General features: G+C 39.2%; 1 protein-coding gene across 2 annotated transcripts; it reads left to right on the top strand.

Annotated features, from left to right (window-relative positions):
- Positions 1–16,094: 16,094 nt before the first annotated feature.
- Positions 16,095–34,048, top strand: LOC131691218 (uncharacterized). Of its 2 annotated transcripts, none has more exons than XM_058977448.1 (2): positions 16,095–33,139; positions 33,197–34,048. In XM_058977448.1, exon 1 carries the CDS (start codon positions 21,299–21,301, stop codon positions 22,202–22,204), a length of 906 nt encoding a protein of 301 aa, XP_058833431.1. In that variant the 5' UTR covers positions 16,095–21,298; the 3' UTR covers positions 22,205–33,139; positions 33,197–34,048. The 2 variants fall into 2 exon arrangements, with proteins under 2 accessions (XP_058833431.1, XP_058833432.1); XM_058977449.1 differs by having other exon boundaries at positions 16,095–33,131.
- Positions 34,049–72,089: the final 38,041 nt, after the last annotated feature.

The raw sequence follows: 72,089 nt of genomic DNA on the forward strand, positions 1-72,089 counted from the left end.
ATATAGGACAATTGCAAGAAATGAACACCACGACACTGAAAGTATTTGCAGATCGGTTCATGAACATACGACGAAAGTCTCATTGGATGTCTATTGCTGCGTATCTAGTCCTCATAGTCGATGACCGTATGTCGTCCTAGGAAAGGAAGACTCTACATACCACCTGCAATCTTGTCGATTTTTTTCGCCCGCTGACCATCTCTTGTCCTTCTGTTGGATCAGCTGTTGTTATATGAACGACGGAGATGTTATTCAAGCAGTTGTCGCAATTCGTGTTCCGTACGTTGTCTTTATGGTTTATGTTATATCTGCTGCCCACCATAAAGGTTTCACTCGAAAACACTGAGGGTGCTTTGGTCCTTTATTTATTTATTTATTTATTTCAAGTCGTCAATCAGATGTAGACCGGTTTCTTACAATAATTATTAAACTAACTTAACACTAGTTAAAATTTTGGTTTACTTTAAACTGCTGCTTAAGTTTTGTTTTCGACATAGTGAAGTCAATGCTTTCGCAATGTTTGTTGTAAATATTCATCATTTGGTTTAAAGGGCCAAACTTGGCATAATTAGTGCGATGGCGAATTGTACAAAAGATGCTGCGGTTACGTAGTTGTCGAGAAGGAGCATAAAAATTTAGTTTCGATAAAAGTTCGATTGAATCAATACGATGTGATACAATGTCGTTTACAAATGATACCATAGAAAATTCACGACGATCTTTCAAGGTTTGAATGTCAATTAGCATGCACCGTGCTTCATAAGATGGCAAATGTAGTCCAGTCCAACCTAGTTTACGAAGAGCGAACATCAAAAACTGCTTTTGTACTGATTCTATCCGGTTTGCATGCGTTGCTGAAAAAGGCGACCAAACTATACTACAATATTCTAGTGTTGAACGCACATAGGCTACATATAATGTTTTTATTGTGTAGGGATCTTGGAAATTATAGCTGAAGCGTTTAATAAAACCTAGTGTGCTGTTTGCTTTGTTAATTATTGTGTTATAATGATCTATGAATGTTATTTTGGAATCTATAATAACTCCTAGGTCTCTTATTCTGTCACACTTTTCTACTTGTTGATTTCCCAATAAGATTCTATTGTTCTGTATATTATTCTTTCTACTCAATGTTATGGAATTACATTTTTTTACATTCAGTTTCAGCAGGCTTTTATTACACCATGTATAAAATATATTTACTGCGTTTTGAAATGTCTGAAAGTCTTCACCATTTCTTATTTCTAGAAATAGTTTCATATCATCAGCATATATAAGAACTTTTACATTTTTTAGAATGAAGGAAATGTCGTTAACAAATAAAATAAAGAATAGCGGGCCCAAATGAGACCCTTGAGGGACTCCTGATGTAACTTGAATTGGGATTGATTTTATCCCTTTAAATCTAACAGCTTGTTCACGATTTGTAAGATATGATTGTACCCATGTAAGAAGTCCTGGCTCAAACCCCATTTTTTCTAATTTAAAAAGTAGCATGGGTATGTCGATGCGATCAAATGCTTTGCTAAAATCTGTATAAAGAGCTTCAACGTGGTTTCCGTTATCCATTGCTGTTAATGTGTAGTTAATGAATTCGAGTAGATTTGTACTTGTAGAACGCCCTTTGAAAAAACCATGTTGCACATGGGTAATTCTGTTCTTGATTTGGTGGAATAAATTTTCATTAACAATCGCCTCGAAAATCTTGGGAATGCACGAGATGATAGCTATTCCACGATAGTTATGCACATCGGATTTTTTACCATTTTTAAAAATTGGAACTAGGAAAGAGCTTTTCCATGTTTTAGGAAAACAACCTGATTCTAGAGACATGTTAAAAAGCCAAAATAAAGGAGCGGTTAGTTCTATTGACAAAGTTTTTAAAAACACCGGTGGAACGCCATCAGGTCCAGGGCTTTTAGAGCTATCCAAGTTTTTTAAGGCATCCATGATTGTATGTACTTTTATCTGTTTAATGTTAATATCTCTTGAAAGTTCTGGGAGGAATGAAAAGTATTCACGCTCTCGATCCTTCTCTGAAAATGTAGTGTAAACTTCCTGGAAGAATGTTGCAAAAAGATTGCAGATTTCCTCTGAGTTATCGCCTACCTTTCCATCAAGATGCATTTCTGTTGGGAAATAATCCGATTTTATTTTAGTTTTTACGTAATTAAAGAAGTTTTTTGGGCAAGTTTTTATATTGCGTTCTGTTCTTGCATTGTACTCTTCAAACGCGATATCAATGGCAAGGTTCAATTGATCGCATAGATTTAAATAGTTTGTTAAGTTATCTTCGCTGTTGTATTTTTTGTAGATTTTGTGTGCTTTCTGCTTACGATTTTTTAAATTTTTGATTTCTCTATTAAACCAGATGGGATGTTTTGAGTTATAGTGACGCCTTCTTCTTTTCAATGGTATATCTTCGTGAATGACTTCAAATAATATTTTGTAGAAGATGTCTACGGCAGCTTCAACATTTTCTTCATTTCTTAAAATCATTTGCCAGTTTATTGCATTAATTTTTTGCCTCAAGCTTTCATAGTTAGCGGACTCGTAATCAAATACCTCCTCAAATTCACTATCACCAGGTCTGTCGTTAACATGCAAGAATATAGAAAACTCAATGGCTGTATGATAAGCTTCATTCTTCCATAAGGGAGTAAGTGATTCCGTTACACAGAAGTCTTCGTCTATATTCGTCATTAATAAATCTAAATAGCAATGTCGCTGATTTCTTATGTGATTTATTTGATTAAGTCCTAAACTGGCAGATTTATCGCAAATGAACTGCAAAGTTTCATTTTCCCCTACAACAGGAAGTAGGATGCTCTCATTATCAGCATCTGGTATGAAATCAATACCGCGTTGATTGAAATCGCCATATATGTGAACTTTTACGTGCGGGGAAAGACTATTAATAATGCATTCAGCAGCATGATAAAACTTTTCGTAAGTCGTTTTTCGAGCAAAATTTGGAGGAAAATACACCGAAGCGAAAACGTGAGTTTCGTCTTTAACATGTACTTTCACCCACACATGCTCGAATTCTTTTGATTTTATAGTTTTGATAACTTCTGCATTTAGTTTTGCTGAAATCGCAATCAAAGCGCCCCCTCCTGACTTCTTACCAGATACATGACAATCACGGTCATCCCTAAATACATTGTAATTGCTCCCGAAAACTTCTTCACTTCTCACCGTTTCGTCCCAACTAGTCTCAGTTGCTAAAATTACGGAATAATGACAACCTAATATTTTGTTTTGAATCACATTCATCTTAGCTGCACTTTTCATGCGGTTAAAGTTTTGGCAATAGACTAAGATTTCTGTTCTTGACTGAGATTCTCTTGGAGAAGTGTTAGTTTTATGGGAATTAATTAGACCTAGCTCTACCTCTTCTAAATCTTGAATCGCAATATGATTTGTCAATTCATTATTATCTTGCTCTAATGAGCGCGTCGATAGCGGCAAAAACACTGACAGGCGCCAATTCCGGAGGGGTACATAGGTGTGGCAGCAGCTGTTCGATGTGCGGTGCTAGGTTGGTCGGTAGGGCACGGGTTTAAAACATCGCCTCTCTGGAATGCAATGGTAGGTCTGAACGAAGTTGAAGGTGGCCTCGAAAAACGTTTCTTTGCCTCAGCCAGTAGCTCTCTATCCAACGGAAGATTGTCGATGTCGCGGCGTTTGTTATCGTGGTACGCAAATCTGCTGTGGTTGTAATTACATCCGTGATTCTTGCGACGCTTAGTATTATTATTACTGTTACGGGTGGTGTCAAGTGCATTAGCGGGCCTCTGTTTATTCCGTTTCTTCTTTATTCTTGCTTTCTCCGCCGCTTTTTGTTGATTGAGACGACGCAATTTACGTGCGTCGTATTCGGACCAATCAGCCTTCCATACCTTAGAGTTGCCAAGGAAACGCCAGCCTGAGTTACTGGCTGCCTCGACGGACATCTCAGCCTCTAAACTAGGGGAGGAATCTGTTGCGGGTGAAGCAGCAGTCTTTTGTTCCAGTGAGTTTACTGCACTAGAAATTTGCTTTAACTCATCGATAATATCATCCGTGAATATTGGGTTTACATAACTCATATTCTGAGCCGAACAGTTGTTAGCCATGTCAGTTATCACGCTGCTGACCTTTTCAATTTCTGAACAAATTTGTTTCAACTCGCGTGTCATATCGGTGGTCAGTTCATTGACATAGGCTGCGATGTTGTTTTTCGTAGCTTTCATCGATATGTCGAATAATGATGTTAAGTGATTTTTTGTGGCAACGACATCAGTTTTGCCAGTTTTGTTGGAAGCAGCCAGCTCATTCCACAACTCCGAGGTTTTGGCTATGTGTGCAACCGCGTTATTATGATTAGCTGCAGTTGTTTTAATTTCGCCTTTCAACTCGTTTAAGAGCATTTCGATACATTCAAATCCATCACGGACATTGAAGTTGCTAAACGTGGATGTGAGTTTGTGATTCGACTCCATAACTAGCTTGTTGAGGTTGATGGCTTCTTGTTGTTGTCTGTACAGTTTATCGAAATTTAACTCCATCACGACACGCTTCTGGCACTCGTAGCATATTGGCAGCATGTATGTTAGTATTCTTTGCTCATGATTCCTCTGAGCACCAACGCATGCAGCGTGGAATTTTTTCCCGCATGATCCATTGCAGTACCACACATGTTTGTCGTCACTCACTGTACAATTATTAATCGCGCACGGCATGTTTTACTTACGCAGCAATGATAAATGAAAACAATACAAATTAAAACACGCACGGTTAAACTTTAAACGGCGCAAATGGAAACGCGACCGAACTGTTACGACGACTTGAATGCAATGGCAATTTGGCAGCACTACAATATCACTAGCCTCTGTCGCTTTTGCGTGTTTCTGAGGTTCGCATGGTACTTGGTCGTTTCTTACCGAACATGCTATTCACTTGACTAATACCATGACTGAATGTTATAAACCACGCCATTACATGGATTTGTTTCAAAATTTTGTCTTAGAAGGGTTACTAGCTACAAAAACAATTGTTCAGTTATTTATAATATAACAAACAAAACCTCGCATTGTTTACTCATCCACCAGCTCTCAATCATACGCTGCTGTAACCCTTTACCGATATTGAAAACATGCCTGACCTGGCAGTATAGAGATATAGAACTGGTCTTTCAAAACAGTAATGAAATGTCCGAGGTCCATTCAAAAAGAATTCATGAATTCAGTACATTTGCATCCGTTGTTCCGTTTTGCGTCGAATCTTGGGAACGATGGATTTACTTTGTTTTTGTTGACGCCTAAATTGACACATTTTGACGATTTTTTGCAAACAACATATAGCAAAGGGGCGTAATCGTACACCATGCTCCTGCACACAGTCCGTAAGGTGAACGAAAAAAATGGTAATCCTCGTAAGTAGCTGAAAATAACGGTCTATATCAAACGAATATATTAATTTTATTCGTCAAACGTGGCCAAATTTTCCATGACAATACACCTCGTTTGTTTCGATTGATTGTGCCAAACATGCATGCAATGAACCATCAATTTGAATACGCTTGTATGGTACCCGGTAAACTTGAGTTTATCTTTTGTTATACAGAATACTTACAAAAGTCACATGTTATGTGTCGTGCAATATGATAGATGTCGGCTTATTACATTGCAATTATTATACTGATACAAATTTATCTCCGAAATAAACATACAGTTACATTACAGGTACAATGTACAACAATGCCCTTAGTAGCATGTGAAAAAATAAAACATCAACAAACAAGCGAAACTGTGGCTAGCTGGCCATTAGATATGATTTTATCAAAAAAGCTTTCACACTGTTACAAACGATCGATAATGAATGGTCAATTATGCTAGCAAATGTTCATAGCTTTATTTCAAAGAAATGAGATAAACGCTTACCTGTATTACTTTTTCCGAAATAAAACTTACTCTCAAAGACTTATTTCATGTTTACATTTTACTATGATGCAATATGTGTGTTTCGCAAGATTACATATCCAATTTTGACCACAATCTAATGATTTTCACGTAGTGCTCGAAAACCTTCTGATATGCTATAGTGTTGCCGATGGACATGTAAACAAACCTGTTTTTACACAAAACTTACGGACAGGAAATTTCTGTTTCGGCACTATTTTTCAGGGAACTATAAATTAGGAAAGCTTCTAATACTTATCATAAAGCGATCAAGGTATGTTGAGTGAGTTCTATTATTTACTTACGGAGATAAATGACCCAGAGTGCTGCAGTGTCAGAGAGCGCCATACTGCGGCGATCTGAACTAAGATGCAGATATTTGGGACTGGAAATCTTCGTAACGGATATACATTTTGATTCGCTGAGCGTTTCTTAATGTTTCTCGACTTTTATTGTAGGTATCAAAGAATAATGGAGGCAATGCACATTACCAATGCATAGGAAAACGTGAAAACATACAGATGCGCTATCATCACAGATAACATTGAAGTGGTCCGTTAATGAACACATTCTGTATTGTCGATATGTAAGCAAAACAGAAAAGGAAATACAAAGGCTTTAGGCTATTTCTTTTATGTCGCTATGCGACAAAATTTAAAACTTTGGTTAATAAATTTAAAATTACATGTTTAAAAAAATAATATTTTCTCATTTTTGCTGAAATATACTTAAAAGTATATTCTTTTCTATGGTTTAATGCGAACTTACTTTTATTTACTCCAATCAGAGATAATGACATTTGAAAAAGGGCTATTTATGAGCGAAAAGTTTCCATAACTTTTGAAAGAATAAAGTTAGACTTTCAGAGTTATGAAAAAATGTGGATCGAAGTTTTCTAAAAGCTGTTCAAAGGTTGTTTTAACAAAATATAAAATTTCTTTCGAACATTAACAAGTCTCAATTTTACATTTGGATTACTACTTGTAATGAACTTAAGCTATTCATTAGAGTGGCTCGAAAATGACATTTTTCAGCACAGCACTTTTTGAGTTCCTTTTGTGGTCCTAAATGCCTGTGCAAAGTTTGGGAGCGGTCGGTTGCTTTCCGGGTTTGCGCATTGCGTTTAAAGTTTGTATGGGTTTTTATATGGGGAAATCAATTATTTTGCATTTACGTTAATAAAGATCGCCATTTCACTCAATATGAAAAACCAGCTTTATAAAACGATAATTAAAACCTTGGTTAACAACTTTGTCGAAGACGGTAACTAGCTACGAGTTTTCATAAAATAGTTATAACGAGTTTAAAACTTATGGTTCAATCCAAATGCAGAAATTAATTATTTCTTCCAACACTGTCAGTACACCACGACACCGATACTTTAAACTTAAATAAATGATAATATGTTCATCGCAGAGACTTGGTACCTTTGAATGAAATGATCAGAATGAATTGCTGAATAACATAGACGTAGTCAGAAAATGAAAACAAGAGGGGGTGTGGCTTGTGTGCCCTCAGTTCCCTGTTTAGATAGTTTAGTATAACATAAGGAGCACATCTTCAACGCAGGTTTAAACCGCCGAATTAAAATTTTATCTTACGTGTTTGAGTGCTACTATTTAAGGGCTCTATTGTTATCTCATTTAAAATGGTACAGCGGTTTATAAGTTTTACATATTTTAAAACCCTATTTCTCAGCCGTTCAGAGTGAGAATTTAAAAAAAAAATTGCATATCCCTAGATTCCTTGAAGTTTCGGGATTGTTTCTATTGACGTTTTCGTTCGAGGATCTAGGAACGAAACCAGGATAGTTATTTCAAACAAGCGTTTTTTATGAAATTGAGTTAGGTTCACGCAAAACAGAGGTGATGCTGGCGAACCAGAAATATACTTCAGGTTAGAACCCAACGCGATTTCCAGACCTGAGTTAGTTTTTGCCCCAAGCAACAACAACACATAAATTTGTAGGTGTAAATTCTAAATATTGTAAATGTTATTTCCCACAACAAAGATTACAATCTGATTATCATTCATATTTGGGTCTATCAAAATATTAAGAAAGTTAAGTCGTTGACATTTACAAGGACGTAATGATTCCTTGTCTTATACAAAACAATCTAAACAGGGACTGGGGAGTACACGTGCCCCCCCCCTCCTTCTTCTTTTCATTTTCTGACTACGCCTATGATATTCAGCAATTCATTTTGAACATTTCATTCAAAGGTCTCTGCGATGAATATATTCTCATTTATTTAAGTTGTTAATGTCGATGTCGGTGGTGCACCGGCAGTGTTGGAAAAAGTAATGAATTTCTGCAATTGGATTTTACCATAAGTTTTAAAATCGTTATAACTATTTTTCGAAAACTCGTAGCTAGTTACGGTCTTCGACAAAGTTGTTAACCAAGGTTTATAAAGCTGGTTTATAAAGCTGGTTTTTCATATTGAGTGAAATAGCGATCTTAAATAACGTAAATGTAAAATAATTAATTTCCCCATATAAAATCCCATACAAACTTTGAACGCAAAGCGCAAACCCGGGAAGCATCCAATCGCTACCAAATTTTGCACAGGCATTTGGGACCACAAAAGGAACTTAAAAAGTGCTGTGCCCGCTAGTTTAAATCATTTTGAAGTTTTCCCATACAACCGCGAGCCACTCTACTGTTCATCTGTCTTTTTACCAGTGATAAGCAAATTCGCCAACTCTCTTCGACTAATGTTCATATTTACTAGTTTTATTTAAAACTAATAAAATCAGAAAACATTTTTTGACAGTCGTTCCACTTATGCAAAGCTTGCTGCGATGAGAGAATGACATTTGAAAGTGGCTTTTTTCATAATACAACGATATGTGTGTAAATGCGTTAATGCGTTGAACCTGCAAAACTACAAACTTTAAATCTAAATTGCAAATTTTAAAAAAATATCGTATTCGCCAATTTTTGCTCAAATATACTAAAAAATATAATCTTTCATGTGGTTTAAACAGTACTAAATTTTAGGTGCCCGCATCATCGATAATGAGCCTTGAAATAGGCTATTTTTTAACGAAAAGTGTTCATAACTTTTTAAAGAAAAAAGTTAGACCTTCGGTGTCTTGGAGAAAAATACTCGGCTTGAAGTTTTGAATAAGCTGTTTAAAGGTTGTGTTAACAAAAGTAAAAGATACGAAAATTATACTAAAAAACCTGTTTTAATCCACCTAGAGGTGCAATTGTGCCTTTCTCATTTCTCCAAACTATGATTTAATAGCTGGTTCGTACAATATAACATTATGGAAATGTCTTTCATTCTTATTACACTTGGTAAGTATATATAAGAGCACCTTTTTGCATTCATCGCGGTATCGGTTTGAATCGGAGTTTTCTATGTGATCGCACTCCACAACCCGTAACTCCGGAGCCGGAAGTCGGATGGAGATGGAATTTAATATCAGTTTCCGGGCACGCAACACCTTTCATTTGAGACTAAGTTGATCAAATCGGTCCAGCCATTTTCGAGAAACCAATATAACCGTTATTCTGAATTTGGATGCTTCCGGATCCGTCGATGGTGGCCAGTGTGGCCAAAGAGAATTTGGTGACCTAGATCTACAAATTCAACAGTTGTGCACATTTTGGAAAAAAATTCACCTTTTTACATTCATCGCAGAATTCGTTAGAATCGGGATTTGCTGCGTGATCGTACGTATGACCCTGTAATTCAGGAACCAGAACTCGGATCCACACAAAATTTAACAGCAGCTGATGGACCTTTCATTTAAAATTAAGTTTGTCAAAATCGGTTCAGAAAATTCCGAGAGACCGATGTGGACAAATCAACAAATTTTGTTTTGTAACCATACTCTTCAACTCGTAATCCGGAACAAGATGTCGGTTGAAAATGAAATTCAATAGCAACCTATGGGAATATTATACCTTTCATTTGAATCTTAGTTTGTAAAAATCGGGTCAGCCATCTCCGAGAAACCGATGTGTACATTTTGTTAACAAATCCGCACATACACACACATAGATACATACATACATGCATACATACACACATACATACACACATATTTTGCGATCTCGGCGAACTGAGTCGAATGTTATATGAGACTCGGCCCTCCGTCGGTTTTTGGAGCAATTGCATAACCTTTCTATATAAGAAAGGCAAAAGAATAATATTTAATTAGCTTAATAAGCATGAGTTCAATGTTATCTTCATGTGATTATAATTTGGAAAGGTTGGTGGAATGGGTTTGAATGTGTAGGGAATGGGGGGTTAGTAGAGTGGGAGTGGAGGATGCGTCAGAAATCCTTCATCTTATTTTGGTATACGGGGTGGATGAAGGAAATGCGGGCGTGAGGGTGGTCCAAGAGGAGGGGAGTGATGAAGGAGGGAGGTGTAAGGGCAAGGTGGGGGGGAGTTGCGGCGACGCAATACTCAACTGCATATTTTGCCTTCCATTTGAGACTTGGTTTGAGAAAATCGGTTCAGTCATCACCGATGAACCAATGTGACTTTAATTGTGGAATATACCCGGAATTCCAGACTTCCGGAATCGTCGATAGTGGACAATATATTCAAAAAATGTTTGATTGGCAATCAGTGATCTAGATCTGCGAATAGAAGTAATTTGGTGACCATTTCAATAGTTTTTAGCCTCTGAGGTATTACGATTGCACCGATTTATATGGGAAATTCCAGTGTATCCTTACTAACACCCCTGTAACTCCGGAAGCAAGAGTCAGAACCGAATGAAATTCAGCAGCAGTCAATGGCATTACTGTATCTTTCATTTGAAATCAAGTTTATAAAAATCGGTAGAGAATTCGTTGTGGAATGGGTGTGATATTAGCTTAGGAACTTGGCGGGTTCCCCGGGGGCGTCATGCAGTGGCGTAGTAGGAAAATTTTTCGGGGGGGGATATGAATTTTTTTTTATATATTTGAAAAAAATGTTCAAAAATCTTCTGAGCAGGAGAAAAAAATGTTCAAAAACCAACAACTCAGGGAACGGGTTTGGGTAGTCAAGGTAGGAAAGCTAGCTGTTGGTATAGAATAAATGCTCTTCCTCTACGAGGACAATCTGGGCGGCAAACTTCAGACTGTCTAATTCACTGAGCCCTTCAGTTCCCTTGTGCCATTCAGTACCACTTCCTCGTTGAGCTTCCGACTGGTTCGCGAACTACTCGGTCTAGTTTTAGACGCTAGATCTAGCCTACTCCGACGAAAAATTCCTCGGCGAGAGAAGTTCGAGCCAACCAGCCAGGTGCTGCGGTCAGTTCGGCGATTCCGGTAGAGTAGGGCATCCGGTTTGCTGGATCCCCGGCGCGGCTGGTGGTGTATCGTCGCGGTCCACGCGGTCTCGTTCCCGGCGGTGAATCTGACTGTAAGCTGACGGAGAGGTCCCAGACGAAAGAAGTTCTCCCGATACCGATTCTTATTTGGTTTCAGTACCACAACTTCTTGATCCCTTTGACTCCGTAACCGGTGCCATTTAGCACCGCAACTCCTTTAAGCCATTTAGTTCTCTTCTTGGGCCATTTAGCACTACTTCCTTGATGGTCCATTCAGTCCTCGACTTGTTCGCGAACAACTCGGTCTAGTCCCCGACGATGGACCTGACCTACTCCGACAGAATTCCCCGGCGAGAGAAGTTCTCCCGAGATCGAGCTAATCAGCTAGATGCCGATGTCAGTTCGGCGATTCTGGTGAAGCAGGGTATCTGATGTACTGGTGCGCCGATGACCCGCGACTAGTGGTATCTCGTCGCTGTCTACTCAGTCTAGTCCCCAGCGGTGAATCTAGCTTACGCTAACGGAGAGTTCCCTGGCGAAAAAAGTTTTCCCAATATCGATTCTTCTTTGGTTTTCGCTATTTTTCTATCGGAACAACCGGTGGGGTGCCGTGGTCGGTCGGGCGAATCCGCATGGAGCGTGACGTCCGGTTCGCTGGCGTTTCGACGACTCATACTCGCTGCTCTGTTGCAGTCTATTCGACTAGTCCTCGGCGGTGGATCTAACTTATACCTGCGGAGAGTTCCCTGGCGGTGATTGCTCTCCCGAAACCGTTGTTCGATGTCCATTCCGCTGTAAGACGGTGTCGATCTACATCAGCGGTTCTCAACCTTTTTCTTACCACGGACCCCTTAGATATCACACTGGGTTGCTGTGGACCCCCACAGATAAACATAAATTTTGTATGCTATCAATATGTTATTTTCAATTTGTTAGGAAACAAGATTTGAAATTTCAATATGCACTCGGAAAATATATTTCTCTTCGCGGACTCCCAGCAATGACTTCGCGGCCCCCTAGGGGCCCGCGGACCCCAGGTTGAGAATCACTGATCTACATCATATCTCTGTATACTGCGTTCCACGTCCCTACGTCACTTGTAATTCTGTAGGCTACATTATCCGGGTTGATGTCCGGTCCTCCCGTTTTAAGTAGCTCCCTGCACGTCCCTTCAAACCTCGGACATTCAAAGACTCTGCTCGGACATTCAAAGACTTCAAACCTCGGACATTCAAATTCTGTAGGCTACATTATCCGGGTTGATGTCCGGTCCTCCCGTTTTAAGTAGCTCCCTGCACGTCCCTTCAAACCTCGGACATTCAAAGACTCTGCTCGGACATTCAAAGACTTCAAACCTCGGACATTCAAAGACGCTCCGGTGTCTCCTCGACGTTCTCACACTCCCGGCACAGTGTTGACGTTGCGTACCCACACCGATGAAGATACTCCTTAAGCATCTGTGGCTCGGTAGGAGCTGTTTCAGGTGGAAGGTTATCTCTCCGTGCTTTCTATTGACCCACGTCGACAGGATTGGATGAGCCGGTTGGTCCACTTTCCTTTCTCCGTATTATCCCATTCCTGCTGCTACGTCACCATCGAATCGATTCTCATCATCTTCCTCACGTTTCTGATGTTTCATCGATTGTAGCACTTGATATCTTCCGTCAGGGCAATGCAGATGGGAATCATCTCGGCGTCAAGGCATACTGCCTCCGGTACGCAATCGCAACTCGTACGACCAGCAGTCGAAGAGTCCTGTTCAGCTTTTCGCGGATTCACTTGGTTTTCAGCGCCGCACCCCAAGCAGGAGCCCCATATCGCAGTATCGATGACGAAACACTAGATAAAGACCCGACATTTCGCATGTGTAATCAACGTGGTTGTTTAAGCTCAATCAGTCGTCGATTATCACTCCCAATTGCTTCAGTGCACGCTTCGATGCATTCACATGCCCTTCGATGGTGATCTGTATCCGCTGAACCGCTTTGCAGTAGCTGTCCTACAACAAATCCGTCTTGTAGTGAGCTATTTGCAGCCTGACCCGTTCATCCAGCTCTCGATCGCATCTATTGTCTCCGTCACCGACACCTCCATTTCTTCAAGTGTCTCACCGTTATTGACACATCGTCCACGAAACCAACGATTTTCACTTTCCTGGGCAGCCGCAGTGTTAAGACCCCACACTAATAGAATATATTCGTAAATCGCTAGGAATTAATTTCGTACAAACAACTTTCATAAAATATACGAATTTTTCGTACATATGATGAACCGTTCGTAGTTCCATCGAAACTCTTTTATTTTGTATTACGAGTTTTTCATGAAAACTACGAAATGACTTTCGTTGGCTTATTATGAAACAGCTTCATTCAGCAAACGAGTCGCTCACTGTTATATACGAATATCTTTATAATATTTACGAGCACCATTCATCAAACCGTCCACGTCAAAAGAGCAATATGAAGCCATTGTTGCTATTCGTCAGATAATTGTTGTTGTCTGACTATTTAGTAGTCGTATCCGTGTCCGCCAGTTGCAGGAAGATTTCTTGAACCTCTTTCGCTTCCAGTTGATTCGGAATCTGGAGCAGTACAGAATCGATTGAGCCGTCGCGAACTGCTCGTTAATTTTGTATGAACAATTTTGAGTTTTTCTCTGCCGGAGCAATATCGGTGCTGTCAAACATCGATCCTAAAAGATCGAATGCGACCAACGAAATCGTTTGTAATATACATAAACGTTTATTAAAATAAACGAAACATTTCGTTTCTTTCACGAAAAATAATGTCGATAACTTTCGTGCAATGTAAACTAAATAAGTAAAATTTACGAAAACTTTCGTTCATCAAGCGGCCATTTCTTCGTACCACAATAAAATCGATTTGGCCACATCGATTTTTTTAAATAAAAAAAACGATTTTGTCAAACATCGATCCCAAAAGAACAATAAGAGGCTAATAAATACGAAAACTTTTCTAAGATAAACGAAAAAATTTCGTGCGACCAACGAAATCGTTCGTAATATACACAAACGTTCATTAAAATAAAAAAAAAACATTTCATTTCATTCACGAAAAATAATGTCGTTATCAACGATAACATTCGTGCAGTGTACATACATTAAATGTGTAAAATTAACGAAAGCTTTCGTTCACCATACGGCCAATCTTATTCATAAAATGAACGAAACTTACTATTTACAGGGCACGAAAATACTTCGTTGCAGAAAACGACGCATGAATTCGTGCATTACATGATTCATTATATTCACGAATTTATATTATCAGTGCATCCCATTACAAAGTGTTGGACAGAGAATGGAGCCCTGAGTAACGCCCGCTGCGACTCGCATCGCCTTCTGCCCTTTTGTTCGTCTGGTATAGCAGTGCTCTACTCTGGAAGTAGCTCTTCAGGATGCCACATTCTTTTATGCCACGCTGCGCATTGGTCTATTCGAGGCTGAATGGCCCGGTGACTTCCGCCACGGTTGGCATTCCATCCGGACCGGGGGTTTTCTTTGATTTTAGTCACATCGACGTGTCTTTGAGCTCGTCGTTAGTCACTTGCCACTCGACTGTGTTACCTCCTTCTTCTTCGCCGTACGGTGTTGGTGACCAGGTATTTGTATCGTGATTCGGGAAGAGACCCTCAACGATTATCTTTAGCTTACCCGGGCATGTTTCAACTGGTGTCGACGAACCCTCGTCTTCGTCATGACGACTCAGTACGCGTCACCCAGGGATTGACGTTTATTTCTCAGCACAGATACTTATGGCACTTGGCTTGCTAAGCTTGATCTCCCGTTTTAAAGAGTCCCTACCTTCTAGATGCGCTCCTCTCTCATTCTCCGATCTTGCGCTCTGAGCCCGCCTTCTGGCTCTAAGACAAGCAGCGTTTAGCGTACTGAGTTACTCATTTAACCAGTAAGCTGCACGCCGTCTACTACATGGCCCTAGTTTTCGTGACATTGTAACGTCACAAGCCGTCACAATCCTTCTTGTTAGCCGGCAGCCGTATCAACGTACTTGATTCCGTTGTTCGCCGAAGTAACTCAACAAAGAGGTTTTTGTTAAAGGCGTTCGTCTTCCACTTTAGCTTGCCGCCCGTCTTTCTTCGTGCTGCAGCAGGGTTCCATTGGCCAATGCGGTAGCGAATCGCCTGGTGGTCTCTATGGGGATACTTCTCTCACACTCTCCAGTCCATGTTCGCCGTCAGTCAAGGACTACAGAATGTGGCGAAATTTCTCTCGATACCGATATCCGTTTCGTGAACCATTAAGCTCCTAGCTCCTCGCTTCGCCGCGATCTACTCGTTATAGTCCTCGGCGGTTGAGCTAGCCTCCACAACGTGCCGAAAGGAAGGTGTCGAGTCTGCAGCCAATTTTCACTACAAGGAAATATTTTCACAAGATAACTTTTGCAAATGAAACTTTGAGAATTTCATATAAAATATTAGGCATTTTTTTGTTCAACATATTCATTTTTTTCAAATTTCTCCAAAATATTTCGGGGGGGGTTTCGTCCCCAAAACCCCCCCCGCTACTACGCCACTGGCGTCATGAATCGTCATAGGTGGCCAATGTGGTCAAAGCTGCTTTGATTGATCATTAGTGCTCCAGACCCGCAAACTAGAGTAATGTTACATCAATTTTAATATGTTTTACATCATTTGAACATCATGGTGGTACCAGTTTATATGGGAATTTGCTGTGTGACCGCACTCTTCAACCCGTAACTCCGGAACCGGAAGTCGGATCAACTAAAAATTCAATAGCAGCTTATGGGAGCGTTATACCTTTCAGATGAAACTAAGTTTGCGAAAATCGGTTCAGCCATCTCTGAGAAAATTGTGTGAGTTTAAATGACACACACACACACACACACACACACACATACATACATACACACACAGACATTTGCCGATCTCGACGAACTGAATCGAATGGTGTATGACACTCGGCCCTCCGGGCCTCGGTTAAGAAGTCGATTTTTACAGTGATTGCATAGCCTTTCTTTATATGAGAAAGGCAAAAACGTTTTTTTTCAGGAACACCCTAATATCTTTTTTTAATTTCTTGTATAACACTAACTAAAAGAGATAGAGCTTTAATATATTCAACAAATTTATTCGAAATAAGTTACTTTACCACTTTGTGGAAGACTGTGGAGCTCTATCTTTCATCAGTAAAAAGTTTATTTTCGTATTTTAGATAAATTAGAACCACCCTAATAACTATTCCAATAAAAAGAAGCATCTTCTGATGTACACAAATTCATCCTAAGACATGATACGGCTAAATTATACAGGTTTGTCAGAAAGTAAAAATTCCTCCTAAATTAGCGATCTGGACCACTGTGCAGTGTGATAAAGTGAAGAGTGCATTTTTCTAAGTATAAATATTTCCAGTCCTTGTTAATCAGAAACTTGTGATCAAGTTTTAAACAGTTAATGGTTACCACAATTTATCTTGAATCACTTAAATTTAGAAAGGTCCAAGCGTATAATAGGTAAGTAAATCCATTTTTTTCTGAACAGGCTGGGAGTTGCTCTAGATTTTAATACTTACAAAAGGTTAGAATTTTTCACCGCTCAACAGTTTATGGAATGTAGAAGTCATTAAATATAATATGCAATCATCATTATATGCAACTAGACCAAGGAACAAAAAAGCATGTTACAGAATTCAATGAAGTAAATATCTTAGAAACGATCAATCATTGCATTCAAACCTGTAACTTTTACGCGCAATACAAAACAAACATTTACACTAGAACGCAAACTCTTCGACAGATATGAAACACTTTGTTACTATTTCGATTAAAATGTTGATATGCAAATAATTAATGTTTCGATTATATCACTATGCGTTTATATCAATACTCGTTTATATCACCCTCGATTAGGGGAACATGGGGAGACTTGACCAAGCGCAAAATTCTATTATTAGCTATGACGTGTTCTACTAGGTTCCTAATTTTTTTTCAAAAATATTTTTATACTTGTTTCTACCCCTAAAATAATTTTGAAAGTTTTGAATGAGAAATACTTTCCTTATAGAAAATATACCGGATTTAATAAATTTGTGTTAAATGATGTAATTTTTTGTCGAACTTTGTATGGACATATCTACTCGACTATTAATTACCTTTTAATTACTCATATATCATCTTATTCCTTATGAAATGGTGAAATGGTTTTACATAAATCGGAACATTGGAATAGATATTACTAACATTTGCACGACATTTTACACAACAACTAATGTTGGGTGGACTTGACCAAGATTTTATGGGCAAACTTGACCAAGTGGAAATAAACTGAATAAAGATTCAGAATTTCTGATAGTTACTATGCTGTGGTACCTACTGTTAATGATAAACACGTCACAAAAATTCCCACCTCAAACATCAGTCTCTATCTTTTAGTACTAGTAAACAAAGTTAGCAGTAATATGGCTGATTTCGTGAGGTATGAACAAGCAATGCACAGTGGTCAGAATCCAGAATTTAGGATGACAAAAACATTTGTGACTAAACTACTGGTTCTAGAGATTTCATGTCTTCGGAACAAATAATCTGTGTCAATTGGGGCATCTTTTGAAATGGGTGACATTAGGGTGTGTAACCTCCATGATCGGTTACATTATAAATCTCGACCGACGGTGTAAATAATAAATAACTTAAATATATAATATGTACATATACCCTAGATACGTTTTGATATGTTTACCTTTTTATAATATTTTGAATTATTTTTATTTTTTTAATTAATAATTATTAGTATCACCCTATTGTAAATATTTATTTAAAATTTGAATTTGCTATAGGGGAGACTGAGGAGACTTGATCCCCTTTTTTATTTTTCAATCCTACTCCGTGGAATGATACAAAAACTATGTATTTTTTGTAGTTTTATATTGTTTCTAGGGTTGACTGATAATCATAAAAAAATTACATGGAAATAATATACTGGACATGAGCTATGAGCATTTTTGGAAAACAACAAAAAACTGGAAAATTCTTAGATTAGTGGAGACTCGATCCCCAATTTGGGGACACTTGATTATTTTTTGAAAACGTGCTTAAAAGAGCATGTTGGGTAATAAGCCTATTTTTACCCTTTTTTCTATTATCATCCTACCCATCTGAAGCCTTTGGTTAGAGCAGCGTCTGCCATCTTTGCTCAACGCATTGGCTCAAATGGTGTTGCGATAATTGGGGTACTCGATGAGAGTTTTTGCTGCGCTCAAACAGAAGATTTTCACCATTTTCAAGACAATTTTGTTATTATATTGGCTCCTAATAAGAGGCGAATGACCTTAAGGCTAAAACCTCTATAATCGAAATAAAAAATGGCTCCTAATAACTAAGCAAAGAAGCTGAAATAATAAAATTAATAATGAAAGAATGTGGTACCTTCCCTAATAGGACAAAAAAAGGTACCTAACCCCATTCAATGTTATAAATGTATTGTGGTATTGATTAAATTGGTGTGGTTACATGTTACTATTTTTGTTACTACATATTACGCATCTCTCACAAGGTTTTTTTTACGAATTCCCCAAATCTCTGTGCAATTATTTGAAAGCTGTCGTTATTATGGTTGAGGAACGTCAAATGTGGGATGCATGGTTGCTACGTATACTGTAGTAAACAATTACAGTTAAGTTTCTGTACGATGAAGCGTTCATTTTTGACAGTATTTTTTTGTTATTTTATGGCAACAATGACTTCAATTGTTCTGGTGTGAATTTGGTTATTTTCAGTGGTGTGGATGAAGCATGGCGAAGGGGATCAAATCTCCACGAATTTGAAGGGATCAAGTGAACCCATAGCATCTGTTTCAGCAAACTTTAGTACAAGTATAGTTGAACAAAAAAATCAGCTCAATCATAACGTATTCATATAATTGACATTCTCCTGTAATTCTGTATGCAAAAGTATAGTATGTAGTGGGTGACTTTATCATTTTATAAAAGTTTGAAAATTTAGAAAATAAATCTTCTTCAGTTCTTCTAAGATTTTCTTCTTTGAATCGGTAAAAATTCGGTAATACATGTCCAATTTATTTTTTTGTGTTAAAGAAAATTATGTTTAGATAAAGCTGCGCAACTTTCTAGTATATTCGATTAATGTATTCTGATCCGCCTTTGAGTTACACTGATGGGATCAAGTCTCCCCGGGGATCAAGTCTCCTCAGTCTCCCCTAAAAATACCCAATGCCCCTCGATCCTTTGCTTGTCCCAATTATCCCACCGATACAATTGCGCCCTGCGAAAGACTGTTATCTCGCTCTGATAGCAAGAGTCATCTCGCTTGCTATGTACCGTGAAGAGCGGAAATATCCACCACCCAGGACTTCGTGGGATATATAAGCAGGAGCCGACAAGCATTCGGTCTCTTTTTTGGTAACAAAGTAACTAGCATAAAATTCGATATAGGTCGTTTTGGTTACCAAGTATTTTTTCAACAGTGATAGTGTTGGTTGTTGGTACGCGCTGTGTGCGGTAAAACTGTTAGTGCCAGTTGTTTCGCCTAAGTGGAAGAATGCTGACCGGCGATATCGGATCGAAAAGTTATCGAGGCCGGTACTATTGAAAGACCTGTGCATTTTACATTACCGACGGCTGATTCAGTGCAACATACGTTCGGTCTGTCACGACCGGCCCGTTCCGTCAATTAGCGGAGACACCACACCAGTCGGCGCAGCGTAGTTGACCCAACGGCAGTAGATACAACATGCTCAAGAGGAATGAGCGAATCAGGTGCCCAATATTGTTTTCCTTCCCAACATTATTAACCCTTGACAGCACATGTAAAATTAAATGAAATGATGAACTAAATATTTTTCTTATGGTGTTGTTTTTATTATAATTATTTCTTAAGATTAATAAAATGTAGTGATCTAAATATTTTTCTTATTATATTTAAATATTATATGAGCCCTTTCCGCTCTCTAGTACTTTTGATTTCCGCTGTCGATATTTATATGGGAAGTGTTTCCGCAATTTTCTCCCGGATAGACCCTAACCGAGCACGTGTAAAAAAGTAGTGCAAAAAACCGATATTGAATTGTTAAATTGTAACAAATGGCGCCCAACGCTAAATAATTATAAAAAGGTTTTCAATTTTAAACAAAATTGCTACCCTTTTTTTACCAGGCTCCGGGAGGAATTGCAACCAATATAAAATTGTTTGAAATTTTTTTAACCATTTTCAGGTTATATTTATATGATTATATTTGTAATTCAAGTGATTTATATAAAGTGCAAAAAAATCTTTCCGGGTGATGATAATTACTTTAGTGATACATTTTACCGTCTCTATTGTTTGACCATTTACCAGAATTCAGCCCTTTTCATTTAGACTGACGATTGAGATTAATTTCCGGGGATTGAGTGATCGTTACCTAGTTCTTTTGTTCTCATTTGAACGCTTTGTTTCGAAACCAATTGTTCTTTTTTTCGTTTTGAAAATGGCAGAGGCTCATCTAAATTTTGATCAAGCAGTGGAATGGATGAAAACGTGGTACTACGAAATGAGGATAGATCACTTAGAACAAGATGAAATAGTTTTTGAAACTACAGTTAGAGCCATCGTAATTCGAGAGGATCCCACGTTTTCCCGAAGAAAACGTAGCTTACGGGACCACCCAAAAATTGAAAAAGAAGAAAATAGGTTATACGATGCTCAACTGTCAGTTGACATTGAAGAAGAAATTCTTTTATATCAGCAAAAATGTGCTGAAATTTGTGGTAGGCTAAAACGAATCTATAGTACCATAATGAGCCGGTGTAAAACACGATTGTCACATTACGCTCACCGTAGTTATTAGCTCCTTAACCAAACAAATAAGACTTCGGACTAGAAAATACACTTAAAACATTATTTTTTCAAATCGTAAATACAATTATATCAGAATTTCACCCTGAACTGGAACGCGACGGGAACGCAGACAGTGATCATGGAGTTTTACACGATGATGATACACCAGCTGGCGATGAGTCCGAAAATTCTTCGTCACCTGATGAATCGCAAGATCGAAAAAAGAAACGTAAATCGGTAGATATTGAAATGATAAATTCTCTCCAAGGTCGAATCGAGCAATTAGAAAACGAATTGGCAAGTATGCAGTGCCCGCGTAATACAGCCCCACCAGGGCCCTCAAAAAAGCAACCCTCCATTTTGAAATCGAAAGCAAATAATAACGCATGTCTTGACCAAGCCGGTACATCATCCAACACAGCTAGAAATGCCACTTTACATCCAACCCTCGATAACAATAACCCATTCTACGTTTACGCGAACCAGTACCAATACTGGCAACAGTCAAGCAATCACAACCCAGTTCCAACCGATCCTCGGGCATGTAATCACGGTAGCAATAATTGGCAAGAAGTAATTAATAACCATAGGCAACCTTACAATCATTCTACGACAGAGTTTATTCCCACTCCTCCGAGTAATCACTCTCAGCAAAGGTTACCGGTGTCGAAATGGCCAATTTCTAAATATGATGGCGACGATCAGGGACTTAAACTTAACGAATTCTTAGAAATTAAACAAGCATTATCTGTGGCGGAACACGTTTCCGAAACCGAGTTATTTGAGTCGGCGGTGCACTTATTCTCAGGTCCAGCACTCAAATGGTACATGACTATGCGTAGTACCGGTCGCCTTTTAAACTGGCAAGATTTGGTGCTAGAATTACGACGATCATTTATGCATCCAGACTTAGACGCACTTATTAAAATGAAAGTCTATCAACGTAGACAACAAAGAAATGAAACTTTCCTTGAATTTTACCACGAAATGGAAAGATTATTCCGTACAATGACCAAACAATTGCCTGACTACGAGAAAGTTCAAATTCTATTGCAGTGTTTCCGCACATCAACGTCTGTAGAGCTGTCGGATTTTATGAAGAGGGAAAACTGTTCGGTTTACGGTGCAGTAAGAACTCGCGGTCACATTAACTAAATTCAGTAGGTTTATTCAGTAGGACTCGCCACTTATTGTAAGCCCTACTGCTCAGTATAAAGCAAAAACTGTGTAATTCGACTGTAATCCATTGTAGGTATATTAGAGAATTGTAAAGACTGTTTCTAGTGGTAGTAACGATACTAATTAATAATGACTTTTGATACTAACTCGTTCTGGTAATAGTTTGAACTATATATAGGTTGCTACAACTATTAGATGAACACAACTTTACTGTCCCGGAAGTGAGAAACTTCTAGAAAACTGACTGCAGTATGAGTGGTGAACGCAACAAACTGTTCCGTAACGCCTAAGCTAGGTGGTTCATTATGCGATACCTAACTGTCCTGTACTACAGTGAAGTCTCACTTCCTCGAATTTATGCGATCGTAAAGCTGGCGCAAACATACCGCCCGGCTTGAAAGATGGATCTTTCAATAGATCCTGAATTGTACTATTCAATCCTACACTAAGATATGAAATACTGCTAATAAATTCACTTCTTATATGGTAATATTATTGATTATGTTAAGTCTGCTGCTGTTGAATACCTTTTCCCTTCGCTGTTGCTGCTTAATTAATAGCTGTGCTGTTATCATTTGACCAATGCGTTGCGTGTTGTGGCGGTCCGTGCACGTATCCGTATGCTATCGTGTTACTTGATGATCAGTGGTGTACCGTGGGCGTCGAGGACGGGAGACTTGAGTTCGACTCCGTCAACTGCTATGCAGCCGGCCTCGATAAAACAAGACCCGAGCGACTCCGCTGGTCCCACCACTCATGGTCGTTCTTCTGTGGTTGTCGTCATCATGTTGTTGATGTAGACTATCCGCATGCTATGTGAATAGAGATTGTTTGATGCTTTCTCCGATGACCATTTTCGTTGTCCTCCTCCACTTCTAGTAGTACCGATCTAAGTACGGAAGCTGTAGCGATGACGTAACAATTATGTATGCCCTGGTGTGCTGATATGTCGCCGTCCGTATCACATGGCAAGCCTTGACGCTATTTTGGATGTGCTCCTCTGCAGTGGTACTATATTATCTGCTTCAATCCTCTCGCCGATGAATTCCTCCGTTGACCATCTCCACCCCTCGTATTATTGATACAGATGCCGAAACAGTAGGTAACCATGCTTGTAGCTCTGACATAGTGAATTTTCGTCATATGTAACAGTTCCTGTTTGGGAAAGCGGATCAGTTGCTGTTGCATTAATATCGAATAAAAATACTTAACTTGGGATTAAGTTGGGATGGCAGTTCTAGTCGCTTCAACCAAAACCGCGCCATCCCTAATTGCGTGGTTGCTGGTACCTCGAAGCCACTTCTAGCATGTGGCTGTAGGCTGATGAATGGTGTGCTGTGTTTAGTGCTGGTCGATGACTAGGTCGTGGCCATCGGGTAGATGCGGTGAAGGCGTGGAGTGATATTAGCCAGCTTCGCTGATACTGACTCGCATGAGGAGACTGTTGGCTGAGTGCACTGCTGAGTTACTGTCCTGATTTAGCGGGTGTGGTGATTAGTCTTCGAAGGAGTGATTACTGGACGGGTTGATATGCTGGGCTGAAAGATGCTTCGTATTATTCAGCGGGCCTGTACCGCTGACAGGCTGACGTTGATTTCGATGATTCAGCGGGCTAGTGCCGCCGACTGGCTGATGACGTACTCAACGATAACGATGTACATTCCCTGAAACGTAGGCCCCATGGCCTCCGCGACCGCTCTTGGCGACGATGACTCCGTCGGTTGTGCTGGCTGCATATCCGGAGTGAGGGCCGGATTCTGCCCGGTTGTATATTCTGCTGTTGGGATGATTCTGCCTCTCGCAAATAAAATCTTATAGCTTTTGCGATCGTTCCTCGGTGACGATGATATGTAATGAATATGTTGTATAAATTCCATCCAGTACGCTTCTCCTTGCATTTTCTTAAACTGATTTGCTTGCGAACCCTGTCCGAATTGTATCTGCTGAATCTTGCGAGTTAAGCTGCTGATATCTTCATGACGAAACTGTGCGTTGTGTATCAGTGTAGCCGACGAAGTGAACTGTATCCTCATCTAGTGTGTATACTGAGCTGCTACCTGATCTGTCCCCGCTGCTGCGAAGACTTGTCTCCCAAAGATGGACAGACAGACGAGCAATCTCTCCCGTGATCGTCCGGAAAGAGACTGTGCTTGCTACGTTACAAGCTCGAATGACCTTCTGTCGCGCACCACAGTAAAGTCATTGACATTCCGCTGAATGGACCTTAATGTTGCCCCCGAGTATCGTAGGGGTGCCTGATTGATTGTGAGCAGGACTGGTTGGTGTCATGAAGCTACAGCGAACGAAGACCGAATTCGCTGCTGAAGTTAAAGGGTCGTTTCCCTTCCTGAAGAATGTTGTTGAAGTAACTGTGCAGTACCCCAATCCACTAGATCCGCAAGCGACTGATCGGACAAGATAGAAAACTGCCTCTTCTTGGTTTGTCTCCGAACAATGAAATGGATGTATGCATGTAGGAAATCCGTGTCTGTCAGGTTCAGGTTCTGATGGAAGTTGTCTCGGACGAATATGGTCAGCGGTAGAAAAAGTAAAGCGAATTTCGAAGAGGATTTAATTTCAGGTGCAGTGATCTTGCCTAAACTCGGCCGAACATATGCCCGTGCAACTCACCTGACCAAGAAATTCGAACGACCTCCTCTTCGTGCCTTCCTTCGCTTCCAATAAGAAGATTGTTTTGATGGGTGGGTGGATTGCTAATAGGGCTCATTATTATGCATGAAATATAAAATAAGAGTTCATTGATTTATTTAATTCAACCAAAAATTAACAGTGGCTTCGTGCCACTAAATGATAATGATATTAATGTTGATACTGTTCCTGACGACTGACGATGATGATATTAATGTTAATACTGTTCCTGACGACTTATGCATCGTGCATCAATGTGTGATGCTTGTGGCTGCATCGCAAGCACCGCGAATCCTGAGTGCAGGTTTTCATCTGGTGATCCGCGCTGAAGCAATTTACGCATATACGGCGACGGTTGACAAACTCCAGTCTCGCTGTCGACGATTGTTGTTTGAACTTTACACATCTGCACAGAAAGTGTCGGTCCCCGCAATAGTGGCATTTCAGCGGAATTATTTTGTCGCATTGTCCTGCCTTTACCTTTGCTGTCACTACTGTCTTAGAATAGTCTTCCTCCGCTTGCCGTGCCTGCTGAAGAAGCTGCAGAAGTGCGTTCTCCACAAACTCGTCGTGTCCTGTACCGAGTCCAAGTGCGCTTTTAAACCACCATTTCCGTACCAAGGTCGACGCTGCCTTCAACCAAACCGCTTCCTCAGAACCCGTCGGACCGGTGAGCTGACTAGCCACGGCCAGCAAATGAGTTGCCGCCGTTCTTAATGAAATAGCACGATCCGAACAATGACTGTCCATTACGCACGTGTCAGATACTTTTAAGAACGACGAATCAGCCCAGAGAAACAGTGGTAGGCGAACTCCGATTAAATTTCTCACGCGACAATTGAATCCCGCATAACGAACGATATTTCGACAAACGTTTCCAGTTATTAAACCACGCGAATCGACCGACGAACATAAATTGCAATGGCGTGAACCGAGCTGTGTACTTTCACCGTTAGAATGAAGAAAAAAGATGACGTTTTGTTTCGCTCGTGTCATATTGACATTTCTGCGCGGCGGAGACGGATTCTGGTTCTGATGCCAAGACGGTTGTTGGCAGTTGAAAGGTGGGCGCGTTTTAATTTACGGTGATTTTTTATGTTGGGTAACTATAAGTATTCTAACGTGTACTTTGCAGTGCAATCCCAATTATTTATTTTTTCTAAGTATAATAAGGTACACAAGGATGGCAAATTTTGTCAATTTCACACGGTCGACACTGGTGTGGCACATATCTTTCCGATAGCTGCAAACCACTAGACTGTCGGTTTCACTATGCCATACTGTTTGTTCTTTATGATGGAAGATTTTCGCCCGATCGGTATGACTGGGTGGGCACACTCACATAATGACGCGCTTTACCAGCCGATCATGATTTGCAATGGTTATGTTCTGTTTTTATTGGTGCAAATACACTTTTCCACTAGCACATGGTAACGCGCGTCGTCACATAACCTGGCTTCTTTGCGCCAGCTTTATATTTGTTCGCACAGCATTCTTCTGTCCTGTTCAGGACTATTTGAATGATTTCACGAGATACGACTACATTGTTCGACACTTTTACGTTTCGCGACCGGCGTAACGTATTGAAATCCGACAGCGGATAAATACGGCTCGAAGGACCAAAATGTTTCCGCACATCAACGTCTGTAGAGCTGTCGGATTTTATGAAGAGGGAAAACTGTTCGGTTTACGGTGCAGTAAGAACTCGCGGTCACATAAACTAAATTCAGTAGGTTTATTCAGTAGGACTCGCCACTTATTGTAAGCCCTACTGCTCAGTATAAAGCAAAAATTGTGTAATTCGACTGTAATCCATTGTAGGTATATTAGAGAATTGTAAAGACTGTTTCTAGTGGTAGTAACGATACTAATTAACTGTGAATAATGACTTTTGATACTAACTCGTTCTGGTAATAGTTTGAACTATATATAGGTTGCTACAACTATTAGATGAACACAACTTTACTGTCCCGGAAGTGAGAAACTTCTAGAAAACTGACTGCAGTATGAGTGGTGAACGCAACAAACTGTTCCGTAACGCCTAAGCTAGGTGGTTTATTATGCGATACCTAACTGTCCTGTACTACAGTGAAGTCTCACTTCCTCGAATTTATGCGATCGTAAAGCTGGCGCAAACATGCAGAATATTAGAATTGATTACAAAAAACAAATAAATTTTATTCCCATCGCAGACTTGGCAACCTTAGTAGCGGCAGGCCAAAAGGTGGACGCGTTAAATTTTTCAGCCTATAATAAAGTTTTTGGAAACGAAAAATCACTAGCCTCGCGAGGAAAATTCCAACTCCACTAAACAAACGAGAAAAGACAGGCAGCAATCTCAGCCTTCACAGCAGCAATCGAGTTTGCGTAACGCGCCCAAACCTATTACTAATCAGTCATTAAACCACGCGTCCCAACGCAATGAATCTCACACTCAATCTCTCAATGCCAATACCGCTAGGAATTCTAACAGGTCTTTACTTACCCTCGAGGCTCTAATAGATGGCCATCGTCCGCCGCCCTCCAACAATTGTTTCAACTGTGGTAAATGGGGTCACAAGATCCAAACCTGCAGACTACCGAGAGGTGTGTTGTGTGAAAACTGTGGTTTTCGCGGATACCCTTCTAATAACTGTCCTTTCTGCATAAAAAACGGCATGGCTGCGAACGAAAATCGCCGTCCGCAAAGCCCGTAATTGCGTATAAATTCCAATTCACATTTTTGTTTAATTTCCAAATTGCTCCAGAAAATGTTTATGAAACTACTCCATCAACATTCTCCATTTCATACCCTTATCCCAATGATAACCGACCGTATACCACCGTGAGTTTGTACGGTAATAAGGTTTCGCGCATTATTAGATAATGACAGCAATTTAACCATAATTAATAAATCGGTATATACACAATTAAAGTCTCCCAAAGTATAACCCCTACAAAACGCTATTTTACTACGCACGGCGAGCGGAGAGCAGCTTGATATTTTGGGACAATTATATCTCCCATTCTGTTTTAACGGGATGATGAAAGTTATTCCTACGCTGGTAGTCCCCAACCTTGCCATAAACTGTATTTGTGGCATGGACTTTTGGAAAAAATTCAACATTCAACCCCAGATTCACGAATGTCTCTCAGTGGAAGCCGATGACGAGTCGACTATCAGTAACCATCAACAGTTCTCAATGCCGAGGAAGAAAATTGTATTGCAGAGATAAAAACCTTATTCTTATCGGCAAAACAGGGCGAACCACTTACATTGACTCCCCTAGCTGTTCACCGCATCGACATCCAAGATGAGTGGAAGCGAAAACCTCCGATTAGACAGTTCCCCTACGTAATGTCCCCTCGAACTCACGGGAGAATTACAGCGGCTGCTTAAAGCAGGCATAATTGAACGCAGCAATTCTGAATGGTCTTTAAACTGCGTAACCGTTATCAAACCGAACAAAGTCCGACTTTGCCTGGACGCACGCAAAATAAACGAGCGCACTATTCGGGATGCATACCCTTTACCACACCCTTGTCGCATATTGGGGCAGCTTCCGAAAGCGAGATATTTATCTACTATCGACCTATCGGAAGCTTTCCTTCAGATACCTCTCGACCCACACTCCAGAAAATTTACGGCATTCAGTGTGCAAGGAAAGGGTCTATTCCAATACACCCGAATGCCATTTGGTTTAGTTAACAGTCCCGCCACGCTTGCCAGACTAATGGACCAGGTTCTTGGCCACGGCATTTTAGAGCCAAATGTCTTCGTATACCTCGATGATATTGTCGTGGTAACGGAGACATTTGAGCAACACGTGCGCTTACTGCGCGAAATTGCCAAGCGCCTGAGGTAAGCAAATCTAAGCATTAACATAGAAAAGTCCCAGTTCGGAGTCTCTGAAACCCCATTCCTAGGTTATCTCCTTGGTACGAAAGGTCTGCGTACTAACCCTGACAAAATCAGGCCAATTGTCGAATACGCAAGACCGGATACCGTAACCAAACTGAGGAGATTTCTAGGAATGGCGAACTATTACCGTCGATTTATACCAGGATTCAGCATTACCTCTGCACTGACAGACCTTTTAAAAACTAAAACAAAAAAGATTATATGGAACGATTATGCCGAGAAAGCATTTTGTGACGTCAAACAACACACATTCTCAACACTAAATGGAAAGTTGGGTCCCGATGCAGTAGGTGGAATTTGGTTCTGCAGCAGTAGGGGAACATGGGGAGACTTGACCAGGTTTTCAGCTAAAACTGCATAAATCTCTAAAAAGGTCTGCAATCCATTAAAAGTCATTGAGATATAATGCGCAAAGTTATTGTGCGTCTTCATGATTTTTTGCAGAATTTTTAATTTAAATTTTGAAAAGTTACAAAAGTTTTTCAGAGGTCGTGGGGAGACTTGACCAAGGCGTGGGGAGACTTGACCAAGAGATTTTTTAAAAATCATAACAAAAAATAATGACATAAAACATACTGTAATTATTTTTTTCCATATTGTCGAGATCTTTAGGTAGCAGTAAAAAATATAAAAGGGTTGCATTTGATAAATTTAGATTTTTTATAATGCATTTCTTTTTATGCATTAACTGTACTGCTTGCATTGCATGTTCACACATCACGAAATCAGTCCTACTATTACTAACTTTGTTTACTAATACTAAAATATAAAGAGGTAGGATTTTCTATGGCGTGATTAACATTAACAGTAGATACCCAAAGCATAATAAATATCAGGAATTTTGAATCTTTCTCCAGCTAATTGCCACTTGGTCAAGTCTCCCCAACATTAGTTATTACGTTCAATGTCATTCAAATTCTAGTAATAACTATTCCAATGTTCCAATTTATGTATAATCATTTCACTGCTTCACAAAGATTAAGATGGTATATTAGTACATTATTAGTAATTAGTAGTCGAGTAGATATGTCCATACAAAGTTTGATAAAAAATTACATCATTTAATGCAAATTTATTAATCACGTAATATTTTCTGTAAGGAAAGGATTTTTCATTCCAAACTTTTAAAGTTACCTTAAGGGATCGAAACAAGTATAAAAATATTTTTGAAAAAATTTTAAGAATCGAATAGAAAACACCATAGCCAAAAATAGAATTTTGCGCTTGGTCAAGTCTCATCATGTTCCCCTACGACATGACGGTGGCACACCGGAAAGGTAAAGACCATATCGTTCCAGATGCCTTGTCCCGAAGCACTGCTGCGATCCAGCCTTCACCTGCCGCATCGTGGCGCAATTCACTAATAGCAAAAGTACAACTTAAACCAGACGACCACATAGATTTTAAAGTTGACAACGGTCAACTCTACAAGTTTGTGACATCAAAAGGCGAACCCTACGACAGTCGTTTTGAGTGGAAACTAATTCCCGAACTGGATGAGGTCACTCAAATCATCAGGGAGAATCATGATGATGTATTCCACCCATGCTTTGAAAAAACCCGCTCTAGAATTCAAAAGCGATACTACTGGCCCCAAATGACCACAAACATTCGGTCTTACATTCAAAATTGTCAAACCAGCCGACGTACCGGTGGCGCCCGAAATGGATAAATTTAGGGAGGCCTCTCGACCGTGGCAAATAATATCTTTAGATTTTGTCGGTCCTTTGCCACGCAGTCGCAAAGGTAATCAACATATGTTAGTTATAACCGACTATTTTTCTAAGTGGGTTTTGATACATCCCTTACGAAAGCTTGAGAGCTCAGCCATGTGTGCGATTCTTCGCGACCACTGGTTCTTTCGAAATTCCGTCCCAGAGATAGTAATTTCCGATAATGGAAGTCCTTTTATCTCTAAGGAATTCAAGAACTTGGTGGATCGTTTCGGAATAACACACTGGCTGAACTCCAAGTATCATTCTTAAGCAAACCCGATCGAGAGGGTGAATCGAACGATAAACGCTGCCATTCGGACATACGTTCAAGATGATCAGCGCCTATGGGATACAAAACTACCTGAAATAGAATTAATCTTAAACACCAGCATTCACTCTGCTACTGGGTTTACTCCGTATTTTGTGACACACGGCCACGAACTATCGGAAAGGGGGACCGACCATCGCCTATTTCGTCACGGGAAAAATTGCTCAGAGGAGGAAAGAGAATCAAAGCGTAAACAAATGTTTACAAAAATCTACGATTTGGTCATCAAAAAACCTGGCCAAAGCACACGAGACCGCGCGAAGGCATTATAACCTCCGACACAGACGGTTTTCCAAATCCTTCTGCCAAGGTCAACTCGTTTTCAGAAGAAACACTAAACTGTCGAGCGCGATCGAGCACTACAACGCGAAGTACGGCCGACAATACCTACCGTGCAAAATATCTGCGAAAGCCGGATCGAACTCATACCGACTGGAAGACCTATCAGGGAAAGATCTGGGGGTTTGGCCGGCCATTCATTTAAAGCCGGGTTAAAAAAACACTAGGTCTTAATTTCATTCTTTATTTGGTTAGGCTGTATCCTTGTATCGGGGTGGGAATCTGAAAAAAAAGAAAGATTTTTAATTATAAAATATATACTCACCTGAAGCAATGAATCCCCGACGATTTCCCCGGTAACATAATCTAAGAAAAAGAGGTCCAAATTAGCCACCAAAACACCTTAAAAAACATTTCCTCACCTAAAATAAGCAAACCTACTTTCGGTCATCCATTCTTCAACATAATGTTTTGTATTTGTTGATTCTCTGCTGTCATTATCGTTTTGACGTCTGACATTCTCCTCCGTTCAAGAGTTGACGGGTGGCACAAAAGTGGGTTCTATGAAAAAGAAAGGCAACCCGGTGCATTCGATGTTATATGTGAGGGAACACGGAGCACAGTGGGTCAAACCTGATCGACTATGTAAATTTATTATTAATCTAAATTCGATCAGTTCGTCGACAAACTAAAATGATCATAATTGAGAAAGCCTATAGAATAGGTATAATATTAGGGCGCCTTAGAATAGAGATAGATTTTTAGTTAAGGAATGAATGTCTGAGGAAAGAATGCGTGATGTGAAGCATGAGAGATAAGTGATTGATGTGAATGAAATGCCTGAATGTAAGATGCGAATGTGATATGATTGAAAGCGTGCGAATGTAAGAATGAGTGAGAAAAAAAAAGAACAAGTGGGTTTTAATAATACTTAAAAACTTTTGGTCTTAGTTTACATGCTAATGACCGGATAAAAAGATAAGGAAGATGTTTTCTTGATATCTTTGAAATCTCCTTCCATGAGTAATTCACCTAGTCAATCTAGTCAACCTTTCTTGGCAGGAATTTGGATGAGTTCTGGTATTATGGTCAAATGAGGGAGTGGTATGAAATACTATTTTATCTGACGGATCCTGAGATTGCAAAACAGCACAATTAATAAAAATCACCCTGAATCACAAATATACTCTTCCGTGGCGAGTCTCACCAATTGAAAATCCTATAATACAGCAGAAAAGATCCTTTGGGAAAATCATTGTTCTGTATTAAAATGGATATTCAAAGGGCAGTAGGCCCACGATTTATAATCTGAAATTGGATACCCCAAATCAAACTTCTTTTGAACATGGCGAGTCTCACCGCTCTAAATTCAAATAATGTGGTAGAAAAGAGCTCCTTATGGATCAATCATTGTTCTACATCATCTTGGAATTGCAGTGGCAGCAGGCCCATGGCTTAGTCAACATATTTTAGATTTTTTTTATAAACATGGCGAGTCTCACCGCTCTGAATTCAAATAATGTGGTAGAAAAGAGCTCCTTATGGATCAATCATTGTTCTACATTACCTTGGAATCGCAGCGGCAGTAGGCCCAAATACTTTTTTTTCTAACCGGCTCTGGGAGGATTGTAACCTCCATGATCGGTTACATTATAAATCTCGACCGACGGTGTAAATAATAAATAACTTAAATATATAATATGTACATATACCCTAGATACGTTTTGATTTGTTTACCTTTTTATAATATTTTGAATTATTTTTATTTTTTTAATTAATAATTATTAGTATCACCCTATTGTAAATATTTATTTAAAATTTGAATTTGCTATAAAATACCGAATGCCCCTCGATCCTTTGCTTGTCCCAATTATCCCACCGATACAATTGCGCCCTGCGAAAGACTGTTATCTCGCTCTGATAGCAAGAGTCATCTCGCTTGCTATGTACCGTGAAGAGCGGAAATATCCACCACCCAGGACTTCGTGGGATATATAAGCAGGAGCCGACAAGCATTCGGTCTCTTTTTTGGTAACAAAGTAACTAGCTTGAAATTCGGTATAGGTCGTTTTGGTTACCAAGTATTTTTTCAACAGTGATAGTGTTGGTGACAGTACGCGCTGTGTGCGGTAAAACTGTTAGTGCCAGTTGTTTCGCCTAAGTGGAAGAATCCTGACCGGCGATATCGGATCGAAAAGTTATCGAGGCCGGTACTGTTGAAAGGCCTGTGCATTTTACATTACCGACGGCTGATTCAGTACAACATACGTTCGGTCTGTCACGACCGGCCCGTTCCGTCAATTAGCGGAGACACCACACCAGTCGGCGCAGCGTAGTTGACCCAACGGCAGTAGATACAACATGCTCAAGAGGAATGAGCGAATCAGGTGCCCAATATTGTTTTCCTTCCCAACATTATTAACCCTTGATAGCACATGTAAAATTAAATGAAATGATGAACTAAATATTTTTCTTATGGTGTTGTTTTTATTATAATTATTTCTTAAGATTAATAAAATGTAGTGATCTAAATATTTTTCTTATTATATTTAAATATTATATTAGCCCTTTCCGCTCTCTAGTACTTTTGATTTCCGCTGTCGATATTTATATGGGAAGTGTTTCCGCAATTTTCTCCCGGATAGACCCTAGCCGAGCACGTGTAAGTAGTGCAAAAAACCGATATTGAATTGTTAAATTGTAACAGGTGGTCCTTATTGTTTGTACGATCTGAAAATTATTTTCGAAATAAGAAGAGATAGAACAATGAAGTTTTCCGCAAAATTGCAGTACAACCTTTTTCAAGCAACTTTGCTGAGGACGTCATATTTGTAATTTTAATGGTTTTAATTTTACAGCTATTAAAATGTTGTGTGATAGGGTATCCCTAACAAAATCAGTTTTTTCGTTATAACTTTTTTAATAATTTTTTTTCCGTCAATAGCGTCTTCACAAAACTTTTAGAGCTTATTGAGACGAATATTATTTATATCGACATATTTGAGATAGCTCATTTAGTTCAAAAGTTATGAGCATTTTTAGCAAAAAAACACAACCTTTTCAAATGTTGATATCTTAAAATGGAGCAAGTGAAATTGATTTATTTTTTTGCATTCGAAAGATCACAATTGATAGTATATTTTATGAAAAAATCATAGTGGTCAATTTTGTTTAACTCATTTTATTTTAGTTTGAATATTGAGAATATTACTACTATTTGTAGCATTAAAAGTGAAACGGTCAGTGTAACCTAGCAACTATTTTAAAAATAAGATCAGATATTTAAACAACATCTCAAATAAAACCTCTCGAGTGTGGCGAAGAGCTCGCTGAGTTGTTTCCGATGTATTTCGTTCCGCCTGAGCCGCGGAAAACCTTTCCAGCACTACGTCATAATGTGGCGAAGAGTCCGCTGAATTATTATTTTAGTCACAGCCTTGGTAGACTCCATTTGGGAATCGGAAAAGCACCCAGCACCCTGCTTAAGTGCGGCGAAAGGTCCATGTATGCTGTTAATTTGTCACGAGTAATCAAGATCCGGGTAGCATCCGGAAGATCTAGAAATCTGGAACATTATTTGACCTATTTTTCAACAAGATCATAGGGTCCAAAGTAAGGAGCAATTTTTTTAATACATCTTTAATATTGGCAACGCTGCTAAATTTTCTTGAATGGTTTTCTCGAAACTTGCCGATAGACTTATTCCTCATTTCTAATGCCTCAGTGAAAAGGCTTTAGAAACGAGGAATAAGTCTATCCACAAGTTTCGAGAAAACCATAGAAATACATAGAGTAGAATGGGGTCAAACAGGTACGGGTGTACAATAAGTGTAGGGCAGTATCTTTGCAATGTTATTGCAGAGGTAGCTCGTGTTGCGTGAATTAGACACCCGGTAGAGAGCATCGTTGACGACTATCATTGCGGCTGTTGCCGTGAAGCAGCTGTATTAGTTACGACGTCGTTTATGTTTTCGCGTGTTGTTTTGCGGAAACGAATTGTCTTTCGTCCTCAGTACATTACATTTAATCAACGTAAAAAAATCAAGTGAGGTTTCTTACGTAAAAATTAATGTTGAACAAGAGTATTGTGTTGGTTTTTTGATATTATCGTTTTTGAAAAAGATTCGGACATCAACATGGAACATATTTACGCTACCAACAGGAAGAAAAGCTTGCTTGACGATAGACGAACCAAGTACCAAAAGTTTATGAAGGGTTGGAGATAGAGGAACCAACCGTACTCGTGATCGTAAATCATTCTCGTTGCTTCCAAATAGTTTGCAAAAACTTGGGAGTTTATTTTTGCTTTGCTATTGATAACGGCGAGAATGATACCTAATCGTTCCAATAAATCTGCATTCAAACCCGTGATCTCACAAACTCCATTCATTAAAAACTTTTCTTGTCGCGTTGCCATCATTGGAATTGCCTCCACTAGGTAATGGCTCATTAATTCGAAGGCTCTATCTTTTCTTTAACGATTTGTCGTCTTTCCAACACGCCACTTTGGTGTTTCCTTCTCAAAACGTCGTCATCGACCACCGATTCATAACATTTCCTTTCAGTCTCTACGCATCGCTCGATCGAGATAGAAGTGTTTTGTTTTCGGTCTGTTGGAAAAAGAACAGTGCAGTAATCCGCGTTCAAGGTTATTTTGCCATTCTCTGCCTCTTCGAGGTTTGGACTTTTATTTTCTTTTGTGCGTGTGTTAACCGTTAGGCCACATTCCTCAACCTTTTGTTCGTAAAGCGAGGATTGAACAATAACCAGCTATTTAAGCTGGACTGGTGCGTCGTGGGAAACGAGTATACAGATAAGTGAAATCTACCTTTTTGATACATTTACGGCTTTTTCCCGTCTGCGCGGGTGCTGACCCCGTGCGTTGACGGTGTCGATGGCTTCTTCCCCGGATGGCCAAATGGAGATCGAGTCGACTCCTAAGGCTCTCCCCCGACCCAAACAATATCCAGATCTCTCGACCGGTCCCTTTGTGGTCTTCTTTCGGCCCAAAACAAAATCGCTGAATCTATTACAGATTTCAAAAGACCTAACGGAACGGTTCTCGGCTGTGATCGAAATAAAAAAGGTCCGCTCAGACAGGCTGAGGGTCGTGCTGACTAACTCAAAGCAGGCAAACGATATTGCTTGCTGCGAGCACTTTACGAAGGACTATCACGTGTATATTCCAGCTGTGAAAGTACAGTCTGAAGGCGTTGTCACCGATGACAGTTTGACATGCGAGGATTTGCTGCAGTACGGGGTTGGCCGTTTCAGAGACCGCTTACTTCAGCCAGTGAAAATACTCGAGTGCAAGCGTTTGCACTCAGTAGTAGTTGCGGGGGATGGTTCAAAAACGTACCCCCAATCAAACTCTTATCGGTTGACCTTCGCTGGTACCGCTTTGCCAAATTACGTCCTCTTGCACAAGGTTCGTCTGCCTGTGCGTCTGTTTGTGCCGCGGGTCATGAATTGCACAAAGTGTAAACAATTGGGTCACACAGCCACCCATTGTAGCAATAAGGCCCGCTGTGGAAAATGCGGGGAAAATCATCTAGATGATTCGTGCAGTAAGAATGCTGAGAAGTGTCCTTACTGTGCAGACAATCTGCATGATATCTCGGCATGTCCCGCGTACAAACTACGCGGGGATAAACTAAAACGTTCCCTTGCTGGACGATCCGAACGTTCTTTTGCAGAAATGCTAAAGAAAGCTACACCACCAACCTCAACAAACATCTATGCTCACTTGCCTCCTAACGAGGGCGAGGCTGATGACCCACAAGAGGGAACATCTACTAGGGCGCCTAGAAGTTATAGGAAGAGGAGGAACATTTCCTCTCCTAAAGTTCGTTGTAAAGGCCAGAAGGTATCCCTTGACGGGACTCAGAAAGTCACATCTATTGGAAGTGTTGCAACCAAACCGAAGCAATTAGCTCCTGGTCTCGGAGGATTAAACTCAGAGAAGGAGTTCCCAGCACTTCCCGGAATATCAAAAATCCCAAGTGTTCCTCTGTTTCAGTTCGAGAATAATCGCGGCACTGGAATTATCAAACTCTCGGACATTGTGGACTGGATAATAAAAACTTTCAATATAACTGATCCTATTAAAAGTCTTATGTTAGCTTTTCTCCCTACAGTAAGAACATTTTTGAAGCAGTTGACTACTAAATGGCCCCTCCTTTCAGCGATTATATCCTTCGATGGCTAACTCATCGAACGAGGTCACGGATTTGATCACTGTTCTACAGTGGAATTGCAGAAGTATCATCCCGAAAATCGATTCCTTCAAAATTTTAATAAATAATTTGAGTTGCGATGCATTTGAATTATGTGAAACTTGGTTAACTTCCGACATAGATCTCAACTTCCACGACTTTAATATTATTCGCCTGGATCGAGACACCCCCTATGGAGGAGTGCTTTTGGGGATCAAAAAGCGCTATTCCTTCTACAGAATTAACCTTCCCTCGATAACAGGTATTGAAGTTGTCGCTTGTCAAGTAACAACCAAAGGCAAAGATCTTTGCATAGCTTCCATATATATTCCCCCCAACACCGCGATTGGGCATCGCCGGCTACATGACATCATAGAATCCCTGCCTGCACCGCGACTAGTTTTAGGCGACTTTAACTCTCACGGTACGGAATGGGGTTGCCTTTATGATGATAACCGTTCCTCTTTAATTCACAATATTTGCGACAACTTCAACATGACAATTCTAAACACGGGTGAAATGACACGGATTCCTCCCCCACCAGCGCGCCCAAGCGCATTAGATTTATCCCTTTGCTCGACCTCGCTAAAGTTAGAATGCGCGTGGAAGGTAATCCCTGATCCCCACGGTAGCGACCATCTGCCGATCGTAGTCTCAATCAATAACGGCTCAAGGCCATTGGAAACAATCAATATTTCGTATGACCTCACACGAAATATCGATTGGAAGAGCTATGCTGCCGCGATATCCGACAACATCGAATCTACTCAAGAACTTCCTCCGGAGGAAGAGTACAGCTTTTTGGCTGGCTTGATTCTCGACAGCGCGAATCAAGCTCAGACTAAGCCAGTACCCGGCGCGAACATACAAAAACGTTCTCCCAATCCCTGGTGGGATAAAGAGTGCTCAGACGTGTACGCAGAGAAGGCCGCCGCGTTTAAGACCTTCCGGAACGACGGGTTACCCGCTAGTTTTCGACAGTACGCGACGTTAGACAAGCGAATGAAGAGTTTGATGAAAGCCAAAAAACGCGGTTATTGGCGCCGGTTCGTCGACGGATTAACGAGAGAAACATCGATGAGAACTCTTTGGGGAACAGCCCGACGTATGCGAAATCGAAACAGTACTAATGAGAGCGTGGAATATTCAAACCGTTGGATATTCGATTTCGCCAAGAAGGTTTGTCCGGATTCCGCCCCGGCACAGAAGATCTACCGCGCCGCGTCCCGTCACGATAACGCGAACGAAACACCTTTTTCGATGGTGGAGTTCTCACTTGCTCTCTTGTCGTGTAACAATAAAGCTCCAGGGCCAGACAGAATCAAATTCAACTTGTTGAAGAATCTGCCAGACTCTGCCAAGAGACGCTTGTTGAACTTATTTAATAAGTTTCTTGAGACTAACATTGTCCCACACGATTGGAGGCAAGTGAAGGTCATCGCCATCCAAAAACCAGGAAAACCAGCCTCCGACCACAATTCGTATCGACCGATCGCAATGCTATCTTGTATCCGGAAGTTATTCGAGAAAATGATCCTATCCCGCCTCGACAATTGGGTCGAAGCAAATGGCTTACTGTCAGATACACAGTTTGGCTTTCGCAAAGGCAAAGGGACGAACGATTGTCTTGCATTGCTCTCAACCGAAATTCAAATGGCCTATGCTAGTAAAGAGCAGATGGCATCAGTGTTCCTAGATATAAAAGGGGCTTTTGATTCAGTTTCTATCAACATTCTTTCAGAGAAGCTGCACCAGCATGGTCTTTCAGCGACTTTAAACAACTTTTTACTAAACTTGTTGTCGGAAAAGCACATGCATTTTTCGCATGGTGACTTATCGACATCACGATTTAGCTACATGGGCCTTCCCCAGGGCTCATGTCTAAGCCCCCTGTTATACAATTTCTACGTCAACGACATTGATGAATGTCTTGACAATTCCTGCACGTTAAGACAACTTGCAGACGATGGCGTGGTGTCTGTTACGGGACCCAAAGCTGTCGATCTACAAGGACCATTACAGAATACCTTGGACAATTTGTCTGCATGGGCTATTAAGCTGGGTATCGAATTCTCCACGGAGAAAACTGAGCTAGTTGTATTTTCTAGGAAGCGTGAACCAGCACAACTACAGCTTCTATTAATGGGTCAAACTATAGCTCAGGTCTTCACAGTAAAATATCTAGGGGTCTGGTTCGACTTGAAAGGTACTTGGGGATGCCATATTCGGTATCTGAAACAGAAATGCCAGCAAAGGATCAACTTTCTTCGTACAATAACCGGAACGTGGTGGGGTGCCCACCCAGGAGACCTAATTAGGTTGTATCAAACAACGATACTGTCGGTACTGGAATACGGATGCTTCTGCTTTCGATCCGCCGCGAACATACATTTCATCAAACTCGAAAGAATTCAGTATCGTTGTTTGCGTATCGCCTTAGGGTGCATGCAGTCGACCCATACGATGAGTCTCGAAGTCCTGTCGGGCGTTCTCCCGCTGAAAAATCGATTTTGGGAACTCTCATATCGATTGCTCATTCGATGCGATATCTTGAACCCGTTGGTGATTGAAAATTTCGAAAGGCTTGTTGAGCTCAATTCTCAGACACGTTTTATGTCCCTGTACTTTGACTACATGGCGCAAAATATTAATCCTTCTTCTTACAATCCCAACCGTGTGCATTTCATAAATACTTCTGAATCTACTGTTTTCTTCGACACATCCATGAAAGATGAGATTATTGGAATTCCGGACCATATACGACCACAAGTGGTTCCAAATATTTTTTATAATAAATTCCGAGAAGTCGACTGTTCTAAGATGTTTTATACTGACGGATCAAACCTCGAAGGGTCCACTGGCTTCGGTATTTTCAATCAAAAGTTCACCGCCTCCTACAAACTCAGTGACCCTGCTTCAGTTTACGCCGCAGAACTAGCTGCTATTCAGTATACCCTTGGAGTCATTGACACATTACCCGCAGACCATTACTTCATCGTCTCGGATAGTCTGAGTTCTATTGACGCTATTCGCTCGATGAAACATGGAAAGCATTCCTCGTATTTTTTGGGGAAAATACGGGAGCTACTGAGTGCTTTATCTGACAAATATTTCCAGATTACCTTGGTGTGGGTCCCTTCTCATTGCTCCATTCCGGGCAATGAGAAGGCGGACTCCTTAGCTAAGGTGGGTGCCATTGAAGGTGACGTTTTTGAAAGACCAATTTGCTTCCACGAATTTTTCAGTATTACTCATCAGAGAACCCTCGAAAGTTGGCAAACCTCGTGGAGCAATGGGGAGCTAGGAAGGTGGCTACATTCGATAGTCCCTAAGGTATCGACGAAACCTTGGTTCAAGGGGATGGATGTGGGTCGTGACTTCATTGGTGTGATGTCCCGACTCATGGCGAACCATTACACGCTGGATGCACATCTCCGACGTATTGGGCTCGTGGAGAGTGGTATCTGCGCTTGTGGCGACGGTTATCACGATATAGAGCACATAGTCTGGGCGTGCACCGAGTACAGTTCCGCCAGGTCTCGGCTTATGGACACCCTCCGGGCCCGAGGAAGACCACCCAACGTCCCGGTTCGAGATGTTTTGGCAAGCCGCGATGTCCTCTATATGTCCCTTATATACACCTTCATAAAAACCATCAATATCCAACTTTAACTGCCCCCTTTTTCCTTATCATTCTCAGAAGCGCTCTCTTCCACCTGTACCATACACCCACGATGGTTTGATGCGACTCCAAGGCGACACAAAACATCCCTGTCGAATGAGCCAACAAACACGGGACCTAAAGCACGAACATCACACGCACAACTCGAAATGTAGCCGATCAACATCTGAGCCGCACTACGAAATCGTCTGGAGAAACCCCTGCCATCTCGAGAACGACCACCCGGCGTCCCAGTACATGATTCTTCCTGATGAAGACCACCCTGATTCTGTAATCCATCCGTTGATCTCCCGAAGTCTGAAACTGAAATAATGTTCTCCCCCTGCCATGTTTGTCCACCCTACTTCCCCTGACTCTTATACACAGAAGTAACACCCCTTCACCCCCCCCCCCCCAAATATCTTCATGAAGCATTTATCTCTTCTTGCCTTTTCTAGTTTTAACTATTATATTATATGATCTCGTTGAAAATGCCCAACTCTACTACCACATAAAATAACTCTAATTAATGTCTCCGAATCTTTACCAAATTTAATCACGCCCTCTAATTATTTCTACTTTTAAGATAGTCGTAAAAATTTTCCCCCTTAGTTAAATATTATTTGCTCCAATGATCTCATTGCTAAAAATGTCAAACCATATTGCCATAAAAACTAAATGACCCCTCTAATCTTACGAAAATTATACTACCCCCTTGTGTATATGTATAGCTATAAATTAGCCTTAGTTTAATTTCAAAAATCAATATGTAAGCCCCTAGTTTTAAGTAATTTAAAATGTAAAACAAAACAAAATTGGCACCTTCAAGCTAACGCAAACCTGCCTTATCAAATAAACGAATTGAAAAAAAAAAAAAAAAAACATTTCCTTTCGATCATGCCCATATGATCCTGCCTAGCTCTAGCTTTCCGTTCTAAGTTTAGGAATGATTAACTTTAGAATACCTATCTGTTTTTCGATTTTAACATCTTTCGTTTCTCTTATTCATAAATTTTCCGAAAATAGATAACAAAGTTGATATTGTAAATTAAAATATGTGTGACTAGGATGGCTAGCCAAACATCACACTATGTTCTCCGCTGTGCAGATGGATTGATACACGACTACATGAGAAATAACAACTCAGTGGGCCCTTTGCCACACTTGGGCAGTTTTATTTGAGATTTTGTTTAAATATCTGATCTTATTTTCAAAATAGTTGCTATGTTACACTGACCGTTTCACTTTTAATGCTACAAATAGTAGTAATATTCTCAATATTCAAACTAAAATAAAATGAGTTAAACAAAAATGACCTCTGAGATTTTTTCATAAAACATACTATCAATTGTGATCTTTCGAATGCAAAAAGAAGAGATCAATTTCCTTTGCTCCATTTTAAGATATCAACATTTGAAAAGGTTGTGTTTTTTTTTGCTAAAAATGCTCATAACTTTTGAACTAAATGACCTATCTCAAATATGTCGATATAAATAATGTTCGTCTCAATAAGCTCTAAAAGTTTTGTGAAGACGCTATTGACGGAAAAAAATTATTTAAGTAGTTATAACGAAAAAAACTGATTTTGTTAGGGATGCCCTATCACACAACATTTTAATAGCTGTAAAATTAAAACCATTAAAGTTACAAATATGACGTCCTCAGCAAAGTTGCTTGAAAAAAATTGTACTACAATTTTGCGGAACACTTCATTGTTCTGTCTCTTCTTATTTCGAAAATAATTTTCAGATCGTACAAACAATAAGGACCACCCTAATGTCACCCATCTCAAAAGATGCCCCAATTAACATAGATTATTTGTTCCGAAGACATGAAATCTCTAGAGCCGGTAGTTTATTCACAAATGTTTTTGTCATCCTAAATTCTGGATTCGGACCACTGTGCAATGTAAGCAGTACAGTTAATCCTTAAAAGAAAATGCATAAAAAATCAAAATTTATAAAATGCAAACCTTTTATATTTTTTACTGGTATTTAAGGATCTCGACAATATGTAAAAATATGAAGACAGCATGTTTTATGTCTTAATTTATTGTTTTGATTTTAAAAAATTCTCTTGGTCAAGTCTCCCCATGGTGAGGAGGCTTGACCAAAACAACTCATCTCTGAAAAAACTTTTATAACTTCGGAAAAAGTAAACCAAAAATTCTACAAAAATCATGAATATGCGCAATACTGCTGCGCACTATGTTTAAATGAGTTTTAACGGATTGAAAAGATTTTTAAACATTTACGTAGGTTTAACTGAAAACCTGGTCAAGTCTCCCCATGTTTCCCTATATCACGGTTTTGTCTCGATTATATCACGCTTTTTGAAAAACAGACAAGGCACACTACGTTTTGATCCAATTAAGCCACATGTTGTGTCCTGGCACTTTTAGTATTTTTGCCTTTCTCATATAGAAAGGTTATGCAATCACTCTGAAAAACGTCAACCTAATCCCGGCCCGGAGGGCCGAGTGTCATATCCCATTCGACTCAGTTCGTCGAGATCGGAAAAAGTCTGTATGTGTGTGTGTATGTATGTATGTGTGTGTGTATGTGTGTGTGTGTGTATGTATGTGCGTATGTGTCAAATAATGTCACTCATTTTTCTCAGAGATGGCTGGACCGATTTGCCCAAACTTAGTCTCAAATGAAAGGTGCAACCTTCCCATCGGCTGCTATTGAATTTTGGATCGATCGGAATTCTGGTTCCGGAATTACGGGTTTCAGAGTGCGGCCACACAGAAATTTCTCATATAAACTATTAAATTTAAAATTAAAAATAGAATTTTTATTTTTGATGCTCAATGTGTTCAAGGTGCATGAAACGTCGAGATTTGATGCAAACTCGAAAAAAAATTTGACTACGATTCACTTTTTTGGATTTTGGCACATTTTTGCCTTTCTCATATAGAAAGGTTATGCAATCACTCTGAAAAAGGTCAACCTAATCCCGGCCCGGAGGGCCGAGTGTCATATCCCATTCGACTCAGTTCGTCGAGATCGGAAAAAGTCTGTATGTGTGTGTGTATGTATGTATGTGTGTGTATGTGTGTGTATGTGTGTGTGTGTATGTATGTGCGTATGTGTCAAATAATGTCACTCATTTTTCTCAGAGATGGCTGGACCGATTTGCCCAAACTTAGTCTCAAATGAAAGGTGCAACCTTCCCATCGGCTGCTATTGAATTTTGGATCGATCGGAATTCTGGTTCCGGAATTACGGGTTTCAGAGTGCGGCCACACAGAAACTTCTCATATAAACTATAGGAAAAATTAAAAATAGAATTTTTATTTTTGATGCTAAATGTGTTCAAGGTGCATGAAACGTCGAGATTTGATGCAAACTCGAAAAAAAATTTGACTACGATTCACTTTTTTGGATTTTGGCACATTTTTGCCTTTCTCATATAGAAAGGTTATGCAATCACTCTGAAAAACGTCAACCTAATCCCGGGTTTTTTTCGACTCGTTTAGGGTTTCTGGATTTTAACAGGGGCGTAGTTGATGGTTTACGGAGAGGGGTTACACCCCCCCCCCCTCTACTGTTCGCGCCCCTCCTTTAAAAATCTCCTTAAATCACCCCTCAGACCACCACCCCATCCAGCCCTCATACCCTTCCCTTTCAACCCCATCATCTTTAAACCACCACTGTATCACAAAGCATACCAATTTAAGCTGGGGAGTCGTTCGTTCATGGGACTTTCGCCCTCTTCACATACCCAGCCCCGCATGACAAAATGAGTTAGCAAGCAGATAACATTGATCTAATGATGATTAGGCTAATGGAGTATGATATTTTTTTGTTTCAAGTGTTTCACCGTCGACACGTAGCTCATCAAGTTCGTGGCTGGCATGCCATTGTGTATAAGTGCAAAGTGTACCAAGAATGTAATGGACATTTCCCCAATTATGTTGAACATAAAAAGCCTCCGTGCCATAGTTTAGAGAAATGAGAAAGGCACAATTGCACCGCTAGGTGGATTAAAACAGGTTTTTTACAATTGATTTGCTTATTTACATGTAGGGTAATGAGCCTATTATTGGGTTTCGGACTATTTCGTTAAGGGTTTATATATGATGAGGTCGGTCAAAAAGTCGAGCTTTTTTACTTTTTTATCTTAATGTATTAATTCTTAAGATACTTTCTTATATTCTGAATATTTTATAGAGGTCTAAACAGTAGAAGCAAAGTTATAGCGCTGTTCATCTTGTCCCTTTACATGAACGGAGGGCGTGGCGCGAAACTTTAAACGTGAATTATCTTGAAATCATGTTTTACAAAAACGTTGTTGCAATGTCTAGGAGTGCTGAAATATGTTTTGGTCGATTCCAATTTTAGTTTTAAATTCCTATTTTCCGTGTCCTTGAGGAGCCGTCTGCCCAAGCAACACTTGCAACATGTAGTGGCCGCGGTTTGTTGCATAACCATAAACTTTTGCTGGTGCGCTTTTTCAGTTGCTAATCAGTTGAATAAAGGTTTATGTGCGATTCTTTTCAACAAGTTTTGTTGTAGAAACTGCTAATCAACAAGCGGTGCTACTCGGGTGGTGTATTGGGTAAACAAATCGACTTCTTTTTTATTCGGTTAATTGTTTGTTATCCGCAGGAAAATCTAACAAAATAAAGAGAAAACCAAAATACGCACGATATGGTAGGTATACCGAGATATAAATTTTCTCTTGAATTGATTTCCTTTTCTTTTGAAAGTACAACATCAACGATTGGAGATGGGACTATTTCTATGGATGTTGAAACAACGAGAACTGAATCGTAGCCTCTTCGAATACACTGATTTTAATAGTCATGACATTTGTCCAAAACCTTAACGTGCCAGATTCCTTCAAGTTTAGCTTTGGGAGGTTCAACAACTTTGTGAAACGGTAAAGTGAAGCTGTATGGGGAAAAATTATCCGCTTATGCCATATCGTTTGACCCAACACGTTGAACAAAGATGGCAGGCGCTGCTCTAACCAAAGGCTTCAAATGGGTAGTGTGATAATAGAGACATATCAAAAATAGGCTCATCTGTTAAGAGTGTAATATGAGAGTATTGCAATTAACAATTACCTATAAAGAAATTACCGTGTATATCTGAAACGTCAAAATAAAATTAATAGCTATGAACTAACACAAACCACACGCGTTCTCGTGATTTTCTGTCCAAAATTCTAATATGTTGTGGACCCAGTCTAATCAAGTGTTTATTTTTTTTTCTCGATTTGGGACCGTGAAAGAAATCGATCGATAGTGCGCGATGGAGGACGAGGCAAGAATCCTCAAGTTCAGACCTTTCGACGGAACTGGTTTCAACAACTGGAGTGTCCGGATGCGAGTTTATATCCAGCAACTGGAGGTGCTGCATTGTGTGGAGAAAGCAGCTGAAGAGGAAGATTTTTGGGAAAGTTCCGCGGGGGCATCGAACGAAGAGAAAGCGGCGAACGAATTAAAAAAGGCTGTGCAAATAAAACAGGACAATAAGTGTCGTTCAGTTTAATTCAGGCGGTAGCGGACAGTCACTGCAGAGTCCCTAATTTTCTCCAGTTTCAATCCCGGTAATATTCAATCATCATTTGACAATCTCTTGGATGCTCGATTCCATGAGTTAAGTTGCATCATGAAGAATTAGCCTTAAGCTAAGTAAGTTTCATTGACGCTGCGTTTTGCATACGCGAAGGCAATGTTTACTGATAACAAAATTGTTTGTTTACGCCGCGACCCTACCGTAGCAGGGGCAAGGCATTACCTCGGGGGAACGACCCATTGTTTGTTTTTAATTGAATCGGCTAGCGACCGACAGCTCTAGTGAGAGCTTTAGAAATGTTTTCAAAAACTTCGTGCATATCTCTCTAAAAGATGCGCGAAAGTGATCTAAATCCGCGTGGTTAAAAAGTCTTTTGCGTACGAAAATTACAGGCAGTCGTGATAAGTCAGTTAGTGTTCGCGCGTAGTAGGCGCGCGCGTGCGGAAATCAGCCTCTGTGGAAAATTAAAACTATTCATACTATTCGAGGTGATTATAATAAAACTGTGTTGAAAAAGGTAACTGTGAAGAATTATTCCTTCATCGTGGTGACAGCGCTAAAGCAATCCCGAGCGATTGTTGGACGCATTTCTGACTGGTAACCTACAACCAGTGGCCCGGGATATATAGTAGTGGTGTGAGATACGAAACAGTGACTTATCATTAACTCAGCTTGTGTGACTGACTACTGGAAGAAGCCGTGCCCAAGTAGTGACTTCCGTAGATGAGAAACAAAGAAACAGTTTAGTCTAAAGTTAGTGTGAACGCAATTAACGTCGGTTTAGTGAATCGCTCTCCATATCTCCAGGATTTTATTTAGTGACGCGGGTGTATATTGTCGTATTACGCTATGGACCAACATCGTTTACACCTAGCGCCGTTTTAACTAGTTGAAGAGCCATTCTTTCAAGTGATCATCGTCGGTGTGCTTTCGGTTGATCGAGTGATATTCGCGTGCTGCTGTAAGAAGCTTCCCCGTCAAGAGCAGGAGGATCGGTGCATTGCTCCTTGTCGAGTTTGATTGCGTGGAAACTGGAAATGATCCGAAGAAACGGTCTAGTAGGAAAGTAGTAGTAGAAGTAGCAAGTAGCAAAAAAAACGCATGATTTTAGTGCAGTTTTGAAGTGTGTCGTTACATCTTGTGTTGAACAGCGTTGTTTTGAGCTGAGAAAGTGGCATCGGATAAGTAGTAATGCAGAAGACGCCGACTGACGGGAATAATTGAGAGATAAGTGCGTTCGAAATATGTGAGATTGGATTAATGTAGGCAAAAAAAAGATGATGATTATTATTTTACTCTACCCGGTAATTTGTTGATTGGAGAGTTAAATTGCATCAGTGGCATTCGATAGCAACGAGTAGTCAAAATTATCTCGTAACGAAGTCAGTTATTCAAATAGAAAAGCTACTCGTAGATTAATGTGAAAAAAATACTCAAATACTTGTTGTAAACACATCAACTAGTCGCCGAGAAGAAAGAAGCCTTTGAAATATTTTTATTTTACTCACACATTGAGGCGGATCATCTTAGTCCCACGAAAGCAGCAGAATTGCGCCCCACCAGGAGAAACGGCACAGGGTAAGTGAACAATTTCTACTTTTTTTTTATCAATGTTATATTTGAAATCAATTAGATTAAATTCACTCAAGCGAATGAAACATTTTACTCGCCATGTTAGTTGTTCACTTCCTTAGAGTCTTTTGATTTGTTATGTTCATATTAATGATTCAAAAAGTCTAGTTCAGCCATTTTTTTTCTTCGCTCCGCTATGCAGCACAGCTGTTTGAATAAACAACGGCAGAACTAACTACATAGCGCAAAACAGTTGGAAGAACGAATTAAAGGTCAGGTTCGAGCAAATGCAAGCGTCGAAAATTGAAGGTCAGGTTTCAATAACTTGACCGCGAAAATAATAACTTAAAATCGTGCAGACCAGTAGAATACGGTGTTTACCTGTGTGTAAAAACACTGTTATATGCTGTCTTGACCACGGTCAAGACTATATTATGTCACCCGTTGCTTTGCGCAAAGTGACTAATTCATCACTTTATGAATCACGTGCAGCTATGGCGTAGTTTATTTAGCCAGCCTTGACCATGGTCAAGCTTACGTTAGAACATCAGGGTGGCTTAATTATGATTAGCATAATATTTGTTATAAGGTTTTGTTCGAAAACACTGCACAGGAAATTTAAAATATAATTGAATCGACTATAATGCGTTGGAAATAAATCGCTGTGAGCAAGATTAGGGTGGTTCGTTTTTCATTGATTGTTAGAAGTCAATAAAGTTTTGATACCACTATAATTTATTAATTAGGGGCAATTAATAATAAAAGAATACGCTATTATTGAAAAATGGATAAATTAATAATATTGAAAAATTTATTAAAAATCGCATGGCAGCAGAGTGTGCTGTGTGAAGAAAATATTTCAATAAATATAAAAATATAATAATAAAAGGATTTAATCGAGTTAATATTCCAATTACACTTAGTAATAGCTAGCAACCATATTAAATATTTATTCTATTTTGAAAAGATGGATTACGAGTTTCCGAAGACGGAAGCAATTCAATGCATTCCAGAATTTGATGGATCTACCGATGAGCTAGATGCATTCATCTATCATATAGAACACTTTGGAAAGCAAATACCCCAGGGAGTGTCACGAGATGAGTTGATCTACGTGGTACTCTTAAAACTAAGAAAGAATGCAGCAGCCCAAATATTGAAAATTAAAGCCGATACTTGGCCAGAATTAAAACAAAATTTAATAAAGAAATTTAGTAAACGAGAACGGGTAGAAGAGGTAATTTCAAAAATTGAGACCCTTCGACAAAGTCCGAACGAATCGTTTAAAGAGTATAAAATACGGGCAGAAATAATAAAAGATCAAATTGATGTTTATAATGAAGGGACTGGCATCAAGGATATGCCAATGATTATTAGCCTTAGATTACATTTTATCGCGGGTCTGCGAAATGAAGAGTTAAAATTATTTGCGCGTGGACACAGCGGGATGCCACTAGTGCAATTACTGGACTACTTAGAGAAAGTAGATATTGAAAACCAGTGTCTGAAAGAGATAGAAATCAGGCTGGAATTGTTAGAATTATCGCGTACACGTACTGTTACGCGACAATGTTGGACACCGAAGAGATATATCGGATATCCAATTGAATATATAGATGAAGGTAGAGACTATGAGCTACCTGAAAGAAATTATCGGCCAGAAATAGGCGAAAGTAATTTCAAATATTCACCGCAGAATTATGCGGAAACTTACTGATCAGATTTTGATCAAAGTACAAAAACTAAAATTTTTAAACAGAATCAGAAGCCCCGAAGGCAAGATTATGATTCTAATATAGGTCACTACCAAGACCAAAATAGCCAATTGGGTGTAAATTGCTTCACGAATGGAAAAAGCATAAATAAAAATTTACCAAATTACTATGCAACCAGACAGGGTGCAAATACTAAGAGGCAGTTGCCCGCTGAAAAATACAATGGCCACGAAAGGCCCAAAACAATGCCAGATAACGGCAATACTACATTGGTAGGAGATACTTCGCAACATGAAAAGTTGAACATAGAATGTACTGGAAATAATCAGTTGCTAGTAAATATCGCCTCAAGTGCAAGGCCAGATGTTAAAATTAAGTATATGCTTGATACAGGAGCATTCCTTAATGTAATAAGATGGGACACTCTCCCGAAAATTGGAGCCAGACTCATCCATTACCGAGATAAAGTAAATATTACCGGTTTTAATCTGACACAAACAGAAACTATTGGGTCAGTAGAAACCACTTTCATAATTGGGAATTCCAAATATAAAATAAAGTTTTATGTCGTGAGGGATCTATGCGTGCCAGGAATTATTGGAGCAGAATCTTTAAAAGAACACACAGTTTTTATCTCTCAGCATTTGGATTACATTGCCCTCAGTAAATCGAATGAGCTCGACAAAAATTCAAATGGAGATAAGATACAAAGTTCTGATAATATTACATCAAGAAAGGCAAATTATCCATACAATACGGATGGAATGAATTCAACTAAATATGTTGAAGAAGTACGTAACAAGACCCCAAGAAGGGATGCGATAAATAAGAAAATTCAAAATAGAATAACAAAAATGAATGAAATGTCTTCAAATATGTCGCGAAAACGCGAAATTCTAGCCGAAAATGTAAGCCAGAGAGAGGAAATTATAAAATATACTGATGCTGGATCTCAGCGCAATATGGAAGAACGAAAATATCAAATTGATACACCTCATAGAAGAAAGTGTATGACTAGCATGATTCCGGAATTCGGATCAGAAAATATGATGGTAGACTACCACTTCAATGATAGCGAAACTGATCAGAAAACTTACTTAAAAAATAATTACAGAAGAAACAACAACGAGTATGCAAGAATAATTAAAGCACACGGCAAAATACCGGAAAGAATAGAACTACGAATGAAGCGGGACATCACTAATTTACCGCGACTAAAGCTAGATAACGGGAACGAGCCGCTAGGAGATGTAAATTTCCTGTTGGACACAGGAGCAGGAGGTAGCATGATCCGAATGGACATAGCGGAAAGTATAGGTGCATTCAACATTGATAGATCGGAAACGATATACAGGAGTGGCAAATGTGCCCAAAACTAGTTACGGTACGGTAGAGATTACTTTCTGGATAGCAGGAAAAGCTTTTCCAGCCAAATTTGATGTAGTGGAAGACTTAATGTTAGAAGGGATTTTGGGGGCGGACTTCATAAACCAATATGTGGTTATGATAAATAATGCCGCTGGTACTATAACAATCCAGCAAGACCCAATAAAATTTAGTCCAAAGTTCGAGCTATACTCGCTGGACAGCTTTTTCCCGAGCGAAGGCCCAGGTAAAAATGGGACTTTCTTCGCGGAAGATGTATTCACAGAGGGAAGTACATCTGGCACACAACGATATATGATCTACACCAAAGAACATAACGTTGTTGCTACGATTCCACCGATTAAAGACAATAATACCGCGGAACGGAACCACAACAAAAATGGGTTTAAAAATACAACCGAGGAATATTCAAACAGTAACGAAATTGACCTCGAATTACGCAAAGATTTCGACTTTATGGAAAATGCGAAATTCAGACCTCTACGCGGGCAGGATAGAGTGAGAGGTTTAGCTAGCGAATTAGATCTCAGCCATCTAACAGAAGAAATGTTTCAACCAGTTCAGAAATAATGACGTGTTCTTTTTAAACGGCGATAAGCTATCACATACGAATATCGCTATCCACAAAATAGAAACGTCAACTAATATCCCCATCAACAAGAGACAATACCGATTTCCGGAGTCAACAAAGACTCAAATCGATGAACAAATCGAAGGAATGGAGAAACAAGGCATCATCAAACCTAGTAGAAGTCCCTGGAATGCCCCGGTCCTTTGTGTGCCAAAGAAACCAGACGCTAATGGTAATAAAAAGTATTGAATCGTAGTAGACTTTCGTGCTCTAAACACGATTACAAAACAATTTGTATACCCGATACCATTAATTGACGAAATACTGGACAATGTGGGATATAGTTGTTATTTCTCCTCTTTGGATTTAAAATCCGGATTTTATTAGGTGCCAATTCACCCACGGGATGCCGCTAAGATGGCATTCTCAACCCACAGAGGTCATTTTGAATTCACTAGTATGCCAATGGGACTTAAGAATAGCCCAGCAACATTCCAAAAACTAATGAACACAATTTTATATGGTTTAAAGGGTATCAAAGCCTTCGTATATTTGGACGATGTCATTGTGTTCGGTCGAACAGTAAAGGAACACAACGAAAACTTGGAGAGAATTTTGAAAGCCCTGAGGGAGCACAACCTCAAATTGGAGTATCTTGGACATGTTATCTCAAAGGACGGAATCCGCCCCAATGGAGACAATGTGGAGGCAATCAAGAACATGAATAGACCAAAAAAATTAAAGGGTTGTGTACAGGACACGACCACGGTGACATTAAAAATGTAGCTTTTTTCAAGAGCGTGCAAATGAATTTTATCTATCACACATATCGACTCACGTTCTTGTTCACTCGCCTGTTTTCATATGTTACAATTTGCTATGTACCCTCCCCATCAAAACATAATTTATTGAAGGTCTTTTAACGGTAATCTATTAATTAATCAAGTATCTCACTAGGTGATTGGCATTATTTGGCTGATCCATCTAGTAAAAATAGGCTGGTCTGTCCAGAAAATATATTCAAAAGAAAAGTTCCATATTGAGAGCTGTGATGAGGAAGCCCACGCCCGCCAACGGAAATATACAGATTCTCCATGAAATATATTTCATTTTCCATTTAAATTTTCAATAATGTACTAATGAACTTAAGTAAACAATCCTAAGTTTAAGTATTTCTTGATCGATTAGTGGTGGAAAAAATGAAATTATTTGATAAATTACATTGTTATGCAACGTTCGCACTACCAGTTAAAACGGGTTTTTATGCTATCTTGGTGACATTTTTCTTGTTGCTAATTATTAAAACGTGTTATAACTCTGTAGTGTAAACATTGTATTATTAAACCAATTCTGCAGCGTTTTATTATATAACATGTTTTATGTGGTAATAGGACTGACATAATTATATCTTCAGTACAGCGGTTTGTTTCATAATTTAAAACAGCTTTATTTTAAAATTTAAATTAGTATACCCAATAGGGTGGGGCAAAATGATCGCTTTTTCAGCACAGCACTTTTTTGGTTCCATTTGGGGTTCCAAACAACTGTGCAAAATTTGGGGCCGATTGGATTTGACCCGGCGTAGCGCATTGCGTTTGAAATTTGTATGGAAATTAGTATGGGGAAACCTACTTTTTGTATTTTCAATTTTACAGACTACAATTCTTCCTGCAGTATACCAACAATTAGATAGAAGTGTAGTCCAGGATATACTGAACAACTTTGCCGAAGGATGCATGGTGCTAGAATGTCTCTACAACAAGTTATAGCTGTTCAAAGTTCGATAGATCGAATTAATTGCCAAAAATCTTTTTTTTTTGCCAACACTGCAGGTGTACCAATAATATTTCATAAAGAATACCAAAATAACATCATATACTTTAGATTTACCACATTGGTATGTTTTGATGAATTATTCAAAAGCCTTAGCTCAATTTCATGGGCATAAGTAGTTTATCAATAGGGCGTAGTGAGGGGAGAGGGGGGGGAGACTTTTAAATATGGAAATTCGAACTGAAATAACTGAAATCTTATCGAGTTGGAATATTCAGATGAATTATTTTACAACATTTACACAATCCACAAGAGCCCCAGTTCAACAGCAATTATTACTGCAGGTGATCGAACAACATCGAAAAGAGCATCCTATCAAATCTTAGTGTGTATTAAACTGAAATATGATCAATGCATTCCTCTGACATATCAACTCGACATCAGTTGATTCAATCTGCAACTTTACTTACATTGATATAAAGCCAATGCAGAGGGATGCAGTATGTTTGGTTTCATCGTTACTATTATGCATAGGACATTGGGCAAATGTTTTAAAATAATTCATCTGAACATTTCAACTCGACAAGATTTGTTATTTCAGTTAGAATTTCTATATGTTGGACCCTACATCCCCCCTCCCCCCCCTCCCTCTTACCTCACTACGCCCTATTGCAAAATTACCTACACCCATGAAATTGAGCTAAGGCTTTTAAATAATTCATCCAAACATACCAATGTGGAAATCTAAAGTATATGATGTTCTTTTGGTATGCTATATGAAATATCATTGGTACATCTGCAGTGTTGGCAAAAAAATGATTTTTGGCAATTAATTCGATCTATCGAATTTTGAACAGCTATAACTTGTTGTAGAGACATTCTAGCACCATGCATCCTTCGGCAAAGTTGTTCAGTATATCCTGGACTACACTTCTATCTAATTGTTGGTATACTGCAGGTAGAATCGTATTCTGTAAAATTGAAAATGCAAAAATGTCGGTTTTCCCATGCTAATTTCCATACAAATTTCAAACGCAATGCGCTACGCCGGGTCAAATCCAATCGACCCCAAATTTTGCACAGATGTTTGGGACCCCAAATGAAACCAAAAAAGTGCTGTGCTCGGTTGATTCGGTTATGATTACGTTTTTCCATATAACAATGCCCCACCCTAATACCCAACCGTTCTATTTGTTGTATACTTCAAAACGCAATTACAACTGTGTTTTAAATACATAGTGTAGGACAGATATTCTGACTGGATAAACTGGGAAAACAATTTTGAGTCCAGTAACGCTTAAGACATGGCTTGAATTTGAATCGAAAAAAAAACACCCGCTTAAACTGCTGCTGGGACGGTAAGTTCTGTTTTAAAATTTTCCGTTGTGTGCAGTACGAAACAAAAGCGTTTGAAATTAGAAAACAAAAAGTTCTGCTGGGAATGTGATTGTTTTCGATGCAATTACACTCAGATTTTTTACGCAGGGGATACAGGCCATGTAAATGAAAACCGCGTAAATTTAAAAAAAACGCGTTAATGAAAACCGCGTAAATTTCAAAATCCGCGTAAAAAACCTGAGTGTACTCTCCTACATAAAATACTACGCTGCTGTACAGTGCAATAACTACAGAAGCACGTTGTCAGATGCCTTACTGATAAAAAACATATAACCGAAATATGAAACATATGAAAACCAATAGGCTCTTTACCCTAGGCAGCTACAAAGTGCCGTAAACATGGATTAACAAGTTACAACGCACACGCATGCATAAAAATAAATATATTTTTTTCAAATGCAACACTCTTAAGGTTCAAGTTACCTTTTTTAAGCATGTGTTAGAATTGAACGCTTGGTAGTGTGCGTAGGAAAATTTGTGTTCAGCTTTCCCACCGGATTATCCATTTAAACCTTTTTAAAACTCTAAAAGATCAGTCATTTATTAGATCATCACGATTCAATTCATGCAAAATACCTGCTGGAAAAACCATCGGCTTAGCTAAATGGTGCTTTTGAAAAAGTGGCTGTGGTTTTTTCATTGCGCAGTTGTGTTGCGTACCCCAGCTCGGTGTGGTAGTGTGATAAAAAATCACAGCCACTTTTTCAAAAGCACCATCCAGCTAAGCCGATGGTTTTTCCAGCAGGTATTTTGCATGAATTGAATCGTGATGACCTAATAAATCGACTGATATTCTTCTTTTAGAGTTTTGAAAAGGTTTAAATGAATAATCTGGTGGCAAAGCTGAACACAATTTTTCTTACGCATACTACCAAGCCTTGAGGTAACTTGAGCCTTAAGCAGCACACACCGTATTGAATTAAATCCAAACCACCCCGCCCACCCACTTTGCAAATCATTCTGTGACACCGTGCTGGTACCCGAAAAATCCGCACACGGCCACCGCTGCCGAAAATACATAAAGTCTACCGCTTATTGTAGTGCCCAGACGCTGCAGCCATGATCTTACCCGTTCGACATAAGAACAAAAACTGATTCAAACGGGTACGCGTCACCTCTATTTATAAACTAACCGTATATGGTTTAGTCACTTAGGTGCGAGTGTGTGCAAATGCCAACGTTACCAAAAATCGATAGCGCTTATTGCATCGCCGGAGACGATGTTGATCGTATGGGATAAGAGCAACAACTGATTTAAACGGACATGCGTTGCTTCTATTTATGACTTTTCGTGTTTCATTGAGCAACTAAGCTGCCCTCTTATGACGGCTGTGTCTGAGAAATCTGCCTCACGAATGGTAATTTTCCCGTTTTTCGTGAACTTTTTAATTTTACCATTTTCCAAAAGTCTACTTTTATTGGGGAGATATTAAATTATTACCAATATTTAAGTTAGGTGTTTCTGAATCGGTTGGTGTATGAATGAATAAAATCCATCTAGTAATATCGAAGTTATAAGCGTGCAAACCTTACATAGTTTCGTTACATGGGAGATAGTTTAGATTTTAGAATGACACCTAGCCCCAGATAGTGGAGTAAGACATTTTTAATGTCAAAACGGTGAAGGAAGTTAGATCCTTTCTTGGAACCGTAAATTTTTATGGCAAATTCATTCGAGATATTGCCGCAAAGAGGAAACCTCTAAATGATTTACTTAAGAAGGAAGCAAAGTTTGTGTGGAGTCCGGAATGTGAAAACGCATTCAACGAATTAAGATTACACTTAAGGTCGGACCCAATATTAGTAAAACCAAATTACGAAGACACGTTCGTAATTACTACGGATGCAAGCGACTTTGCAATAGGCGCTGTGCTCTCCAACGAAAAGTCAACAGATCGCCCAATTGCATATGCAAGTAGAGGACTGGTCGGTTCCGAGAGGCGCTACCACACGATTGAGAAAGAATTACTCGCTATTGTATGGGCAGTAGAATACTTTAATCATTATATATTTGGACAACGATTCATAATATATACGGACCATCGCCCACTAATTTCAATCTGGCATTTAAAAGAAACCTCTTCAACACTTACGAGATTACGGCTCAAACTACAAGGCCTTGAGTGCGACATCCGATATTAGACAGGAAGAGAGAATCTGGTTGCGGATTTTCTATCTCGCCTACAACAAAACAATGAAATGGATGACAAAAACAAAGAATCCACTGTCCCGGTGTTAGTATTGACGCGAGCGCAAAAGCAAAGAAAAGACGCCGAAACATCGAGAAATAATCAAGCCGCCAGTGACGATTTTGACGTCATTGATATGAGTAACAATGAAAGCTCAAGAGATTCGAAAAAAAAGGACCATAAGTGAAAAATATGAGGAATTCTAGGAAGCAATAGCATCCAATTCAATCCCCACCGAAATCCTTAGTTTTGCATCGGTGATTGACACCGAAGGAACATATGACGCCAACATCGTACGCTGAAATTTCTAAAATTTGCGACTTACCGCATGGACTGAAGGATTATGTGCAGGACAGTATCCTTTCTGTCCCAGAGAAAAAACTATTCGGCATCATAATACCAGGAAATGCCAATACGCTGTTAGACAGCAAAGACTTTTTTGACATATTCATGTGCGGCTTTGCCACATTGATCAGCAAAATGCCCAACGCAAGTAACATACAGGTTGTTTCATTTAGAAAAATTAGACAATATGAGGCGATCCAAATGCTGCAATTCGCGGCATGGAAAGGCAGAAAGCAATGTACGCTGTACAATGCGGATTGCGAACGCATTGCAGTAAAAAGAGAGGAAGTAGAAACAATCTTACTGGAATTCCACGATGCCCCTCTAGGAGGACACGTGGGAGCGAAACGCATGCTTCGCAGAATTAAGAATCTATTCCAGTGGAATAACATGCGCAGAGACGTAGAAAATTACGTACGACAATGCGAGTCGTGCCAGACAAACAAGATCCACAAGAGGAATAGGATTCCAATGAAAATTACTACAACGGCAACGGAACCGTTGGAAAAATTATATATGGATATAGTTGTCCTACCCGAATCAAACTGGGGAAACAAATATGGGTTGGTGATACAGGATGACCTCACCAGATACCTAATCGTAGCACCAATGGAGAATCAAGAAAGCGAAACAGTAGCGCGGACTTTCGTAGAACATGTAATCTGTAAATTTGGTACTCCACAGGAGCTAGTTACAGATAACGGCACAAACTTCGTTAGCTCTCTAATGAAGAATGTATGCAAAATTCTAAAGATAAAGAAGACAACTACCAGTGCGTACCATCCGCAGGCAAACTTAGTAGAGAGAGCCAATAGGGAATTAAAAATTTACTTAAGACAGTACATAAGTGGAGAACGCGGCACTTGGGACCAATTACTCCCATTCTTCACATTCGAGTACAACACTACAACGAACTCATCGACCGGATTTACACCGTACCAATTGATGTTCGGGCGAAAGGCTACACTTCCCACGTTAATTTATGAACGAAAAGACCGGGAAATTTATTATGACAGCTACGCAGGCGAAATCAGGAAATGCTGCGCCAAAATGCACGCAACGGCAAAGGAAAATCTGATTTTGTCAAAGCAAAAAAGAAAAGAACTCTATGACAAATCAACGAATGAATGGACACCTATGTGGGGGGATTTAGTACTAGTACACGCAACCCCTATGGGTATAGGACAGAAATTGCAAAATCTATGGAGAGGACCATACGAAGTGGTCGAACTGCCAAGTGAGCAAACAGCCGTAATTAAAAACGGAAATAGACTTGAGAAAGTACATGTCGACCGATTAAAAAGGTATATGGACTGAGTTCTAATAAAAAAAATGTACATAGTTGTAAATACATATGTACATATTCACCTTATTAAACTATTCTACATATAAACACAAGTAGCTATTAAATCAATATGTATATACTAGTCAGCATTGTGTACTGAAATAGGAACAAAGAATAAATATGTATACGAACAACACAACGAAGAACAAATAAAGAACGGAATGCAAATTATTCGAGGACATAATGTTTAATTAAATAAAAGAAGGGTTTATGACAGAAAAAAAATCAAAAGTTTAAAACAAAATAAGCGGTGTCTGTCGATAAAAAGCAATTTAAAATGGTAGAAAATATAAAGCCAGAAAGTGGGATTTTTTTTTTAACGAGTCAAGAAGACTGTCGTATAAAATATGGGATATGATAAATTTATCAAGGTTATTTGCAAGCGCAATACAAGAAAAAGATGCAATCGAAAGAGGAAGGTCGCGAATAAAAGTAATATAAATTGAATACATGGAAAAAGGACAATCAGAATGATGGTTGCAAAACACAATAAAATCGAATACAAGAGATGGTCAGAGTCCGAGAAACCTGAACCAAAACTAATAAAAAAAATACAGGAGGGCCAGAGTCAAAGGACCTGAGTCGAATACAATGTTATAAAAGGAAAATATAAGACGGCCTGAGTCATTGAATCAGAGCCGAAACAAAAGTCAAGAGTCAAGAGCCAGAGTAAAAAGACCTGAGCTGAGCACAATTTTATAAAAAAAGATTTTAGTATGAATATATAAGAAGGCCTGAGTCAGTGAACCAGAACCAAAATAAAAGTAAAGCCAGAGTCAAAGGACCAGAGCTAGAGCCAAGATTATTAAGGTCACGTATTTTCTAAATCGGATCGTGTAAGCTATACTACGATTTAGAACTCTTGGGTTAACAATGCCGAAGTATCGAGATGGGAACACAAGAATGAATGAGCAAGGGGAAGTCTGACCCCTGGAGTGAAAAGGGTGAGAGATACACAAGGAAACAGACGCCAGGATGTGTGATAAATGAATGAAGGGGGTGGGTGTGGCGTAGTTGGTAAATCGATTGCTTTGTACGCAGCGCACCTGGGTTCGATTCCCGACCCCGCACATAGGGTTAGAAATTTTTCAAAAGAGATTTTTCTAACCCGAAGAGGCGAATGACCTTAAGGTTAAAACCTCTATAATCAAAATAAAAAAAAAATGAATGAAGTACGAACGAGTGTTTAAAATTTCAGATAGGACGAAGAGGTTGACAAACGAGGACAAACCAAGTAAGGGTGAAGAACAGGAATACGAGATAAAGACGAAGGGAATAATCATTCGGAGATCTTAGCGGTGAAAACAAGGGAAAAATATTCATAATTAAAGAAAAGTGTTAATGGACACTATAACATATAGGTGATGAAAGCGTCACGAAAAACGTGAAAGTGGGAATAGAAAATTTTTATTAAACAATTTATAAAGAGACGTGTAGCAAACAAGCTCAGGAGATTACATTTTACCAAAGAGGCGTGACAGGAATCTGTCCAAGTACTGGTTAAAATATAAATATAAAAGAATGCAGTTAAACAAATGGCGAGAAAACGCCCAGATGGGAAATATTTTTTGAAAAGGGCAAACATGCCAAAACAAGAAAGTTATCAACAAGTTGCAGTAGAGACAGATACTGCAGAAGAATTTCATTTTCAATTTCATAAGAGTCGCAAATGAGCCAAAGTGCATTATTTTTATTCTATCTTTCTAAATATTATTAGGAGAATTTCGATTTGGTTTCACAAGTTGCGCATCAGTCCACCTTGGAAATTGTAATTTTCAGGTACTCTCTAAGTTGGATGTAGTTGATTATGGTAAGTAAGATTTCAGAGTACTTTTCTTTCATAACCGCATGGTTACCAATACCATGTATCTTTTCGGGAATTTAAGTCTTTATTTACAGGTACCCTCCTGAATCAACCTCAATTGGATAGGGGGAGATGTCGAAGCAACATACACAATAGCCACAATAGACAGGAAGGAAGACACTCAAGTATTTCCACAAAAAATACTTACCTCGCTTCGACAAATGTTGTAGGAACACCATTTTTGAAAAAAAAAAAAATTAAAGAAAAAAATATATTTTATTATGAAAAAAAATTATTATGAAAAAACACAATTACAAAAAAAAAACACAACTCGAGGAACACACAAAAAAAATATTATCCATCTCGAGTCTAAAACAATATTACAAAAAAGAAATTTACTAAAAGCGAGCACAATAGGCAAAAGAACTCGAAATTATTAAAACGAGCAAAGTAGCAAAAGATCTCGAACAAAAGAAAACAAAAGAAAAAAAACACATTTTGGGGAAAAAGAAGGAATTGGGGGCAATTACTAACAACTAACACCCTTGTTTTTGCTTGAAATACATATCCGACAAGAATAGATTAGGAAGATTGCCAAACCGAGTCGGTTTTCATTTTAAAATAAACTATAAACCAGAGTAATCTCACATACTACAAATTTTAAAGAGTAAAGTAAATAACTAAAGGCCAAGGAAAATTGAAACAGAAAAAAAATTCAATACTATAATAATATATAGCAATCAAATGACGGTTTTGACCGTAGAGCAATTAAACAAATAACGAATATTGACGAAAATGATAATAGCCATTAAACATAGGAGGTTTTGTACAAAGTGGAAGCATAAGTCCAAATAGTGTCTACCCAGTGGAGAAGGTAGACACGAGCACTACCCACCGCGTTTGACAAGGATGGAATAAGGTAGCATTGTTAGACAACAAGAAACGGAAGCCAAGCTGGCATGAAAGGAGTATACGATGCTAGAGGGGAGAATAAGACGTAGGGAGGGAAGTCGGTACAGCCAATATCCGGCTCACTCCAAAACACAAGCGAAAAGGCCACAGTCGGGACATCACAACCTGACTACGGTCATATGATTAACTATCAAGTACTTTGGTCGGAACTCTACACCCTGACCGATGTTACAAGAACAAGAAGCAGGCCGCACAGTCAAGACGCTACAATTCAACTGATGTCGGACCAATACATATACATTGCCGCAGTCGGAACTACCAAAACCGATTTTGCACTGAAAGAAAGCCCATCGTCATGTTAGACACTGGCAGTCGGACAATCCGAAGTAATAACAAAAGGGAGGCACAACAAGAAACGTCGAACTCTGATTGATGCGAAGGGTCACAAACGTAAACGAAATTAATCGAAAAAAAGACAAGAGGTAGGACAGCAGAAATCAATACGCAAGGAAGGCGGAAAACAGTAAACCACAAGGAAGACGTCGAGACAAGAGAAGGTGCCTCCCCAGCAAACCAGTAATCGTATATAAAAGTTTACAATAAATTACAAATAATGACAGACTAAATCAAAATTACAAATAGTGCAAGCAAAAATTATGTTTTGTTGTAAAAAGTTCACATAAAATGCAAATCTGTGATCGAAATACAATGTTGACTTGAAGTTATTTATTAGTCCACTACAACTTAAAACAAAATTGTACATGCGGAATAATAAAGACAATTTTGAAACATTGTATAGAAATTAATTTGCAATTGGATTAGACTGCAAAGTCGTTCAAAAAAAATCGTCACCTCCTTATGGCACTTCGCAAATTCTCCGCCAGACTAGTTCAATATTTTAGCAATAAAAAATGACTTGAGTACAGAATGTAGGTTGTGATTTGACAGGTATAGAGGTATGCCATATTTGGGTTGGATTATGGTATTTTTAGATCGTAATCACAAAGCGATAAAAATGATCAAATATAATCTTTGCTAGACAGTGTATAAATAGATGAGTACATAGCGGCTATGCTGGAAATACGAAGATCTCAGGTTCGAAACTGGAAGTAAATCGTAGCAGATAATTTTAATAATTGATGTTCCAGTAACTCCAACCTCACCCATGAAAAACATATCTACCAGTGTGGGCGTAACTGTGTCTTATAACAGAATTATGGAAATTTTATCCTGATTTTTTATTTTCATAATATTATTTTTTTAAAAATACTTGTTGTTACCACATTGAGGGCCTTAAGCTGCATAAACCTTCATGTGTGATTGTAAAGTAGATCATATATAAACTCAAAATGATGCGCTAGATGATTGTATAATGCTTCTGATGAGGTCAAAATTCGTCGTAAATCACATAGTTCTACTATACCGATTTGTTGTACGTATATCGCCTCCACTTTTGTTCACATAGAAGAGATCTGTGCATTTTATACAATCAATTCATATCGTTGAAGAGTACAGTTAATCAAATTGCAACTTATTAAAGTGAATCAAAATGTTGGCTGGGTCGAAATCGAACTCCCGAGAACCACTATCGACCAACACGAAAGGGGAAGTAGCAAGACAGCTCACTGGTGAGGACACTGGTGAAAACACAGGTGAAAGCATTGGACGAGCCGCAAGAAGGACAGCAGGGGTGCACACTAGGACCATCGTATAGTTAGGAGGTTAAAAGAAAAATGAAAAGACTATGGTAAGAAAATTGTAAATATTCCGTTTTTTTCTTCGAATAGTGAATAACAAACATAATTTTTGTAATGGCAGTCTTAGGAGTTAGGATACAAAAGACTTTTTGACACAAATTTGTCTAATGACCCGCGCAATCGTCTTGATGATGCGTCTCTCCGAGGCAACATCAAGCTCGATAAGTAAGGGGGCATGCAGAGTCCCTAATTTTCTCCGGTTTCAATCCCGGTAATATTCAATCATCATTTGACAATCTCTTGGATGCTCGATTCCATGAGTTAAGTTGCATCATAAAGAATTAGCCTTAAGCTAAGTAAGTTTCATTGACGCTGCGTTTTGCATACGCGAAGGCAATGTTTACTAATAACAAAATTGTTTGTTTACGCCGCGACCCTACCGTAGCAGGGGCAAGGCATTACCTCGGGGGAACGACCCATTGTTTGTTTTTAATTGAATCGGCTAGCGACCGACAGCTCTAGTGAGAGCTTTAGAAATGTTTTCAAAAACTTCGTGCATCTCTCTCTAAGAGATGCGCGAAAGTGATCTAAATCCGCGTGGTTAAAAAGTCTTTTGCGTACGAAAATTACAGGCAGTCGTGATAAGTCAGTTAGTGTTCGCGCGTAGTAGGCGCGCGCATGTGGAAATCAGCCTCTGTGGAAAATTAAAACTATTCATACTATTCGAGGTGATTATAATAAAACTGTGTTGAAAAAGGTAACTGTGAAGAATTATTCCTTCGGATAAGTAGTAATGCAGAAGACGCCGACTGACGGGAATAATTGAGAGATAAGTGTGTTCGAAATATGTGAGATTGGATTAATGTAGGCAAAAAAAGTGATGATTGTTATTTTACTCTACCCGGTAATTTGTTGATTGGAGAGTTAAATTGCATCAGTGGCATTCGATAGCAACGAGTAGTGAAAATTATCTCGTAACGAAGTCAGTTATTCAAATAGAAAAGCTACTCGTAGATTAATGTGAAAAAAATACTCAAATACTTGTTGTAAACACATCAACTAGTCGCCGAGAAGAAAGAAGCCTTTGAAATATTTTTATTTTACTCACACATTGATGCGGATCATCTTAGTCCCACGAAAGCAGCAGAATTGCACCCCAGCAGGAGAAACGGCACAGGGTAAGTGAACCATTTCTACTTTTTTTTATCAATGTTATATCTGAAATCAATTAGATTAAATTCACTCAAGCGAATGAAACATTTTACTCGCCATGTTAGTTGTTCACTTCCTCAGTGGCGGCGCTAAGGGGGGGGGGGCGAAGGGGGCAACCGCCCCGAGCGGCAAAATCGGGGGGCGGCATTTCCTACTCAACAAATTTCTATTTCATTTTTTAGTAATTGTTCAAGTTTCATTAATCACGATAAAAATCAAGTGCGGAGGAAAAGCTTGAATTTATATTATTTTCGCATCTGTTGACAATTAAAAAGGTAGAAAATCGGGACGACGGATGCGATCGAATAAAACTATATACTTATTGATTAGTCTCAAAAGATTCAACGGAGATAAGTTTCCGAATGTCCTTGTAGTAGTGTGAGTATTAGACAATTTTGACTTTTTTCGAAACACTGTTAAAGCAAACGGTAATTGGCTCTACATACAATTTGTCAAATATGAGCTTTTTTCGAAAACTCTAGTTCACTCACAAGAATTTTCAAGTTTGTAGATGAAAATATATGAAAAATGGGCAATCGAAACAATAAATTCAGTACAACATCAACTTGTGCATCCCAAAATCTGCAGATATGTAGCTTAAGTTGTAAGGATCAACATTACCGAAGACTGCAAATTGATACGATATTGCAGTTAAAAGATATTCTCATGTAAAGTTATGTGTTGCCTCTCTTTCTCGCACACGCTTAGAATAGGAAACTTTGAAAAAATTGGATGGTCTTCAAAGTTGAAAAACTAACTTGAAGACCAACCAATTTTTTCGTGAACCTCTAAAAGTCTAAAAAGTGACCGGCTGTGAGAAGCAATCCACCCCGTGATCGGGATGATCTGCGTGGTAGAAAGAATACCTTCGGATTGGTTGAATGGCCTTATATGTCCTATCTTCAAGAAGGACTACAAACTTGAACATAATGTCTTCCGAGACATAACGATCATCAAAGCCGCCTACAAGGTAGTCTCTCGTGTTCTTTTGAGGAGACTGCGTCTGTTGGCTGAATCCTTTGTTGATGAATATCAAAGCGGGTTTCGAGAAGCACGATCGACGACGGACCAAATGCGACAAATTCTGGATATATTCAGGGAAAACAACTTGCGGACAAGACAAAGTACATGGTAGCTGGCAGAGAACGTAGCAGTCGTGTTGGGTTTGAGGTGGAAAACGATGGGGTACGGTAAACCAATTTATATATCTTAGAACACTACTGACATATGATACCGATGTTAGCCGCGAAAGAAAAATGCATGTTGCTGCTGCGAATATGGTTTACGTAGTCAGCTAGAGTCCCACAGCCTGAGGATGCGCGCAAAACTTGCTCTATTCAAATCGCTGATACTCCTTGTTGCTCTGTAGGCCATGGATGTTGAAGGAAGCAGGGTATCGAGTGCTCGGCTTGTTTGGGGAAGAATTCTGCGTTCAATACTCGGCAGCACAGTAGAAAATGGAGAATAGCCCAGACAGTACCAAGTATACAACCATGCTGACATTGAAAGGCTGATAAAACACGGCAGACTACAGTGAGCTGGGCTTGTAATGCCGAAAGACGAAAGAGATACCAATTAAAGTTATGACAACAGAGCAGAGAACCTGGAAGAAGTCGTCAATTTCGAGACAAACCCCGCTCTCGCTGGCTGTGCACAATTGAGGAAGATGCGCATGCGGTGGGCGTCTATGGAACTGGCGGTCCAAGATCGAGTAACCTGGAAATCTAAAATACATTCAGATATGATTTGAATTATCCGGTCACTAGGTGACTAGTTTGTTAAGGCAAATTTGATGTTAGAATAGATGCACTTGGCCGCCCTTTCACCTAGGGACGTTTGACAAGCAATTACATACAAAGGTGAGGCACGAGCTGGAAGCTGGCGAACACTGGGAAGTATTCACCATTCGGCGACCTTATTATTAGTATAATAAATAATTACAAAGTGTCGCAAAATAAAAAAAAATGTACTTTTCAAGTGATCCAGAAAAGGTTGCAGGTCTGGTCAAATACAATACAAACCCACGATCTCTAAATTAGAAACTTGCTCGCATAAACTTTTAAGGGGACGGTTTCATATAAAATTTTAAAAAAATCGAATTAATGGTAAAAAATTGAACTCTTTTGAAAATTCATTATAAAAGGGGCGCCAAATTTAATTTTTGGCCCCTGGCGGCAAATCATCTCGCGCCGCCACTGCACTTCCTTAGAGTCTTTTGATTTGTTATGTTCATATTAATGATTCAAAAAGCCTAGCTCAGCCAAAAAATTTTATTGCCTGAAGAAAAGTTACAAACTAACAATTTTCATGATTTCTCGCAATAATATCCATACAAATTTTCAAATATAACACGGTATGCCACTACCTAATATTCTGCATAGTTTCTTAGGACCCCAGAAGAACAAAAAAGCGCTGTTCTAAAAAAATATTGGAAATCTTTTCTTAACACCACTCAACCAAAGATTAGTAAAATTTGTTAGTCTCGGTCAAAATTCAAAATGTCCTTATTTCGCTTTAAGCCCATTTGGTAACGCTATATACGGGGTTAAATAATTATTTAAGCAAATAAACACTTTCAGATTGATGACAAAACTAACTCGACTAACTCAATGACAATTTTTTTATACTAACACTAACAGACCGATAGAAGTGGCGAGTCCAAGCCATCAGGTCGGTTTGTTTTATTAATACCAACCATCCTTAAGGATATAAGGATCACTGGTTAAAGATCCACTGATAGCGCTACCAGGGTATCATGACCCGGAGCAGCACATTGTAAGTGACACGCAAAAGTAGCTGTCCAAAGTTACATTCAATATGAAAACCATCTCGCACAAAAAAGCATATAATGCAACCCGACCTCCTGACATAAAGCCGGAGGGTACTAAGTCGGTCATTCGAAAACACAGAAAGTTCGAAAATTAATAAGAATTAATCATCACCCAATACCAGGGAAACATACATTGTTAGTATCGCTCAGCACAAGCCTCTGGCGAATCAATTTAAAAAAAAACGTGTTTTAATCCACCTAGCGGTGCAATTGTGCCTTTCTCATTTCTCTAAACTATGGCACGGAGGCTTTTTATTTTCAACATAATTGTGGAAATGTCCATTACATTCTTAGTACACTTTGCACTTATACACAATGGCATGCCAGCCACGAACTTGATGAGCTACGTGTCGACGGTGAAACACTTGAAACAAAAAAAATATCATACTTCATTAGCCTAATCAGCACTAGATCAATGTTATCTGCTTGCTAACTCATTTTGTCATGCGGGGGTGGGTATGTGAGGAGGGCGTAAGTCCCATGAACGAACGACTCACCAGCTTAAATTGGTATGCTTTGTGATATAGTGGTGGTTTAAAGATGATGGGGTTGAAAGGGAGGGGTATGAGGTGGTGGTCTGAGGGGTGATTTAAGGAGATTTTTAAAGGAGAGGAGTGAAAAGTAGAGGGCGGGGGGTGTAACCCCTCTCCGTAAAGCATCAATTACGCCCTTGTTAAAATCCAGAAACCTTATGCGAGTTGAACAAAAAAATTTGGCCGGGATTAGGTTGACGTTTTTCAGAGTGATTGCATAACCTTTCTATATGAGAAAGGCAAAAATGTGCCAAAATCCAAAAAATTGAATTGTCGTCAAATTTTTTTTTCGAGTTTGCATCAAATCTCGACGTTTCATGCACCTTTAACACATTTAGCATCAAAAATAAAAATTCTATTTTTAATTTTTCCTATAGTTTATATGAGAAATTTCTGTGTGGCCGCACTCTGAAACCCGTAATTCCAGAACCAGAATTCCGATCGATCCAAAATTCAATAGCAGCCGATGGGAAGGTTGCACCTTTCATTTGAGACTAAGTTTACACACACATACATACATATACACACACATACAGACTTTTTCCGATCTCGACGAACTGAGTCGAATGGGATATGACACTCGGCCCTCCGGGCCGGGATTAGGTTGACGTTTTTCAGAGTGATTGCATAACCTTTCTATATGAGAAAGGCAAAAATGTGCCAAAATCCAAAAAATTGAATTGTCGTCAAATTTTTTTTTCGAGTTTGCATCAAATCTCGACGTTTCATGCACCTTGAACACATTTAGCATCAAAAATAAAAATTCTATTTTTAATTTTTCCTATAGTTTATATGAGAAATTTCTGTGTGGCCGCACTCTGAAACCCGTAATTCCAGAACTAGAATTCCGATCGATCCAAAATTCAATAGCAGCCGATGGGAAGGTTGCACCTTTCATTTGAGACTAAGTTTGGGAAAATCGGTCCAGCCATCTCTGAGAAAAATGAGTGGCATTATTTGACACATACGCACATACATACACACATACACACATATACACACACATACACACACATAAACACACATACACACACATACACACACATACACACACATACATACACACATACAGACCTTTTCCGATCTCGACGAACTGAGTAGAATGGGATATGACACTCGGCCCTCCGGGCCGGGATTAGCTTGACGTTTTTCAGAGTGATTGCATAACCTTTCTATATGAGAAAGGCAAAAATGTGCCAAAATCCAAAAAATTGAATTGTCGTCAAATTTTTTTTTCGAATTTGCATCAAATCTCGACGTTTCATGCACCTTGAACACATTTAGCATCAAAAATAAAAATTCTATTTTTAATTTTTCCTATAGTTTATATGAGAAATTTCTGTGTGGTCGCACTCTGAAACCCGTAATTCCAGAACCAGAATTCCGATCGATCCAAAATTCAATAGCAGCCGATGGGAAGGTTGCACCTTTCATTTGAGACTAAGTTTGGGCAAATCGGTCCAGCCATCTCTGAGAAAAATGAGTCACATTATTTGACACATACGCACATACACACACACACATACACACACATACATACATACACACACACACATACAGACTTTTTCCGATCTCGACGAACTGAGTCGAATGGGATATGACACTCGGCCCTCCGGGCTGGGATTAGGTTGACGTTTTTCAGAGTGATTGCATAACCTTTCTATATGAGAAAGGCAAAAATGTGCCAAAATCCAAAAAATTGAATTGTCGTCAAATTTTTTTTTCGAGTTTGCATCAAATCTCGACGTTTCATGCACCTTGAACACATTTAGCATCAAAAATAAAAATTCTATTTTTAATTTTTCCTATAGTTTATATGAGAAATTTCTGTGTGGCCGCACTCTGAAACCCGTAATTCCAGAACCAGAATTCCGATCGATCCAAAATTCAATGGCAGCTGATGGGAAGGTTGCACCTTTCATTTGAGACTAAGTTTGGGCAAATCGGTCCAGCCATCTCTGAGAAAAATGAGTGACATTATTTGACACATACGCACATACATACACACACACATACACACAAATACACACACACACACATACACACATACACACACATACACACACATACATACACACACATACAGACCTTTTCCGATCTCGACGAACTGAGTCGAATGGGATATGACACTCGGCCCTCCGGGCCGGGATTAGGTTGACGTTTTTCAGAGTGATTGCATAACCTTTCTATATGAGAAAGGCAAAAATGTGCCAAAATCCAAAAACTTGAATTGCCGTCAAATTTTTTTTTCGAGTTTGCATCAAATCTCGACGTTTCATGCACCTTGAACACATTTAGCATCAAAAATAAAAATTCTATTTTTAATTTTTCCTATAGTTTATATGAGAAATTTCTGTGTGGCCGCACTCTGAAACCCGTAATTCCAGAACCAGAATTCTGATCGATCCAAAATTCAATAGCAGCCGATGGGAAGGTTGCACCTTTCATTTGAGACTAAGTTTGGGCAAATCGGTCAAGCCATCTCCGAGAAAAATGAGTGACATTATTTGACACATACGCACATACATACACACACACATACACACATATACACACACATACACACACATACACACACATACACACACGTACATACACACATACAGACTTTTTCCGATCTCGACGAACTGAGTCGAATGGGATATGACACTCGGCCCTCCGGGCCGGGATTAGGTTGACGTTTTTCAGAGTGATTGCATAACCTTTCTATATGAGAAAGGCAAAAATGTGCCAAAATCCAAAAAATTGAATCGTCATCAAATTTTTTTTCGAGTTTGCATCAAATCTCGACGTTTCATGCACCTTGAACACATTTAGCATCAAAAATAAAAATTCTATTTTTAATTTTTCCTATAGTTTATATGAGAAATTTCTGTGTGGCCGCACTCTGAAACTCGTAATTCCAGAACCAGAATTCCGATCGATCCAAAATTCAATAGCAGCCGATGGGAAGGTTGCACCTTTCATTTGAGACTAAGTTTGGGCAAATCGGTCTAGCCATCTCTGAGAAAAATGAGTCACATTATTTGACACATACGCACATACATACACACACATATACACACACATACAGACTTTTTCCGATCTCGACGAACTGAGTCGAATGGGATATGACACTCGGCCCTCCGGGCCGGGATTAGCTTGACGTTTTTCAGAGTGATTGCATAACCTTTCTATATGAGAAAGGCAAAAATGTGCCAAAATCCAAAAAATTGAATTGTCGTCAAATTTTTTTTTTTCGAGTTTGCATCAAATCTCGACGTTTCATGCACCTTGAACACATTTAGCATCAAAAATAAAAATTCTATTTTTAATTTTTCCTATAGTTTATATGAGAAATTTCTGTGTGGCCGCACTCTGAAACCCGTAATTCCAGAACCAGAATTCCGATCGATCCAAAATTCAATAGCAGCCGATGGGAAGGTTGCACCTTTCATTTGAGACTAAGTTTGGGCAAATCGGTCCAGCCATCTCTGAGAAAAATGAGTGACATTATTTGACACAAACGCACATACATACACACACACATACACACATATACACACATATACACACACATACACACACATACACACACATACACACATATACACACACACTATATGAGAAAGGCAAAAATGTGCCAAAATCCAAAAAATTGAATTGTCGTCAAATTTTTTTTCGAGTTTGCATCAAATCTCGACGTTTCATGCACCTTGAACACATTTAGCATCAAAAATAAAAATTCTATTTTTAATTTTTCCTATAGTTTGTATGAGAAATTTCTGTGTGGCCGCACTCTGAAACCCGTAATTCCAGAACCAGAATTCCGATCGATCCAAAATTCAATAGCAGCCGATGGGAAGGTTGCACCTTTCATTTGAGACTAAGTTTGGGCAAATCGGTCCAGCCATCTCTGAGAAAAATGAGTGACATTATTTGACACATACGCACATACATACACACACATACACACATATACACACACATACACACACATACACACACATACACACACATACACACACATACACACACATACATACACATACAGACCTTTTCCGATCTCGACGAACTGAGTCGAATGGGATATGACACTCGGCCCTCCGGGCCGGGATTAGATTGACGTTTTTCAGAGTGATTGCATAACCTTTCTATATGAGAAAGGCAAAAATGTGCCAAAATCCAAAAAATTGAATTGTCGTCAAATTTTTTTTCGAGTTTGCATCAAATCTCGACGTTTCATGCACCTTGAACACATTTAGCATCAAAAATAAAAATTCTATTTTTAATTTTTCCTATAGTTTATATGAGAAATTTCTGT

This window comes from Topomyia yanbarensis, chromosome 3 (genome assembly GCF_030247195.1).
Source record: "Topomyia yanbarensis strain Yona2022 chromosome 3, ASM3024719v1, whole genome shotgun sequence".
NCBI classification, from domain to species: domain Eukaryota; kingdom Metazoa; phylum Arthropoda; class Insecta; order Diptera; family Culicidae; genus Topomyia; species Topomyia yanbarensis.

What these genes read in the sequence shown, in the direction of transcription:
- LOC131691218 (XM_058977448.1), top strand. Translation starts at nt 21,299, where the DNA reads ATGATAAATTCTCTCCAAGGTCGAATCGAGCAATTAGAAAACGAATTG.